This window comes from Rattus norvegicus, chromosome 10, assembly GCF_021556685.1.
Source record: "Rattus norvegicus strain SHRSP/BbbUtx chromosome 10, alternate assembly SHRSP_T2T, whole genome shotgun sequence".
Taxonomy (NCBI): domain Eukaryota; kingdom Metazoa; phylum Chordata; class Mammalia; order Rodentia; family Muridae; genus Rattus; species Rattus norvegicus.
This window is the reverse complement of record NC_141543.1, coordinates 44,061,910-44,133,387: the sequence shown is the minus strand read 5'-3', so window position 1 is coordinate 44,133,387 and position 71,478 is coordinate 44,061,910. Positions and strand designations below refer to the sequence as shown.

Below are 71,478 nucleotides of genomic sequence, written 5' to 3'. Positions count from 1 at the left end.
GCCCAGTTCCCCTGATGACAAGGCCCAAGCGCATAGGATCCACATTGACCCTGAGGCCCAGGTAAGCATAGACATTGCTCTAGCTGGCTCAGAGTGAACCCAGGAAAGAGGTGGCAGGCATGGCCCACAGACTTCATCTGTACCCTTGCAATTCTCACACTGATAGTCAGACAGCCAGGGCATGCTGAGGTAGACAGCTCCTCTGTGATATGCCTGCCTCTACTCCTTACCCTGGAAGAGGTAAGCACCTGCAATGTGCTTGACTCAATTCCAGACTATCCTGCATTCTTGGCTAGGGTGCCTGGGATGGGATGGGGCTGGGCTAGGTCTTGGCTCAGGATTTCTGCACAGAGCTGAGGTTTACTCCCATACCCAGAGATACCCGATCAAACAGGCTTAGAGAGAGATGGGGGCAAGCAGGTGGCAGCCTCAAGCTTCGAGGAATCTTAGGCTGTGGCCACTCCTGTCTTGCACTACCCTTATGCTTTCTGAGACTGGAGAGGTCCCTTTTTGTGTCACAAAGAAGTTGCAGCTGTCACTCTGTCCTCGAGAAGAGTGAGCAAACCGGGCTGCTGTAAGTTCTCATGAGAGAAGTAGCCAAGTGCACCAGATTCAGTTGCCTAGACCTTGCTCCACACCCCTGGACAAGGTCAATCCTGGGCTAATCTGTGATGTAGCTTGATCTAGAGCACTCAACGTGAGAGGTGTGGCTTCTGGGCCTGCTTTTGTCTGCTCTCTCTGTAGGGAAGAAAAGAGACCAGGGCAGAGAGAAATTTCAATAAGAAATCGGAGGGCTCCCCAGAGGAAGGGTATTCAAGCCCAAACCTAAGGACCTAGACAGAAGGGGGTAGGAAGAGGACAGGTATTCCTCGAGCACCTGCAAGCCTAGCGGTGTGTGCCCCGGGGTCAGAGATCTGCGCAGTGACAGGTTAGGGCTGGTGAAGGCAGAGCGTGAGGTGAGGCACAGCTACCAAGAGGGTCTTAGGTTATTTGTCCGGACTTAAGCTCATTCTGGGAAACATCTGTATCTTAGAAGCTTGCATCACTTTGTCTGAGGCCCTTCAGGCAGGGAGAAGAGGACAGATTTGGCAGAAAACACAGGCAACAGGGGGCAGAAGGCGGGCGGTTCCTGTGAGACCCCTGGTTCCTCTCAGTACCAGTGAGGAAAGGACAGGGCAGACATAGTTGGGAGCGAAGGGAGTCATAGGGGCTGAAGGCCAGTGGGCTCCAAGCGACTCCCTAATGGGGTTTGAAAGCTGGCATGGCAGAATGGCTTCCCTTCGGGGTTGGGAGGCTAGAACTGAGAGTGGCTTCCAATAGGGCTGCAGATCGGCTTCTCCTGCCAACCCTCCAACCCCCCAGTTCTTTTTCTCACAGTTCCTCTTCAAAGGCCAGCAGCGAAGATGTGATGGCCCTTACTGTAAGGGGAGTGAATTTCCACAAACAACAGAGCAGTCCCCCAGCTGCTGCCCCCCTTTTGTATTTAAAAGGTCGTAGGCTCCATGGGTGGCGACAAAAACACCCTACCCACCCCTGCAGGGCTGTGTCCCCAGGAGCACAGACACAGAGCTCATTGTCCCCACACTGCCCCCACCTCTGAGTGTGGGGGTGGGGCTGGCTCGAACCATCTGGGGAGAAGAAAACTACACTTAGCCCTAGGCCAACACCGGGCACCCCTGGCAGGCATCCTCAAGTGGGATGGGTAACTGCAGCCTTAGAACCACACTCTTTGCAACGCCACAGAGGACCCTCTTCTCTCAAGGCCCACAAAGGACAGAAAGCACATGGACCACCCAGGCTGGGAGACACAGACCTCTAAGGAAAGCTTTCTGGAGTAGGTGGGCCTTGAACACCCAGACTGCTGCAAGCTCAGGCTCGGCCTAGAAGAGAACCACCTGTTCCTTTGGGTTTGGCGATCGCTCCCCCTCACGTTGTGTATCCTATGTCTAGTCGCCCCTTTTGTTGGCATTCTTCTGACACTAGTGCCAGGCTGTCATCCAGGGCAGGGAGCATAAGGTTGTGTGGTACACTGCCACCCAAAGAGAGGAAGAAGAGGAATTCCCACCAACAGCCATCCAGCAAAGCCTTGGTGTGATCAGGTCATCTTACTTCCTCCCCTCCTGAGGAGCCCTGATAGCCAGACCATCGCATTCTGCAGGGTAGGGGAAGAAACAGGTTCAGAGAGATGAAAGTCACCAGTGAGTGATAGAACTGCCACTCAAACACACGCTGAGGTCATCACTGAGTTCAGACCTAGAGGAACTGCTGCATGGGTGGTCAGAGGAGGGGCCATGGCTCACCAATGACCCTGCAGTCAGCTCCCACACCCTGCTGGGTGGGGGGTGAGTGAGGACCTCAGTCCTCCCAGTCTCTGGTTCCTGACTCCCATTCCTGTTTTGCCATTGAAGTTTCACGCAGAGCCCAGCCCCACCCCCTCCCCAACCCCACCCCTACCGACCACAACCCATCTGGTCCCCATTAGAGGCCAGCCCTGCCTGTGTTCTACCCTGCAGACACATGTGTGAGTGCTCAGGTTTCTAGGGGCTCTCACTGGGCCTGATGGGGGACTGGGGTCCTGCTGCTGCCGCCAGCCACTGCAGCAGCATTGATGGGGCCCCACTTGGCCAACAAGCCTCTTGATTTTGTTTGGATTTGTAGGGCAAAATGGTACCTTAATCAGGAGTGGTGGGTGATCAAGGCAGAGCCTTAAAGCTTGACTGTACTAGAAGCTGCCTGAGCCCAAGCTGGTCTCTTTCCTGCTAGGAAAGGTTCTTTCCATTGCAGAGTAGAAAGGGGTGTGTGTGTGTGTGTGTGTGTGTGTGTGTGTGTGTGTGTGTGTGTGTGCATTTATATACGCATTTATATATGTGATATTTGTGTGTATATATACACATATATACACATACAGTCACACACATATACATGTCTATCAATCACATCCCCCAGACTGAGACACACCCATGGCCTAAACTTGAGTCTTATCCCTTAAATGAGACGTTCTCATGCCAACCCAGGTTTAGCCACATGGCCTTCCCCAGGATGACTGACTAGCACTGGCTCCCAGTGTGTGCGTAAGACCCTGCATACATGGATAGAAATATGTAAGCAGATTGGCTGGTGTGTGTGCATTGTCCTTACCCATGTGTGTGTGTCTTTAAATGCACCCGAGAGAGTACGTGTGCTCCTGTTCACACTGCTGTGTGTGCTTGTGTGCTGGTGGGCTGAGGTCAGCACAGTTTTGGACTCTGCATGGACACAGGCATCCAGAACCTGGTGTCCAGTCTCTGCTCCTTGTTTGCTTTGTCCCAGGAAAGCTACCTTTTGTTGCTTTCCTGGGGACCAGGAATAGAATGCAGGCCCAGAAGAATTGACCCCACAGTAATACCCCTGAACCTCAGTCTTATCCCGGAAGGGCCTTTAAGAAAGCACTAAGGGAGGGTTGGGGATTTAGCTCAGTGGTAGAGCGCTTGCCTAGGAACCGCAAGGCCCTGGGTTCGGTCCCCAGCTCCAAAAAAAAAACAAAAAAAAACAAAAAAAACAAAAAAACAAAAGAAAGCACTAAGGGTCCTTTCTGACTATAGGAGAAGAGTTCCTTTTAGTATTTCCAACCATTAACCCCTTTGCTGGCTGGACACAATAGCCTGGAAATGTCCGAACAGAGGTAGCTAGTCAACATAGAGGCCTGGCATAGCTGGGTGAAGGAGGACAGTCAACAAGAGAGGGCAAAGGTCAGAGGGCCTCCCAGTGCCTCCAGGCCTCACTCTTGCAGGATGGCAGCCCAGCCACCAGCAGGCGGTCCTCAATCTCTGGAATTAGTCTGGAGGACAACAGATCGGGCCTGGGATCTCCGTATGGCCAGCCACCTCGCCTTCCAGTTCCTCACAATGGCAGCAGCAATGAGGTCACCCTGCCATCCCAGATGAGCGCTCTGCATGTGTCTCCACCCCCCAGGTAGGAAAGAGGCCAAGCCTTTGATACCACACCCAGATCAATCTTAAATCCTTCAGATCTCCGCAGTTCCCACCTTGGTTGCTGTCAATTGATCTAAGAGCCTCACGTCCGTTAGAGTTTGACTTATAAGGCTCCCAGAACCAAGGCTGGAATCACCATGCTAGCCCTCCGTCTCTCCCCTCCCCAGTGCTGACACACCCAGGATTCTCCCTCGGAACCGGGACTGCAGGGTGGACCTGGGTTCAGAGGTATACAGGATGTTAAGGGAGCCAGCAGAGCCAGCAGCCTCAGAGCCCAAACAGTCTGGATCCTTCCGCTACTTGCAAGGCATGCTAGAGGCTGGCGAAGGCGGTAAGACTCCCAACACCTTACCTTCCCTGTTGCCCCCCTCCCTGCAGTGCCCAGCTCATCCTCCAACCTTCTAACCATCCACCCCTCCTCAACTCCTTTCTGTGCCTTTACCATGACTGCCTTCACCCTCTATTTCCACTCCACCACCCCGTGGCTCTCCCTTACCTCATACAAACCAAGAATGTCTCTAGGCTTCTGGTCATCAGGGTCCAGAACTAACATCCTACTGAAATGGGGTTCTTATCCTACCTACCCCATCCATACCACCTGCACTCTGGATTTCAGGGGATCGGCCTGGGTCTGGTGGTTCCCGGAACCTCAAGCCAGCAGCCAGCAAGCTGGGTGCTCCACTGAGTGGCCTGCAGGGGTTACCAGAGTGCACACGCTGTGGCCACGGGATCGTGTGAGTACCCAGTCTGACCGCCTGCCCTACCTCGACTTCCCTTCTGTTTTCCAAGGCCATGGGGTAGAGGCTTGTCCTAGAATCTGTCAGTCACCTGTCCCTCTGTTCCCCACCACAGGGGAACCATCGTCAAGGCGAGGGATAAACTCTACCATCCCGAGTGCTTCATGTGTAGCGACTGTGGCCTGAATCTCAAGCAGCGTGGATACTTCTTCCTAGACGAACGGCTGTACTGCGAGAACCATGCCAAGGCTCGAGTCAAGCCACCGGAGGGATATGACGTGGTGGCTGTATATCCCAATGCCAAGGTGGAACTTGTCTGAGCTGGGAAATCTTGTCTTGCCTCTGCTTCATTTAATGTCCCCCCTCCCCACCCCCGTGGCCTGTGTAAATATATGTCCTCCTGGCCTTTCTAATAAAGTCCCTCTGCTTGTCCTGGATGGTGTCTGGCCTGATAACCTCCAGTACAGGCCATAGCTCCAGTGTGCTGTAAGATCAGTTCAGGTACTAGGCCTGTTCTAGACACTAGGTTCAGTGGTGAGCCAGACAGGTTTCATGTTGTGCCCACAGCCCGGGTTGGATGGCAGAGTATGGTCTGGTCCTGTAATGTAACAAGGAATCTGGCCTGGGAGAGGTCAAGAAAGCTGATAGCTGAGAATCAAGTGTGCCTGTTGTCTACATAAGTGGTCAGGGGTGGTCCCTAGCCTCCATGGGTGGTGCCTGCTTCCTGGTATTCTCTTCCTAGGTCCCTCTAAGTCCGCACATACCTTCACCACTATTTTTCTCCTCCTCTCCCTTCTTCCGCCCACTAGGGGGCAAGCTTGACTTTTCCTTGAGACAAAAGGCAGCGTTTTAGAACCAACACTGCTTTTCCTTCTAAGAAGCTTGGTCCTTTCCTCCACCGGCAGTAGAAATTCTACACTCCTTGGATGCGCACCAGTTCACTCGAAGTGAGGTCTGCCTTGCACCTTTTGGTTACGTAAACCTATTCAGACTCTCACTTTTAAAACCATAAAAAGTTACAGGGTTGATGAATGACTGTTGATAGCTGCGTTCCACACAGGCTGGAGAACGATCTACCATTTCGGTTTTGGATGAGTGAGCTTATTAAACACACAGTAAGGTAAAGTTAAAAGAATAAATGGCAGATGGATGGATGGATGGATGGATGGATGGATGGATGGTTAGAAGCAAAACAGAATCAACTTGGCACTCAAAATGTCCAATAGGAATCAGCTAGGGAAGCCCTTTTAAGGCAGTCAGCTGGAGTTTTTTTTTTTTTTATTAATTTTTTTTATATGAGTACACTGTAGCTGTCTTCAGACACACCAGAAGAGGGCATTGTATTCCATTACAGATGGTTGTAAGCCACCAAGTGATTGCTGGGAATTGAACTCAGGACCTCTGGAAGAGCAGCCAGTGCTCTTAACCACTGAGCCATCTCTCCAGCCCTCAGCTGGAGTTTCTAATGAAGAGGATTCCCTCTAGTAGGGGTTCCAAATAAAAGGACAATAGCAACAGATAGAGATGACATCATCAAAGAGACAACCACAACATCTGGGAGAAACTGACTGGGGAAGCTGAGCCAGACACTAAAGTTTCTTGAGTGAACTTTGTGAGCGTCAGCGTCTCCTGATGCAAGCTCTTTCATATCATGGGGTAAATGGTAGCAACGTCCGGTTTGGTGGAGGTGCACTGCTAGTGGCTCTCACCTCTCTGTCACAGAATTAGAGGGGCAGCCCATTCACAGGGGGCCTTAGACAGGGTCTGGAGAGATAGCTCCACGGTTAGCACTGACTGCTCTTCTAGAGGACCTGGCAGCTCACAACTGTCTGCAACTCCAGCTCCAGGGCATCTGACGCCCTCACACAGACATACAGGCCAAACACTAAGCTGGGAGAGCAGCCCTTACTACCCTGACTCCAGAGTCGGCTTCTCAATGAACTCAAACAGCACACAGCACACAGCACTGCACCACTACGACATGCATTTCGACCCCACAGCTGTCCTGGATCCTAAACCCGTGGACCCACCCCACTGCTTGCTCTGGGTGAGGCACTGCCTCAGCTCCTGTGCTTAATGAGCCTGAATGATGACCGTTTGTGCCGTGTTTTCCACCAGAGGGCTGTTATCAGTTCACATTCTAACCATCTGCGAATGACAAGACCCACCCGCTTCCTCCCTCTCTCTGACACTGAGCGTTTTCACACATTTTTATGTGGTAAATAAAATGCAGCAGGTAGGAGTCCACTGTGATCTCCCGTGTGCTTGCTGAGTGCCCGGTGCTGAAGTGTCCTTCCCTCACTTCTTTAGAGAATTTCTCACAGGAATTACCCTAAACTTTCTGCCCACTTACCCTGGATTTATTTAACTTCTTATCAATAACTGGGAGGAATTTTCCATACTTCACCGTGTGTGTGTGTGTGTGTGTGTGTGTGTGTGTGTGTGTGTGTGTGTGTGTGTGTGTGTTTTACTAACTTTTGTCCCTGTGTGTGCACAGGTATGTGGGGACCTGAGGCTGACGTTGGATGTCTTCCTCTGTTGCTTTCCACCTAAATTCTCAGACAGGGTCTCTCACTGGTTCAGTGAGGCCAGGCTGCAGGTCAGCTCTCAGGCTTCTCTCCCCACCTCCCTAGCACTGGGATTATAGGTGTGTGCCACCACGCGGGGCTTTTTACATGGGTTCTGGGGATCTGAACTCAGGTCCCCTTTACCGAGTGAGCACCTCCCCAACTGCTTTCCATACTTTTATAAGACTCTCAGCAGCTGGATTTTACCCCCCACTCCACCCATTTGCCGTTCCCGCGACATCACGTGGCTCTCATTATGACTGTGCTGGAGTTTAGCAGCTACTCTTTTTCCACTTTATTCTTCCTTCACAAACATGTCAGAGGTGTTCTCAGTCACTTCCAGTAGTTGGTGACTAGGTGTGTTGAGCTCTGGGAAAACAAATGTCTCTGAACCATGACTGGGGCGCCCCCTGGATCTAGAGCTGGCATAGAAGTCTTTCCTCCAGAGATGCCCGTCCCATGTCTGGAAAGTCAGTAGTTCTATCTATGAGGCCTCTACCCGCTTCTTTCTATTCCTGTGCTTCCGGGGCTACCTGCCTTCTCCATGACCCCAGCCTGGAGCTACCTCTGTCCTACCCAGACCCAGAGGGTGTGGGAGCTCTAGGGCCAGCGCCTACTCTAGCACGGATATGTGCGCTTTTATGTGCATGGGCACACATTCAGGGGTGTGTGTGCACACGCGCGTGCACACACACACACACACTGCTGTCTTCATCCTCACTCCAATTCCTGTAGGCTTTAAGTTCTGGGGAACAGCTGCCCAACTCTTGCATCCCCAACCTCAGTTCTTGCATTCCACTAATTATTGACCCGATGTATTATTAGAAAAACATTCTGAGGGGTTGGGGATTTAGCTCAGTGGTAGAGCGCTTGCCTAGGAAGCGCAAGGCCCTGGGTTCGCTCCCCAGCTCCGAAAAAAAGAAAAAAGAAAACAAAAGTGGAGGCTGGAGGTGTAGCTCCACTGGTAGGGTGCTTGCCTAGCATGTACAAAGTTCTGGGTTCAATTCCCAGCACTGCATAAAGTGGGAGTAATGGTTCACAACTGTAATTCCTGGATGGGGCAGGACTTGGGGGGGGGGGGAAGGAATGCTGGTAGAATCAGATGCACAAGGCCATCCTTGGTTATGTTGCAAGTTCTAGGCCAACCAGGGCTATGGTAAGATCATATCTCACACACACGAAAGTACAAACCATGGACAGTAGTAAGGAGAAAATGAGGCTGCTTAGTGGAAATGTATATAATTTGCTAGAGTATGAGGGGTCTGAAAAGCTCTCACAGAGCAGGCGGCATGAGCAGGCACCTGAGGTGGTGGGGAGTGCTTGTTGGTTGGCTGGGGAAGGAGCAAGAAGTGCAAAGGGCTCCCATGGGCAGGGAAGAGGCTGCGTTCTCAGGTTCTAAGAACAGTGAGTGGTGTCTGGAGAGGTGTGAGTGAGGTGGCTGAATAGCAGTGAGGTCAGGTGACGGGCGATGTGGGGTGAATATCCTTGTCAGCTGTGTTGACCTTGTAGACACAGGGAAGGAGTTTTGGCCAGTACCCCAGAGGGCTGGCATAATCTGGACTTACAGTTTAAACAGGATGGCTCTGGCTACTGTGGGAAGACTCTACTAAGGGGCAAAGGTGGGAGCAGGAAGCGTGACTGTGTCCATCCCTGACTAATTGCTAACTAGCCCGTGTCCCTCCACCTCTGGGGCTGCCCCAGTTGAGGTCCTCTGCATGGCCTGCCCATGCTTTGTAACTGCCTGGCCTCCCTTTCTCCAGGAATAACAACAGGAAGTTTGAAAATGACAGTGCTGATACTTCTGTCTGTTAAATCTTCCATGGTTCCTCACTGCTCATAGACAAAGTCTAAAACCCCAGGGCCTGATCGGAAGGCTTGGTGCAGTCATCCCTCCTACCCACTACTCACACCCCCAGAACTCCAGTGATCTATCTCTGTGCTCAGCATCAAGCTCTCTACAGATTCTCCCATGATTCCTTGCTCTTCCTTCTGCTTCGCTGAATGTCCAGCAAGCTTTATCTCCCCTTACTCCCCAAGAACCAGAGAAAGGGGCATGGGCAGGAAGTACCCACACACTTCCATGTGCTAGCATCCTCCAAACAAAGACCCTGCCAGGCTGGCTGGCCTACATAAGATCGGCTGTGTAATCAAGGGTGTCCTTGAACTCCTGATCCACCTGAGTGGGATGCTGGTGTTACAGCCATGTACCACCACACCCAACTCCCTCCAAGTTACTTAATGGACTCAGAGCCTATAAAATGTTTGAGGGTAGTCAAGAGGTGTCAAGATTAAGCAAGAACTGTCCTATATCCCTTTGCTACTATGGAGAGCTATGTCTGGGTCCCGAATGAAATCAGACCTCATCTTCAGTAGTGTCTGACCTGGACCCATTTGAGACTGTAAGACTGAGGTCTCAATGATTCCCTACAGTGTCCGGCATTGGCCTCAGCCACGTGTACTCAGAAACCCCATTAGCCAGGTATTGAGTATGTCTGTCTCCCCAGCCACTCGGAGACTGGGACTCAGAGGCACTCACACTATGCGCCAACTTCTTTACCAGCAGAAGCATCAGTGGGTGGACTGACACTCCACTGCTTTCTGGGCTGTTTCTCTCCTGTAGGCACATGGGAAGCCAACCCAGCCAGACTCAGAGGAAGGAATTATACTGAATGGTATCTATAATGGGGTTGAAGTGCCTCAGGCCTTCCAGCTCTCCGGTTTAGTAGATCTTATCCTTCTGTATTCCCTGCATCAACTTGAAAGGAAGCAAGATGACTCTTGTCTTGTGTACCAACTCAGAAAGGCCAATGGACTTGCTAATCTCAGCAGCAAGGAAAATTAGGGCATGTATTTGTTTCCTCCCTGAAGAGTGATACTTGTTCCACCAACGGCCTAGTGGCTCTGACCAGCCTGCTTCAAACAGGGGAGTGAGCTGTCTCTGATTAGCAAGAGTAGCAGGATAGCCCAGAGCCCAGACTTTCTCACTGATTCAGCTTAGACCTGGACCCCCAACCTGCCTGGAACACAGAACAGCGGAAGCTAGGCCTAAGTCAAGGGTGGGGTCTTGTATCTGTCAATTTTCAGCTGCTATGACAACAAAATATGAATACAGGAAATATGAACTTAAAGGGGAGAGGGGAGTATTTCTTTTGGTTCATAGTTTCCATCCATGGTTGATTGGCTACATTTTTTTGGGCCTTCTGCAATATTGTAGATCTTGGCTGAGTAGTGAAGGGGGCCTGTTCACTTTATGGTGTCTGGGGGTCGGGGGGGGGTGGGAAGCAGAGAAACTGAGTCCCTTCAAAATTCCCTTCAAATGCATGCCTCTAATGAGCTAAGGTCTTCCTTCCCACCTCCTAAAGGTTTTACTACTTCCTACTAGACAGATGACTTACTGGTTCAGAGAAATGGCTGTTCCCCCAAAAGCCTCAGCTTTGATTCCCAGCACCCACGTGTCTGTAACTCTAATTCCAGGGGATTCAATGCCTTCTTCTGGCCTTTGTGAGAACCAAGAGTGTAAAGGCAAACACGCAGGCAGAACATGTGGGTGTACAAAAATAATAATTTCTAATTTTAAAAAAAGGATCTCACTATGCAGTCCAGGTCGACCAGGAATTGACTATATAGCCTGGGGCTACAGGAATGTGTCACCAAGTCAGGCTGTTCCATCTCCCCTTCTTGCAGTATATACTATATTTTATATTACACATGCTTGGAAAGGTACCTGCCCTAGAGTACTTCCCCATATGAGTACTGTTCAGGCTCCCCAGATAAAATTTCTGCAACCCCCAAGAGGGTGTCCCTGGAGCATTAACTCTGCCTGCTGCAGGGGATAAATCCCTCTATGGTTAACTCCTGGACGTGCTTATTTTACTCCATAGTCAACAAGTTGTGAACAAAATGACATCCCAGGTGTGATGTTGCCTCTTCAAGGCTGTCTTAGGGTTTCTGTGGCTGTGAAGAGACCATGACCACTGCAACTCCTATGAAGGAAAACATGCAACTGGGGCTGGCTTGCAGTTCAGAGGCTTGGTCCATCATCCTCATGACAGAAAGCATGGTGGCACACAGGCAGTCATGGTGTTGCCGAGGTAGCTGACAGTTCTGCATCTGGATTTGCAAGCAGCAGGAAGAGAGAGGGAGCCATTAGGCCTGACTGGAGCTTCTGAGATCTCAAAGCCCAGTCCTGGTGACACACTTTCTCTAACAAGGTCACACCTCTAAAAATGCCACTACCTATGAGCCTACGGGGGCCATTTTCATTCAGACCACCACACACTCATGGACTTGTTTTTCTGCTCCCAACAAAAGAGGAAATGAGCTGAGGGAACTTCCCTAAGGCCAACACCCCACACTACTGGAAATGAGGCCCAAGCCAGGGAGGGGAACATCTTTTTGAGGCTCTGACTCAGTGCTCTTGCATGGCCATCATGTTCCTCCATGAGTTTTGTGGCTTCTCAGAGTAGTAATTTGGAAATATCCTCAAGCCAGAGAATGACACCTGAGTCACATAGCAGAGTCTTGGTAAAGGAATAAAGAGACAGACTGAGCAGAACACTACATAATACTCAGCCATAGTCTGAGACGGCCTCTGCACTGGGAGGTCACATTATCTCTGGGCTGACACCAGTGGCTCAGGAGATTAAAAGCTCTCTCAGTCCTGATGAGAGGCCTATCAGGGATGTCGAAATAGAGAAAGCCTCTGAAGAGGTCAGAAACAACGAAGAAAGATTTTCCTCAGTTCTAACAACCTTCTGAGTTAAGGTTGGAAGATTCAGAAAGTATTTCTGTCTATTCAAAGAGGCTCCACAGGAAGAGCGTGGTTTCTATGCTTGGTTTTAAGAAACATACTCACATATGTACTGTATTAGCTGCTTTTCTATTGCTGTGGTGATTCTTATAATTACCGTGACCAAGGCAATTAGAAGGAAAAAGTGTTTAAATGGGCTTATGCTTTCAGAGGGTTAGAGTCCTTGAAAGCAAAACAAAGGCTTGGTGGTAGGAAGACTTGAGAGCTCACATCTGCAGGAGGCAGAGAGATGGTGGGAGACTGACTCCATGACACGCCTCCTCCAAGAGAGCCACACCCCCTAATTCTTCCCAATCAGTCCCACCAACTGAAGACCAAGTGCTCAAACACATGAGCTTTTGGGCGCCATTTCTCATTCAAACCACCATACAAATGTTTTCTTAGTAAAGCCCAAGTGTGGCTACATAATTTCATAATTTCAGTGTCCTAAAATAGTGATGAAAGTGTAGCTATGTAAAAAATTGTGGAATTTGTACTTTGTATCTCTCGATCTCTGTCTCCCCATCTCTCCCCCACCCCACCTATCTCTCTCTGTCTCTCTGTCTCTGTCTCTGTCTCTCTCTCTTCCTCTCTCTCGCACACACACACACACACACACACACACACACACGCAGACACAATTAAAATAATTTTTAAAAGGAAAACAAAGTGGCACATTGGTGGATTCAACTCTCTCTGATTTCTGTCTACAGCAGAATGCCCCATGCCTTCCCCTCCATGATGGGCCAAATCTCCTAAACCATGAGCTAAAGTGACCCCTTATTTCCTCGGGTTGCTTTAGTCAGGCGTCCTATAGTAGCAAAGAGAAAAGTCACCAACACAGTTCTCAAAGGGATGCAAGAATAGCTACAAGCTAGTAAGCCTAGTGTTAGGGGGAATAAATGGAGGGTGGGGTTAGGGATCAGCAGAGGCCAGATGAGCATCCTTTAGCATTCATGCAGAGGGCAAGGGAGCATCTTCAAAAACACACTTCTTGTGAGGATAGTGGGATGACTCTGTGGGTGAGGCGGCTTGCTGAGTGAGCATAAGGACCTGACTTCAAATCTCAGTACTCAGATTTGGTTTTGTTTGGTTTTGTTTTTAAGTCAAGTGTGGCTCTGGTCTTATGCAAGTTTCCTTCCCCAATACTGTATAAGGTAGGGAGGATCGATGAGATTACTAGTCACCAACTTAAGATCCTGTCTCCAAGAAATTTAGTGGAGAGTGACAGAGTGGGACATTAGATCTCTTCCTCTGATCTCCACATGCACAGACACATATGCACTGCACACTTAACACATGCACATAACGACCTTCACAAACGCACCATATGCACACAAAAGCCACACACACACACACACACACACACACAATTATATATTATATGTGTTATATATTCTAGCCCTTGGAATTCTTAAGGGAATAGCAGCCAGATAATATTGGGCATCGACTTCATCTCTAAAGAACGTCACACATTTAGAGGAAGTTTCAGAAATTGTCTATAGTTCAAGAACTAACCTTTCTCAACAGGTAGAAACTGCTATTAGGGTTTTTAACTGAAATGTGGCTAATCGGGAGAGAGAAAAGAGGGTTTGTCAAGAAACCTTCCTATTGGCAGCTTCCCTGCAAAACCCAGGAGGAAGAAAGGAGCCATCTTCAGCCAGAACCCATGGTGTCCACCCTGTGACTTGTCACCCAGTAAAGCTGGGGACTGAAACAGTGTACATTCTGCCAGCAGAAGGGACACTGGCAAAGGGATTACCCAGAATGTCGTCATGGGGGAAGGTAGGAACCAAACCACTCCATTTTAGTCTCTCCTGAAAAGATAAAGACTAACCTGGCAGTGGTGGTACACGCCTTTGATCCCACCACTCAGGAGGTGAGGCAGGTGGATCTCTGAGTTCAAGGCCAGCCTCATCTATGGAGCAAGTTCTAGGATAGCCAGGGCTACACAGAGAAACCCTATCTAAACTAATGGGGCCAAGTGGCTCTCAGCCTGGCTCCCTTTAGTGCCATCCAGGTGTGCACCAAGAAGTCCTGGGTAACCTGGGAAATAGCTGGCAGGAATGCTGAACTCTTATTGGACACTCCAGGTGTGGTATCCAAGAACATGTGACAGGGACTGGGGAGAGGAGAAACTAAAATTCTTCGCAAGCTTCTGACTCACGGCATCTGTTCCTTTTTTAAAAATAAAGATTAAGGGGTTGGGGTTCTAGCTCAGTGGGTTCGGTCCCCAGCTCCAGAAAAAATAAATAAAATAAAATAAAAATAAAGATTAATTACATTGGTTTATTATTTGGGAAAGGGGCATATGAAGGTCAAAGCATACATGTGAAGGCCAAAGGACAACTTGTGGGAGTCTCTCCACTGTGTTCGTCCCAAGGATCAAACTCAGGCTGTCCAACTTGGCAGCAGGCCCCCCCTTCTCGTCAACCCTAGAGTGGGCTCTTTCAGCACTTGTTTCTGACTGTTCTTGGGTATCCCAACCCCTCTTAGGGAAGTGTCCTAGTTAGGTTTTTGTTGTTATGATAAATCAAAAGAAACTTGAGGAGGAAAGGATTTGATTATCCTACACATCCAGATTATAGTCTGTCACTGAGGGAAGCCAGGTCAGGAACTAAAGCAGGACCATGGAGGAGTGCTGCTTATTGGCTTGCTCCCCATGGCTTGTAAAATTTGCTTCCTTATACCACTCAGGACCACCTGCCCAGGGGTGGCACTGATCACAACAGTTTAGACCTTCCCACATCAATCAATAATCAAGGAAATTCCCCTGTCGGCCCCACCCCCCCACACCACACACACACCATACATACCACACACACATACCACACACACACACCACACATACCACACACACACACACAACACACACAACACACATACCACACACACACACACCACACATACCACACACACACAACACACACACACAACACACACACACAACACACACAACACACATACCACACACACACACACACCACATACACACACACACCACACACACACACACCACACACACACATACCACACACACACCACACACACACATACCACACACACACACACACCACACATACCACACACACACACAACACACACACATAACACACACAACACACATACCACACACACACCACACATACCACACACACACACACCACACACCACACGCACACACACCACACATACCACACACACACACCACACCACACACACACACACATCACACATACCACACACACACACCACACCACACACACCACACACACACACACACTACACACATACCACACACACACACACACACACACACACACACACACACACCCCTGCAGACCTATCTCAATGGAGACATTTTCTTTTCTCAAATGAGGCATCTTCTTCCCAGATGCTTCTAGCTTGCAACAAGTTGACAAAAAACTAACATGGGAGGGGTATGAACCAAACCAGGGGCAACTCCAACCAGAAGTCATGCTGCTGAGCTCGTGGTGTTTCTCCACGAAACACCATCAGTCCCTGAAGCTAAGCTCTGAACACATCTTAGCTTAAGTCATGTGAAGCCAAAACACAAGGGCGAGTGGGACAGACTCTAAGCTTAAGCGTCAGCTTGGAACAAGTTAACAGGTAAACGCTTCTGCTTAAAACATGAAACCAGAACTGGTGTCAGGCTGCGGCTCATCAGCCTTTAAAGCAAGGCTGGAGAAACACCATCATGGACAAGAGCAATGGCTGCTCTTGCAGAGGACCCAGGTTGAGTTCCCAGCACCCGCATGACAGCTCACAATCATCTGCAACTCCAGTTCTGAGGAATCTGATGCCCTCTTCTGATTTCCATGAGCATCAGACATGCGGATGGTATACATGTAAACATGCATGAAAAACTCACACACGTAGAGGCAAATAAATCTTCAAAGTAAGGCTGAATATGCTTCTTTGGGTTTCCTGATAATATTGCCATCTTAAGAAACCAGGGATAGAGGGCTGGAGAGATGACTCAGTGGTTAAGAGCACTGACTGCTCTTCCAGAGTTCCTGAGTTCAATTCCCAGCAACCACATGGTGGCTCACAACCATCTGTAATGGGATCCGATGCCCTCTTCTGGTGTGTCTGAAGACAGCTACATTGTACTCATATACATAAAATAAATAAATCTTTTTAAAAAAGAAAGAAACCAGGAGCAGAAAAATGTAGACTCCTACAAGGTCTGTGGGTGAGTGACAAATGAAATTACATAAAATATTCATCCTATTTTTTCTAATCCCTATGCTTTACTGGCAAATCATCCTGGGGTAATAATTACAAAGCTGTCCTGGATTTAAGGGGCTCCTGTGTCCCACTGGACTCGAGTTATTTGCCTTCAAGTCGGAGGATCTGAGACACTGCAGGATCATGTTTCAACAGGGGTTCAAATTCTCCCAATAAAGGACACATCGTATTCCCTCCTCTCAAGCTCAGGGAACACCAAAGGGAAGAGGGCAGAAACATTGTTAAGAGCCAGATGTTGAGGAGGACAGCTGCAAAACTGTCTCCTGGACATGGGAGGACTTCTGCACACCTCACCTCATAGCTGCTGTGGCTGCTTTCACAAAACCTGTTCTGGATCAAGCCAGTTAACATTCCAGCACAGATGAGGGAGGGGCTCACAAGCCCTGCCCCTAGCTGAGGAGTTTCTGGGCACTTGGTCTACTAAGGAAGGGAAGGTGAGTTTTCTTCAGGAATGTGGCTGCTGGCAGATTGTCTGTGCTTCCAATGGATGGGCCTATATTCAGGAACGTAGAGGTGGCGCTGCTTAGACTTAGTGAGTTATCCAAAGATAAAAGGAGGACATAAGGTTGGAAGGGGAATGTGATGAGGGGTCTGGGAGGAGTTGGAAGAGGGTAGAGGAATGGATATGGTTAAAATACCATACATACAAACTGGACGGTAGTGGTGCACACCATACTGAGGAGGCAGAGGCAGGTGGATCTCTTTGCCTTTGAGACCAGCCTGGTCTAGAGTTCCAGGACAGCCAGGGCTACACAAAAAAATCTGTCTTGAAAAACCAAACAAGAACAAACAAACAAACAATACAGGAAAAAAAAACCATTGCACACATGTATGAAGTTCTCAAAGGATAAGTTACATTTTAAAAAGAACTGAAGATAATTCAGTCTAGAAGATGAACCTTGTTACCATATGTAGACGAAATAGAGTGAAAGCCAATCTAAGGAGACCTTGGATAGAGACATAGTAACAGTCTTTAACCTGTTGATTGTAAAGGGCTCAAAGATCTCCAAGGGGAAAGCACAAGTGTCTAAAAATAGATGGTAAAGGGCTGGGGATTTAGCTCAGTGGTAGAGCGCTTACCTAGGAAGCGCAAGGCCCTGGGTTCGGTCCCCAGCTCCGAAAAAAAGAACCAAAAAAAAAAAAAAAATAGATGGTAAAACACCTGATCTAGTTCGTTTTCTATTGCTGTCATAAGCACCATGACGACGACAGCAACTTGGGGAGTTTGATTTATTTCAGCTTGCAGGTTCATAGCAGCCATGTTAGGAAGTCTTTAATTAACTCAAGAGGTCCTAGTGAGTGACACTGCATTCAGTCTGCCAGACAAAAACAAGCCACTTGATTGATACGTTCATGAACAAGAGATTGCAACAAGTGTATCAGAGCAGTTGTGGGGTTCCTTAAAAAGGATAGTAATTTCTTTAAACCATTAGTTCCTGTGTGATAGGGCTAGCCACCTTGTTTGAGGACAGTTGCTACAACTTCTCTTTTCATTAAAGAGGCATCTCGAAACAAAAGGCCATCTCTGTCTGAAAAGCAGCTGAAGGTTATAGACAAGGTTCTTTCCATCTGAATTCCAAGACCCTCAACCCAGTCATTCTGCAGCCTTTATCACAAGAGCTCCTGGTGGTTCTCAACCTGTGGGTCATGACCCCAGTGACCTGACCCTTTTTCAGGGGTCACCTAAGACCATCAGAAAACATAGATGTCTACATTATGATTCGTAACAGTAGCAAAATTGCAGATGTGAAGTAGCAACAAGAGTGATTTCATGGTTGGGGGTCGCCTCAACCTGAGGAACTGTATTAAAGGGTTCCAGCTTTAGGAAGGTTGAGAACCACTGCTGTAGTACGTGTCTGTCTGGAAGGGAATGGCTTACCATATTCCAGCAGATAAGACCTGCAGGCAGCCTTTTTGAGATGCTGGAAAGTGTGGTCTGTAGGTAGAAGCAGCAGTGTGACGACAGAGTCTATCTTCGGCATCAGCTTCTAGACCACGGTGTGCCTAGTTCAGTGAATCAGCAGGTGACCAGGTAGTATCTGGCATTTGCTCATCAGTCTGCCAGATCTAGGCCAGTTCCCTGACCTAGAACCTATTTTTTTAAGGCAAAGCCAAGTCTTTCTGGAAGAACCAATCAATGAAGCCAAGAGTGTATACTCTTATGGTTTTCCCTGGTAGCTTACCGTAGGGGTCTAAGGCTTTTCATCACAGCAACTATGATGGGGTGGGAGTAGGGGTGAGGTGAGGGTAGGGGTAGGGATGGGAGTAAGGGGAGAACCAGTCTTCTTGAGGAGTGCGGAGTAGAGTAGGAGCTGGTGTCTAGACTGGAGTAGGAAACATCATGTTCTCTTAATATTTGCATGGGAAATGTCCCTCACAGGCTCATATCTTTGAACATATGGTCTCCAGTTTGTGGTGCTGTTTGGGAAAGTTTTGAAAACTTTTAGACAGGAGGCATAGTAGAGGTGGGTCCTTGGGGGTAGTTCCTCTGAGGACTCTAGTTTGGTTTTACTTCCAGTCTGTCTTTCTTCTTCCCACTGCCTCACATTCCTGCCTGTTCTCTCACTTGTGAGTAAAAATAAACCTGTTTCTCTGTGTCTCTCTGTCTCTCTGTCTCTCTGTCTCTCTGTCTCTCTGTCTCTCTGTCTCTCTGTCTCTATCTATCTATCTATCTATCTATCTATCTATCTATCTATCTATCTCTTTCTCTCTATCTATCGATCTTGGGTTCTCTGTGTAGTCCTGGCTGTCCTGAAACTCACTCTATACACCAGATTGGCCTTGAATTCAAAGAGCAGCCTCCCTTTGCCTCCTGAGTACTGGGATTGAAAATGTTAACCACCACTGCCCAGGGTAAATAAACCTCTCTGAAGCTACTTCAAACAGGTGTTTGATCACGGTGGCACAAAGAAACCAGTAAGCTCCAATGATGAGAACTAGACGATAAATGGAGTTCTTCAGCAAATGAGTGCAATGAGTCCCTATAAAAAGAAAGTTTCTGAGGTATCCAAAATGTAATGGCAAAGTCTAGGGGATGGAGGGGTGTACCAGATAGCTTTCCATCCCTATAACAAAGCATCTGAGATGGTTTACAAAGAGAAAGTGTTATCTAGGCTCACAGTTTGCAGGGTTCCGTCCATGCTGGTTCGCCTTAACGTTTTGGGTCTGTAGTAACAAAGTATCTCATTGTGTGGGTGTGTGGCAGAGCAATCATATTTACATCAGGCAAAGGAACAAAAGAGATGCAGGAAAGAGCATGGGTCTCCTTGAGAGCATCTCTCCAATAACCTAAGGATCTCCTGTAAGGCCCATCTCCTAAAGGCCCCACCATCTTTTAACAAGACTATCCTGGGGACACACAGCCTGTGGGAAATGTCTGGGATCTAAACTATAGCAAGGTGGGGGAGAGATCATGGAAATCAGTACTACAGGTAAAGCCAATAAAAAGACTACAGGGCTAGAGGGATGGTTCAATGGTTAAGAGCACTTGCTGCTCTTGCAGAGGACCAAAGTTCAGTTCCAGTCAGGAGGCTGATACATTGAATATAATTTCAGCTTCAGGGAATCCAGAGCCCTCTTCTGGTCTCGCCCAGACACCCACACATATGTGCACAGCATCATATTCTCTCTCTCTCTCTCTCTCTCTCTCTCTCTCTCTCTCTCTCTCTCACACACACACACACACACACACACACACACACTCACACACACAAAATGAAATAATTTTTTTAAAGGTCATGTAAAAATTTGACTTAGCCCCCATCCTGGGCAACCCCCAGGGCCACTTTGCCCTGTTGCGTGCAATCATTCTGGTCTGCAAGGTCTGTGTGTATTTGTAATTGTCTGGCCTGTTAGCCCTGCTTCTCCCTATATACTACCCTCCCATCCCAGAACAATTTTTTCCCCTTCCTGTTATCCCACTCCCCATATCTACAACCAGTGTTGGCTCTCAGTCTTGGGTGAAACCCTGAGCAGGAGAGAGCTACACAGTGTGTCCAAGCATAGCACTACCTCCCCCTCTTGGTCCATATAACCAGTGCTTTCCTTCCTTCCTAAAAGTTAAAACAAAAACACTCTTCTTCTCTGTAGACCCCGTGAACATGTTTCCAACCTCTCCCTAACACTATTGATAGTGTGGTGTGGGGGTCTCTATGACCACCACAGCCCACAGAGTTACAGTCTATGGGAGGCAAGAAGGTAGTAATTGAGTAGCTAGTGTTGGTGTGTTTAAAAGCACAGCACAACTTGGTGAAGTTTTTCCTAAAGATAATTAACAATCCATGTGTACAATGAAGCTTAAGACATGAGTACATCAAAACTCTTTGTAAAGTTCATGTGACATCTTCCATCAAGATAGGTTCTGTAGATTTACAAACTCATGTTAAGGGTCTGAAGAAAGATCTGGTATAGTATCAACCACACAGGCCATTAAACATGTTCACTCCCAACCTTCTGGGTAAATAACAGGCTGTGGATCCCTCCCTTGGAAGGGACAATCCTGTGGTTTAACTTTCCTGGTTCCCCCAGTGTTTATCTGTGAGCCTGAGAACCTTGTACACATTATTCCAGTCCATTTTCTAGCTAAGATCTTGTGATAATTAGCTTTGTCAATTTGACATAGCCTAGAATTGCTTGGGAAGAAAGTCTCAGTGCAGAATCAACTATACTGGGTTGGCCTGTGAGCGTGCCTGTAGGGGACTGTCTTAAGTTAGTTTGTGTGGAAAGGCCCACCCCAGTGTGGGCGACACCATTCCCTAGGCAGGGCATCCAGAACTGTATATGCCCAGAACTGTATAGGAGTAGGGAAATCCACTGAGCATAGGTGAGGAAGCACACATTCATTTCTTTCTGCTCTTGACTGTGGATATGACTAATTGTTTGAAGTTTCTGCCTCGACCTTCCCCACAATGAGAGACTTCACCCTGATATTGTAAGCTGAAATAAACCCCTTTCTCCATTGAGTTGCTTTTGGTTGGAGTATTGTAGCACAACAACATAAATGAAAGAACAGAAGGCCTATAATTTATTCCTCAAGAAACCTTTTCTATGACAGATCTCTTGGTCTCAAGAACATTAGCCAAGTGAGATCCCAAAACTTAACCCTACCTTTCTGGCCAACTTATTAAATCATAAATAAAACCGTATTTGGTAGAATTGACAACAACGTGAAAGCCATTCTTCTCTTCTCAGTGTCGCTTACTAGCAATGGCTACGGTTGAATGCCTGCTCTCCAAAAGAAATATTATACTGGAATTCAATTGCATCAGGATTGTCACAGGAGGGGAAACTTTAAGGGAACAATAGGTCACGGCGTTTTGTTTTGTTGTAACTTTCTTGTCACGCTTACAAAATACCTGACATAATAACCTTAAAGAGGGAAAAATTGATTTCTAGCTCACTGAGTCAGAAGAGTCAGGAGATAGCATATGATTTTCCTGGAGAAATGTGAAGAAATATCTTTTTACCCAAGATAGGACACTGCTAACAGACCAAAGATATTTCTATCCAAGTCCCTCTTGAGGTACGAACAAAAAACTGGCAACAGGTCCAAGGGCCACCCAAGGATTGTGTAGTAGAGCTAGCCACAGATGAGCAGGGTAGGATGAGATTCTAAGTTGTGTTAGCATTCTGAGTGTTAGCATGCTGATCAGCAGTCCACCTTAGGAGAGAAGCTCATGTTTAAGCAGGTCTGCAGGGCATGTGCATGTATATCGGCCATGCAGGTGTCAGTTACCCGCTCAGATGTACCACCATTCCTCCCTCAGCTCAGACCTGCCGTCTCATGAAGTAGTTCTCTGTGAGCGAGTGGCTGATGGGAGCAAAATACTCACTCAGCCTTTACTCCCAGCTTCCTGTGCTGATACTAGGTAGCCAAAACTCACTGCCAACACATATAGAGGTGAAGGGACTCCTCCTAGCATTCCAAGATCTACCCACTTTGGATTCCTTTTGTATAGGGGGGAAATGGACTGATTTACATATCCTTGTCAACACCTGGTAAACAGTTGAGTGATGGAACCTTGTTTAGCTGTCACAGGGTGTGGGGGGGGGAGTGGGTTTCAGTGGAGGTGGAACCATGATATTCAGCCTTCTTTACCCAGAGGGACCAAGCTCCATTCTCCCTCAGCAAGGACGGTGAGGTGAAACTGAGGCATGTGAAAAGGGTGAGGCAGTTGCTCCTGCTGGTGAGACACAGAAAGGGACACTAAGAAACGTGGTAATCAAAGACAATGGTTTGAGCTGGTCACAGAGGTGTGTGCCTGTAATCCCTGGTATTTGGGAGGCTGGAGTGGGAGGATCCCTTGGGCCCAGAGGCGGTTAAGACCAGCCTAGACATCTTAGCAAGATCTGTATCTAAGTTGGTAGAATGCTTACCCAGCACCCACAAAGACAAGCATTGCATAAGTCAGACGTGTGGGTGCACAGCAATAATGCTTTAGTAGTGTTACTATTTTAATGCCAGTCAAATAATATTTTTGGTTGGTTAATATTAGTGTTTGGCCATTGCAATGATATGTTTAGTGTCATTAAAAATGCCAAAAATGTTTTTTGACGCAGGGTCTTACCGTAGCTCAGGTTGGCCTGGAACTCACGATTGTCCTACTCTGGCTGACTCATTGCTGGGATTATAGGTATACACTACACGCTTGACAACAGCACCAATGTTTTAAGGCAGGATGGTATTGCTCAGTCATTCAACCTCAGGTTCCCAGGGGCTCCTGTGCTCGGTGCGGGCACAGATCCTGCGGGCCGCCAAGGCCTAGCTCAATTCTGTGTCTTGTGGTGACTTCACCTCCATTGCTCACCATCCTCAGTCTTTCAGTCTTGTTCTTTGGGAATCATTATTCAAAAAAAAAAAAATCAATGGCTAGTTCCTGTGTCTGGTTATGTCTTGTTAGTAATTTGAGGCAGAAGGGCAGAACCTAAGTGAGATTCCAACCACAACACACCACTCACGCATTTCAGTGGTGAAGAAGCCCTGCGAGTTCCCTCACTGGGTTAATGATCACAGGTTCAGGCACACCCTCAATCCCAGCACTCGGGAGGCAGGAGCTCTGTGAATCAAGGGCAGCCTGGTTTACATAGCAAGTTTCAGGACATCCAGGGCTACATACAAAGACCCTGTCTCAAACAAACAAAAGTAAAAGGCGCGAGCTAGAGTTGCCTTAGCATATGAGGAGGCCTGTCCTATATGGCAGGAAAAGAAATTTAGGTTTTCAAGTGGTGGCCTCGCCTAATGGTTAGGGGTCAGACTGGAAACTACCAAAAACAAACAAACAAACAAACAAACAAACAAACAAAGCAGAAATCCCCTTCAGTCCCTTGCCAGAGTCTGAAGAGACAAGCCAGTTTGTGCAAAGTGTTGGTCTACTCTGCCTGTCAGTCTCACCAGACCTGTGGAGTCCAGCACCAGCCTGGGCTAGTTAGTACACAGTGCTCCCAGGATCTTAGTAATCATGACCAAAGTGGACACTGACCAAAGAGGGGAAAAGGCAATCCCACCTTTGGTCACCCTGCCAGGTATGAGGGCCAGATCTCACAAGTTTGTCCTCTCTGCGTCCCTTCCTCCCTCAGTTAGTAGACTAGAACGAGCCTTTCTGCAAATAGAAGGGCTTTCAGTCCAAGGCTTTGGCACCGTGCCGCAATAAAGGGCTCTGGGTGCCCCGAGAGTGCCAAAGGACAAACACCAGAGCCCAGGCGTGACTCCTTCTCTCTACTCCCTCAGTGGGCCAGCTTCCCTCTGGTGTCTCTTACAGAAGCCACAGAGAATCTTCTGAAAGGACACTAGGACGATTCAGAGGCCCGTGATTCCGTCCTTTTAATCCAGGGCGGGTCCCTGACTCAGCATGACCTCGCACATCCTTTGCTGGCTCCGGGGCCACAGTTGTCTCCTTGCAAGGTGAGAATCCTGTTTTCCAAGGACGCTTCTCCGGCCCCCGCTGTCCTGTGATGGACTACAGCGATGTTAAGGTTCATAAGTGAGCTCCCACGCAGGTGTGTGTGACGAGGTGGCGCTCCTGTCCCCCACAGAAGTCTCCTGCGAACACGGACTTGATTAACTGACCGCCTGTCTGACCTCAGACTCCAGGCTGGGATCGGGGAGCAACGGACTCCTGCCCCGGGCTAGGTCTGGCTCTAGGGACGCGGCTACTCCCTGTCGCTCACCCTCCCACGTAGGGCCGAGAAAGCCGGTGCTCCCGGCTGCACGCGCCTTGTCAGGCCGATTCCCGGTAGGAGGCCTGCGTAGAAGGCCGCTGGGTGCAGGGAACGGAGCAGGAGGCTGAGCCCGCCCGAGAGCTCCGCCCAGATCAGTGGAGAGCAGCGGCCTTTCGGTGCCTCGCCACACGGGGGTGTGGTCCAGAGGACTCGGCTCCTCTGCGCTCCCCGGCAACCCTAGGGAGTTTTGTAGCACCCACTGCGCGTTTGCACGCAACCACCCGGGAAGACTCCTGCAATCGCCGGACCCCTTTCTCCCAACCCACCTCCCTCGTGCAAGTTGAGGAGAGGCGGGAAGCATGAGGGACTATGACGAGGTGATAGCCTTCCTGGGCGATTGGGGGCCCTTCCAGCGCCTTATCTTCTTCCTGCTCAGCGCCAGCATCATCCCCAATGGCTTCAATGGTATGTCAGTCGTGTTCCTGGCGGGGACCCCGGAGCATCGTTGCCTTGTGCCTCACACCGTGAACTTGAGCAGCGCGTGGCGCAACCACAGCATCCCCTTGGAAACGAAGGACGGACGACAGGTGCCTCAAAGCTGCCGCCGCTACCGACTGGCCACCATCGCCAACTTCTCTGCGCTGGGGCTGGAGCCCGGACTGGATGTAGATCTGGAGCAGCTGGAGCAAGAGAGCTGCCTGGATGGCTGGGAGTACAGCAAGGACGTCTTCCTGTCCACCATCGTGACAGAGGTAGGTGATAGTGCCTTGCTGGAGCCAGACATTGGGAATGGAGACTCCATTGCGTCCGTGTCCCCAACAGCCCCTGGCAGTGCCTGGGTCAATGTTACACACTATCTCGAACCTTCCAGGCACAGAGTGGGGTTATGAGTGCATTCTCAGCACAGACTGAGAGCTGATGAATTTCTGTGTGACATGGAGGGGATAAAAAAAGGGAGTGTTGTCACCAACTGCCTTTTCCTTCCCAAGTTTCACAACAGATAGAGTTTCCCAAGAGCCTCGATGCTTCCCTGGGCAGGCCAAACCAGACTGTCTTGATTTATAGTCATAGCTATTTTCTTGCCACAGAGAAGGGCTACGGTGGTCTGTTAATCTCAAGTACGGACACGGAGAAAGATCTTGAGACAGAAGTGCCTCTGTGCTGAGGCCCCACTTCCTCCAAAAGGAGGCAGCAGCCCCTTGACACTGGTTGGATGCAAGGAGCCAAAACTAAAACCTAACCTTTGGACACTCAAGGAGAGACCAGTACTTCTGTGGGAAGTGTAGGCTGGTGAGCAGGGTCCAGCTGAGACCACTTGCTTACCTCTAAGTGATCTGGGAACAGGTTCCCTAAGTCACCAGAATCTGAATGTGGACCTATTCCCTCTTCGTTACCTGCTGCATATTTGCTAAGGACCAGGTCATAATAGATCAAGACACAGTTTCTGGGAAGAGCGTCACCTAGAACGGACTTCCTACTGTTGGTCAGGCAGGTAGAATATCTGCTTTCCTGCCACCTGCTGCTTCTGTCTTGTCTCTTTCCCAAGGTGGGTAAAACAAACAAACTAGGTTCCTCCCAATGAGTTCTCTGGGAAGAACAGGCCTCAGTTTCTTATCTCTTTCCCTCACCACTATGGAGCTGTCAACAGAAAATGTATCTGGCCCCAGCGTGCAGAAGGCTAGGGTGTGGGTCCCACCTGCAGAGCTCTGATGCCTGTGGGCATACCAGCTGTGTTGTTAAGAGGGCTGATGTTAGCCCTACTTATCTGTTGGCCTTCAGGAGCCAGAATTCAAATCATAGCTTGTTTTCTGTGTGACTTTGGGAAAATAAACTCCCTTCTCTCCGTGGAGTAGCTAGATCTGGATATACTGCAGGAAGGAGTGGCAAATGCGAAGCGAATCTGGAACTAAGGGACGGTCTAGTCTAGCAAGAAATGTGTCTGATTCTGGGTCTAAGAGCCCTGCTGATAGGATATGGTAGGTGGCACTCAGGGGAGGGTAAGAGGCTAGAGCTGCCTCGAGGACCAGCTTGTGGGTATTCTGAAAAGCTGACTATATTCTGAGGGCTGTGGAAATAGCAAATCTAGGGTTTATGTTTTGATTTTCTTCTTTTGAGACAAGGCCACGGGATATAGTCTTGTCTAACCTGTAACTCGCTGCATAACCAAAGCAGGATGGCTTTGAACTCACAGGGATCCTCTAGCCTCTGTCTCCTAAAGAGACTTACAGATGAGTCTCAACTCTCCAAGCCATTGGTTCTTAGAGTTTGATCTAACTGTTATAAGATTAGGAGAAAGCTGTGGAAGTCACCATTACAAGAGAATGCCCAGGTCAAGGGTGGCAGCTGTGAAGGATGCATGGAGAGTGACAGTCTCTGGTTTTCCTCGGGGTCCCTCACACAAGCACCCTGAATGTCTTGTGTCCTATTGTCCATGCCTCTCCAGCTGTGATCCCCTAGCAAGGACTCATAACACTTACCCTGGCCCTGGGCATCTAAGACTGGGAGTCTGTCCTTTGGGTCTAAAATTATTCTCTGTATCTAAGTTGGGAGGTAGGTAGGACCCATTGGCTGCAACCTTCACAAACAGAGAGTCTAACCTGGATGCTGTCCTCCTCCTGGATGATTTTGTTTGCCTGGGGATATAAAAGGCAGGGGAACTCCAGCTCCTGAGTCCATAGGTGTCCCAACATGCTATACCTAGGGGCCTATGGGCACACCTAGTGACTCCTATCTCAAAGGCTCATGTGTGCACACTGTGACTTGCTTTATTTAGCGTCCTTTCTCTCCCTTGCTTACTTTTGGGGTTGGTGGGAGTTAAAAGGCAAGGGGCACTGGTAGCTGAAAAGAGAAGGGAAGGAAGCTAGAGTGGGATGAGTAGAGTGGGGTGGCTCTCTAGGGGGAGGGGGCAGTCACTCAGAGTCTGGGTAGCAAAAAAGCAAAACAAGTCTTAAGGAGAATGTGGAGAAGATGGTCACTCAGTTTCAGTAACTGCAACAAATGCCCGACACGAGCAGTTTACAAAGAGACAAGGGTCTGTGACCAACTGGCCCTGTTGCTTTGGATCCTGTTGTGAGGCCGCACATCCTGACAGGGAGTGTGTGCTAGAGCAAAGTAGCTTCTCTCATGTGAGAGAAAGAGGAAGAGGCCAGGGTCCTAAAATCCCCTTCAAAAGACCTAGCTTCCTTCTAGTGGGGCCTTACCTCTTAAAGTGCCCACCAGCCCACAACAGCTTTATAAGAAGCTGGGAGCCAAGCCTTCAGTAAATGCCTTTAGGTGACGCTATTTGCTGGATGAAAGCTGAGTCCCTGTCCCCACAGATGCATTACCTGGACTCTGAGAATAAGATATGAGTCAGAACCCTTAGCCAGTGACAATGAACAAAACTACCTCATCCTTACACGCTGAGCCCCGGGCCCCCACAGGTCCCTACATCCTGGCTGACAAGGATGGAAGCCATCCTCAGAATATACCTCTGCTTAGTCCTCCAGCACCCTGACATCCTCCAGAAGGCAAAAAACCCATCCAAACTGTCCCAGGATCCCTCCACAGGAGGACAGGGTCAGTCCAGAGAAACGCCTGTCATGGATGCCAGGAGATAGGAATCTGGTATCTGGATTGTGACTCGCATGCATATATACCTGTTCCTGTGTGCTGTGTTCTGCACATAAGGCCATTTCCTTCCTTAGGGTCTGTGTGTGAGGCACAACCATTCATCCTGTGTAGTCACCTAGTTTCTTATCCTTATTTTAAAATAACTTCTCAGGGTGTTAACACACGCACCCTTCATCTAGCCTTCTCTGACTTCAGCAGTGTATCTGTTGCTCCTTCTGAAACACTTTCACTCTTCAGTTCATGCTGGCTCGGAACTCACTGTGTCATCCAGGTTGGACTCCTCTTGACTCTGGCCCTCAGGGTGGCATGTGCCACCACACCCAGCCCTGATGTTATCAATCTAAATTACCCACAATGCACTTATCAGAACCAGGAAATTAACATTGGTCAAAGTACCCCTGGTGTCCTTTCTCTGTTTTCGGATCCAGTCCATTATCCCACTACACTTTGGTGTCGAGTCTCGGTCTCCAGCGTGAGACAGCTTTTCCGCCTTTCCTGACCCTTCCTGAACATGCGTTTTGTGTGTCATTTGGATGGATGTCTGTCGGCTTGAGTTTATGTAATTTTCCTTATGATCAGATTGTGCTACGCAGTTTTGGATAAGAATGTAACAGAAGTGTTTATGTATTTCAGGGCATCAAACCAAGTACACGATGCTGGTAATATGTGATTGCTAGTGATATGAACATCAGTCATGCAGTTAAATTGGTGTGTGCTGGATTTTTCCACCATTATTGTTATTATTTTCCCCTTCATAGTTAATAAATATTTGAGGGGAGATACTTGGGGATAATGCAAATGTTTACCCCCTGAGTTTGGTTTAGATGTCTAGACACTGACTTAGATGACTAATGTTGTAGTAGTTGCCTAGTGGCAACCTGAGATTATTCTGGAAGTAAATGCTTCCCCTGGGTAGCCATTTGTTCTTGAGTACATTTATTTATTCATATATTTCACTCATATATATATATACATATATATATTCATGTAGGCTCACACCTACTTATTCCATCTAATAGTTAAGTCTAAGGCCATCCTCAATGTTCTGTAGCTCTGCCTGTCTGACCTTGGACCAAATTACTTTTCACGGTAAGGAAAAAGAATGTAAAAACACAAGGTGGACTCTGGGCTAGAAATATTTGAGATCACCCCGCGGAGAAGAGCATGAACCCTGTCTAGTAGCTAAGTTATCCATAGGGCGGTGCCTGGGCAAGAACAGAGAGAGGCAAGGATGTGTGGGAATTGTGATGGGGAGGTTCTGTTGGGCAAGGTGACCCACTACAAAGCTTGGTCTCTAGAGTCCTGAGTTCACCTTTCAATGTTATACCTGGGTAAACTCAGATGCCTCTTGCCCTGAGGCTGAAGGAGCCGGGAGGACAGGCAAGGGCAGGGCCTGAACATGTGCTCCTCTTGCATGGCTTCTTTCCTCACAGAACACCGCTAGGCATCCTTGGCCTTAGTCCACAAATAAGAAGTGCTTAGGTAGCCTGCAGCTGCCTATATCCCCAGAAGCCTGGGGACGAGGTAGCTCAGGGTGTAACCACTCATCCAGATAGAACCTGCAGCAAAGAGTCTGAGCTCCTGGAGGCACCAGCCTTGTCCCACCCCTCCTGGGACCAGGACACTCATACTTCCAAGGAAGGCTAAGTTTCCAGAGGAATATGGTGGGCCCCATTCCAAGCTCATAGGGAGTTTCTGGGAACGGGAAGTAAACAGGGACACTGACTCAGCCAGTATGGGGTTGGCCACTCCAAAGACTTCATCTTGTACCTGGTCTTAATACAGACTATTTCCACTGGGGTCTAGGTGTGCCTGGCCAAGGGATAGACCTGGGGAAACAGGCAGTTTGCTTCGTTCTTCCCTGGTTACTGGAGTTGTTCAGGTTGGAGCCTGGGCCCTGGTAGTCCTATCGAGCTGTGCTCAGCCACTCATCCTGATAAGCAAGTAAATCAGAAGGTACTGAGGAAAAGCAGGAAAAGGAGATTATTCAGTGAGGCCATACTGGGAAGAGGAACAAGAAGTCCTGTGATAGCCAGGTGCATACCTTTAATCCCAGCACTTGGGAGGCAAAGGCAGACAGATCTCTGTGAGTTAGAGGCCAGCCTGGTTTACCGAGCAAGTTCCAGGACAGCCAGGACTACACAGAGAAACTCTATCTCGAAAAACCAAGGGGAGGGGGGAGAAGTTCTGTGACACCTCCCCCTCAAAAGTTTACCACTGCCTTGAGGCCCAGGTCTAAACAGAGGGCAAGAGGTCTGCTCAGCTAAGGAGTCCTGGTTAAGGTGTGGTCCTGTCTGTCTGTCATCACTGTCTGGACCCCAGACTCTCCTGCAGAGTGGACTGACAGCTTGTCAGAACTGTGAGAGACTTAGTTCCAGAAGACAAGTAGACCCTCTGGCTGGCACCAGCATCCCAGTCTTTTTCTTCTCCTGGGAACTCCTAGGAAAATTACAATTTCTTCAGGTCCACTGTTTCAATAGTCTGCTATTCTCTTCTGTACTATGGTTACACCACGATACTGCTGGTGACCAGGATGAGACACTTGTATTCTCCCTTGAGTCATTAGACTAAAATAATGGGCCCCAAGACATCATAATGACAACTTGGCTTTCAAGATGGCTTGAATATTAACTAAGTCTCTCAGTACTCAGATTTGTACTCATGGTTCGAAAGACAGTGTGCCAGTCAGTCCCAAGGAGACTTTATTTCTAGTCAGTCTTCAGAAAGTGTGCTTTCTGAATAAACAGAGGAAGACTCAGGGGCCAGCCCTGGCCCTAGCATGCGCGTGTGCGTGCATGCGTTTTGTGTGTGTGTGTGTGTGTGTGTGTGTGTGTGTGTGTGTGTGTGTTTCCTTGTTTATAAGCTACTTCGTCACCTTGGAACACACCCTGTGGCTGTGTTCCTCTGACAACTGGCTCTGGCATGTTAGAACACACCTTTGTTCTCAGGCTGTTTTACCTGCACCTGCTGCCAAGACCCAGGATAAACAGACTTTGTCCATTCCTCTCAGTGGGTCACAGAAGCCAAAGACAGAGTCCAGGGTAGAACAGTGACAAATCAGGCCAGATGGTCAGGAACAGGCTGGCAAATGGCACGGGCCTCAGGGACCACCGCCATTTCTCCCTATTGACAGCCATTTTCTTACGGATAAGGGCTGTGCTGGTACCTGGTATATGTCTTCAGAGCCCCAGAGAAAGACAAGAACCTAGTCAGTGTGGAGAGAGATTGGGTGGAGGAGGATCTGCAGAAAGGGTGGATTTACTTTTATTATACCCACAGGTTCCCCCAACCACTCTGCTCCTCTAAGAAATATGGGTAGCCCAAGCTGGCAGCTCCTGCTTGGTGTTTGCAAGTTAAGGGGCAGGCAGGTAGAGCAGCCTATGCCTGCAATCCTAGCACTGAGGAAGCAGGAAGCAGGTCCCAAGTTTGAAGTCAGTCTGGACTACAAAAAGAGAACCTTTCTCAAAAATAAATAACTAAATAAATCACTGGGCATGGGGCCAGGCTCAGACTGAAACCTTTGAGTGGTCTACCTGAGCAGGTGCCACTACAAACCCGTCTGTTCATAGGCCCAGGGGAGGGCCTGGGAGAGCCATGGCAGACCCTGACCCCAAAGGGACAGCTGTTTGCATACCCTCATGACCCGTGTCTATTGCTCTAGCCCAGAACTTGCAAGACCCAAGTCAGTAAAAGAATGGTTTTCTTTAAAATTTTGGGCCCAAAAAGAGAAAAATTCTTACCTTATATCCACCTTGGCTATAGCGGTATTGTAATTTTTCAGAAAGAATTAAACAAAAACCTCCATAGAAAGCTGGTGCTGTCGACAGTTGAGGTGTTGGAGTGCTTGGTTTAAACCCCGACATTGCATAAACTGGGTGTGTTAACCCACGCCTGAAATCCCAGAACTCAGTGGGCAGAGGCAGGATGGCCCAGGCATCTTGCCTACTAGGTAAGTGCTAGAACAACAAAATGGATCTCCAGCCCAAAACTTCTTTTAGTTGTGGGCCAGTCTCAGGTGACCACAGAACTCCTCACTGGCACCTCTCCACCCACTGTTGTTTTTTCTTTAACCCAATCAAAAGGAAGGAAGACTTTGCAAATATGGTTAGGTTCAGCAGTCTCTTGTCTATGTTGTTTATAAAGTAAAATATGACCTGGGCGTGGTCGCACACACTGTTAATCCCTGCACTTGGGAGGCAGAGGCAGGCACATTTCTGAGTTCAAGACCAGCGTGGTTTACAGGGCAAGTTCCAGGACAGCCAGGGCTACACAGAGAAACCTGTCTCAGAAAAACTAGAAGAGGAGGGGGAGGAAAAGGAGGAGGAGGTGGAGGAGGAAGAGGAAGAGTAGGAGGAGGAAGAGAAAGAAACGGAAGATGAGGAAGAGAGGAAGAAGAGGAGGAGGAGAAGGAAGAAGAGGAGAGGAGAGGAGGAGGAAGAAGAGGAGGAGGAGGAAGAAGAGGAGGAGGAGGAAGAAGAGGAGGAAGAGGAAGAAGAGGAGGAAGAGGAAGAGGGAGAGGGAGAAAAGGAGGAGGAGAACCAAAATATTTGTAACATCCAGCTCCAGGAGATCTGAAGCCTCCATCTAAGCCACTATGATTTGGAAGTTGTGATGGAGAGGTGGGAGAGAAAGAGAAACAGAGCAGCTTGAGCAAAGAGAGTTGGAACTAGAGGCTGGGGGTGGGGGTGGGGAGGAATAGACCTGCCCTGCCACCTGAGGCCTTGGTGAAGTCCCAGTCCATGCTGCTACTGAGGGCCATGTCTGGGTCCGTGACCATGTACCCGCAGGGGTCTGTGTCAGTGTCCGTGGCTCATATTACCACTAAGGACCATGCAGAGGTCCCTGGTCTGGGCTGTGCAGAGCTGGTCCCACCCTTCACTGGCTGTGTCACTCTGGAGAGCTGGCCCCCACTCGAATTGGCTGCAGCAGTCCCTGCACCTCTCCTAGGCAGCACAGTAGAACTGGCTCTGGTGGCATAGGTTCAAGAGAGCTTTCCCTGAGGGCTTGAGAGCAGGAGAGGTGGCCCTTCCCCTTGCTGACTGAGATAGCGGGTGAGCTAGCCAGGGCAGCCCTAGAGAGTTTGCCCTGGTGGTGTGGGTGTAGGGGAGTTACCATCCAGTCCCAGATCCAGGACTTTGAGTTGGCTCACCTCAACGCCTACCTCATCTAGGAATGGCTGGAGTTCATGAAGACGCCAGCCCTGTAGATGCAAACATGCAGGGTCTCCGTGACACAGGGCAACAACAGGACATCTGAGAGGAGTCCCAGTGAGATTCTGGTATGGATAGTGTAGCAGAAGACAGAGGCCTCAAACTAGACTGATGACTCATTGCAGTGAACATTTGCAAATAAAGACGTGTGAACAAAAAGAGTTTACTGTAGGACACACTGTGACACACTACAGAGTCCACGACGAGACTTTTTTATGTTTTGTTTTGTTGCTTTTGTTCGTTTTTATTTCCTTTTGAGGGGGAGATTGCAAGGGCAGAGGGCGGATATGAAGGGACTGGGAGAGGAGATTGGGGTGGTGCATGATGCAAAACTCACAAAGAATCAATAAAGAGTTAAGGATAGATAAATAAACAAACCTTCATGTAAAAACATATGTGATAAAGGACTTGTATCCAGAATGTGGGAAAAAAAATTCTTACTATTTAATAATGAAAAGACAAGGACAACTTTCCAAAAGAAGAAATTTTCATTTGGTCATTTTGGAAAATGGGTTTTTCTCCACGCCAAATAGGATTTACAGATCAGTAAGTAAATGAAAAGATTATCAGACTTTCCAAACAGCAGTGTTTGGAAATACCACACAGGTCTGCTTCTTGACCGGTTGTTTTAATCTCAATGTCAATCTCTCTCTCTCTCTCTCTCTCTCTCTCTCTCTCTCTCTCTCTCTCTCTCTCTCTCTCTCTCTCAACCGAAAGAAAAGTTGGAGTCACAACCCATTTTCTCAGTCACACCCTGGCACAGACAGATGGATGCAGCCAAGAAAACAGGGCTCTTATTCCCTGTGACTCACGCTCATAGATACATTGTGCCATCAGGAAAGGCCACCGATGCCTGTCTCACCTCATCCCTACATCCCATGAGCTCTGGGTTGCAGTGACTAAAATCCTGGTGAAGTCAGCCAGGAAGTCAGAGGCTGCCATCCTTTTCCACCCAGCCCCTCTGCAAACAGTGGCGGCTCTGTCTACCAGCCATTAGGTTTAGAATCCCAGGGCCTTGGTTGCTTTTCCCCTTGCTAGTTTTTGGGTCACAGGTTCTATGCAAGAGAAGCAAAGCAAGCCAGAAAGCAAGCCAAGCAAGAACCCCTGTCTTGGGGTTGGGGGAGGCGGGAGGGGGTGGAGGTAAGCCAGCTGCACACACACTTAGCATTTCCCTCATGAAGAGGCATCACCCTGGGAGAAACAGGCCACCTTCCCTGCCTACTGCTCTTAAGGGGGTCGGAAATGGCTCAAAGAACACAGAGCACTGAGACTGTACATAGGATGGCTCAGGAAACATGGAGATGCTGTGATACTGCAAAAGTATTTCTAATAGAGCCACAGCTATTCCACAGAGCGCCTCATCACCAGGAAACAGCCAACCAGAAAAATGCAGCTGAGAGCAGCCTTCCGGAGGTCAGAGCAAACCTCAAAACAACTCCACCCAGTATCCTAACCAGAGGTGACCCAGCTTAGTGGTAAACATCAGCAAAATCTGCATTCATTCCATCAAGAAGTGACGCAGCCTTGTAAAGCTAAAGGGGAGACTTCGACCCGGCCTCTGCTTCTTTGCTTTTTAAAAATTTACGATCACTTATTTAGTGTGCTATACGCATGTGTGCAGCGGAAGCATGTAGAATTCCGAAGAACAACCTGCGGGACTCAGTTCTCCCTTCCACTCTGAGGTACCGGGGATCAGTCTCAGGTGATCAGTCTGGACATCTGCCTGTACCCGTGCAGCCATCTTGCCAGCCCCTGCTTCTTCAACTTTAAATGAATAAGTTGAATGGTAAACTCCAAAAATATTTACCTATTTACATTGTTTCACACTTTAATAACGCCTTAAGTGCTCCTTTAAGTCTCATCTGAATCTTTGTCTATGTTTATTGATGCCCACGCGTGAGATGAGAAGAAACTGAAAACTGCGACTCCCACAGTGGGGAGAGGAAAGGAGGCGACATGGGCTGAGCTGAAGGATCTACCTGTTGGATTTAATCAAAGATGCTGATATATATATATGTTCAAAGAGCTAAGGAAACTGTGACTCTAAAATAAAAGGAGGCATGGAGACCATTCTCATCAAGTAAAGAATACCAGAAAAGAAACGATATATTTAGATAGATAGATAGATAGATAGATAGATAGATAGATAGATAGATGGATGGATGGATGGATGGATGGATGAATGGATGGATAAATGGATAGATGGATAGATAGCAACAAAAATAAGCAAGAACTGAAAATAAAAATCCCGAAAGAGTATTGGTGAAGAATTGGACTGGCAAAAGGAAAAGCCATCAAACCTGCTGTTGGAAATTATATAATTCAAAGAACAAAGTGGGAGGAAGGAATCACAAGTGCACAGAGTCTTGGGGAAACACAGGATGCCTTTAAGCACACCCGTATATGCACAATGGGACTATCAGAGGAAGACGAGAAAAGACTTAGGGAAAAGGTACTCTAAGAAGGGGCTAGAGACATGGCTCAGTGGTTTAGAGCATTGACTGCTCTTCCAGAGGTCCTGAGTTCAATTCCCAGCAACCACATGGTGGCTTGGCTCACATCCATCTGTAATGGGATCTGATGCCCTCTTTTGGTGTGTCTGAAGACATCGACAGTGCACTCATGTACATAAAATAAATAGATAATTCTTGATAAAAATACTCCAAGAAATGGCTAAAAACCCTTACAAATTTGATGAAAAGTATTACGCTCTGCATCTCAGAGGCTCAAACTCCAAGGTAGAATAAAACAAAGAAATCCGCACTTTTATACGTTATTATAAAAAATACGAAAAGAGAAACACGAAGGGGAAAGTTTGAAAGCAGCAAAAAGATATGACTTGTCACATGCAAGAGAAGTCAAATGTATCTAATTAGCTTCTCACCTCAGTAAATAAGAAAAGACGAGGTGATGGCGGCGATGGAGTGACAGCCTAATTGCTGAGAGAGAACAGCTTTCAACCAGGCTTCCTATGTTAGGCAAAGATATCTTTTTTTTTTTTGGTTCTTTTTTTTTTTTCGGAGCTGGGGACCGAAGCCAGGGCCTTGCGCTTCCTAGGCAAGCACTCTACCACTGAGCTAAATCCCCAACCCCCAAAGATATCTTTTAAAACTGAAATAAAGGGGCCAAAGAAATGGCTCGGTGGTTTGGAGTACACGCTGCTCTTGCCCAAGACTAGGGTCTGATTCCCAGCACCCATGTTTGGCAGCTTATAAATTCCCATACCTCCAATCTCAGGAGATCCAACATCCTCTTCTGACCTCCATGTCCCTGCACTCACACAGGCACACGCATGTAAATAAAAGTAAATTAAAACAGCGTTCCTGGCAGTGCTACAGTTAAAGAAATCTGTTAGGAATAAGTGCCACCCAAAAAAAAATTGTTTTTCAAAATGTATACTCTGAAAACTACAGGACATCGTTAAGAAAAATTAAAGATATAAATAAAAAAAAACTGTGTTCTGATCATGAAGCAGAAAACACGTGGTCAAGATGCCAATAGTCCCCAAATTGATCAGCATATGCAATGCAAAAAAAAAAAATTCAACACTGAGAATCATTAGAAAAATGCCCATCAAAACCATGACGAGAGACCTCCTTACATCTACTTGGTCAAAATTAAAGAGGTACACACCAACAAGTGCTGTAGAGAATCTGAAAGCCTAATTCACTGTCAGTGGGGTTGTAAAATGAAATTTCCATTGTGGGAAACTGAGAGCTCCCCTAGGGCTACACACAGATTTATCATATAACCCAACTATTACATTACTATTGGAAGTACATTACAATTCCTAAGGGAAATTAAAACATATGTCTACACAAAATCTTCTACATAAAAACATATGATGGCATTACACACAGTAGCCTAAAACAGTGCGATATCTATACACTTAGATAGGACCATGCTGTATCAAAACTATGAATATTATCCACCAATAAAAAGGGATGAAGCAGTAACCCAAGCTTCCACAGTGTGATGAACCTTGAAAGCATCACACCATATGAAAAAGACAGCATGTCAGGTTAAGACTGTAGCTCAGGGTCAGAGTGTTTGCCCAGCATGGACAAGGCCTTCAATTCTGTCCCTAGGGCTATAAAACAAAACAAAAGCAATTAGATTCAAGACTATGTTGTATGACCCATCCCCAGGAAAGAAATCCACGTGGTGAGATCCTGGATGAGTGTCTAGGCTGGGAAGAGAATTGATCAGGGTTGCCTGCTGTTAATGGGCTTGAGCGCTAGTTCAAGAGTGATGAAATATGGGGTTGGGGATTTGGCTCAGTGGTAGAGCGCTTGCCTAGAAAGCGCAAGGCCCTGGGTTCAGTCCCCAGCTCTGAAAAAAAAAAGAAAAAAGAAAAAAAAAGAAGAGTGATGAAATATTCAAAAGTAGAAGATGTTGGACTGGGGAGCTGGCTCAGTGAGTAAAGTGCTGGCAGCACAAACATGAGGGCCTGAGTTCGGATCTCCAGAACCCATGTAAAGCCAGATAACTATTATGTGTCTGTGGCACTGCTCCTAGGGCAAGAGGGGAGGTGGAAACGGGAATCCCTGGAAGGGCCATTTAATCAGACAGACACAATGGCAACGAAAAGAGACCCTACCTCAATCAAGGCAGGATGCCCCAGGTTCTCCTCTGACTTCCACACAGGACCATGGCAATCAGGCACCAGCACTATTACACAGAAACACACACACATATTCATACATGCACATGCATACACACACACAAACTATCACTATCAAACAGAAACACACACATACATACATGCACATGCATACACGCTATTACTATTAAACAGAAACACAAACATACACACACACATACATACATGCATGCACATGCACAGATACACAAACTATCACTATCACACAGAAACACATATACATACATACATGCACATGCACAGATACACAAACTATCACTATCACACAGAAACACACACACATACATACATACATGCACATCCACACATACTCACTCACTATCAAACAGAAACACACACATACACACATGCATATGCACACACACATACAAGCTCACAAAAGCTTGAAGACACCATGCACTCAATTCTGTGGCTACATCAAGAACTGCAGAACTGCACAATTCACAAGTGTGATTTCTGTTATGTAAAAGTATATCTCAACAAATCTATCATTAACAAAAAGGAATTAAACACCCGGGGTCTTTGTTTCTGTTTCTCTATTTTGCAGATGGTCAAGAAATTTCACAGTCAAGTTATAAGGAAAGAGCTGGGGTGGATGCCTATGTTGTTAACTGTTGCCTCTTCCTTTCCTCCCGGGAGGAGGCTAACCTGAGAGGACACTCTAGAGACCCGTTGCTCATTCTTAAATGGACCGATGCTAATTTCTTATTCACAGTCACCTCTGGGATTAAAGTCTGTTTATAGAAGGATTTTAGACCTTGTGGTAAGAACTTTTCTAGCTTTTTTTCATACTTGGATGGAAGAAGTTTTATTTGTAGGAATCTCTTTTCCTCAAGTCAGGTTCACAAGTAAACACTTTATTACCTGCATGACATTAAGTCGTGGCTTTAGCACAAAGGTATGGGATGTTCGAGAGGGAACCTTTCCTGAAAGAAGTTTGCTTGCACTTGCACTCCTGTCTCAGGAGGGACTTGGGTCTCATCTTTAAAGATGATGAAGCAGGTGGACTGGAGAGGCAACTCCATCAGTAAGATGGCTGCCTTGAAATCAGGGGGACCGGGTTGAGATCCCCCAAAAGCCTGATATGATAGCGTGGTGCTATATAACCCCAGCGCTGAGGGCATGGAAACAAGCAGATCCCACTGGCCCAGCCAGATGGCGAACTCTTGGTGAGAGTTTGGTGAGAGACCTTGTCTCCCAATATACACAGTGGAGGAAGACCTCCATATATATGCACACAGCCACGCAGACCTCTGGCCTCCACATGCATAGGTGTGTGTACCTGTGTACCTACATAAAACACATGCATATACCCCACATACACACAACTAATTTTTTTTAATAAGGAAGCAGGCTGATAAGAGTGGACGAGAGGTGAGGTCACACGTCAGAAGTGCCAGAATCCCAGAAAGCCTGTGCCCTTTGCTCAGCGTCAGACTGCCCTGCAGGATTTTCGGCTTTGCGTAGGACTTATCTTTATGGTCTTTTATGACTTTTGAGCAAGCTGAAACTGCCAGGCTTGACTACAGGGAGAGTTCAGAATCAGACGCATCTTTCAAGTATAGAAAACATAGGTACTCCTCAGCCCCAGAACCACACTTCGCTGTTACTCCAAATTTGGTCTGTCTTCACTCCTCAACTGTTTTGGTATGTACCAGGTGCCCAGCCCTGTGCTGTTCTAGCATCTAAAACACAATTGTACTAATTATTCAGGCATGAGAGCATAATCCTTTGATGAAGGCTAAGGGAGGTTGCCATGTTCTTTCCCTCTAGCTCGAGAGCAAGGAAGATGTAGCTCAGGGTAGAGCCTACTAATGAGGATGTGGGCCTCGTGCAGACACACATGCATAGCTGGTCTGTCTTGCTCGACCTTGAGCTTTTATGGAGGAAAGAACTATGTCCTATTCCTAACACATACCCTGGCCTGGGGCAGGTATTTAATGTTAGCTGAACAAATGATTAATTAATTCCTTTGATCAGTCCAGTAAAAAAAAAAAAAAGAATTTGGACGGGTCCCTTCATTGCTCCAATGCCTTCATTTATTCATTTATGAAATGAGGAAAAAAAAAAGGAGTAACCATCCTGTAGGACAACATTGAGAGCTCTTGAAGCAACACAGCATGTACACTAAGCACCCAGGACACTACAGTCACTGGGTGTGGAAGCACAGGTCTGTAATCTCAGCCCTTGAGAAGAGCTGAAGTTCAAGGTCATCCACAGATACATAACAAGTTCAAAGCCAGCCTGGGCTATTTGAGACCTCATCTTGAAAAACAAAAACAAAAAACAAAACAAAACAAAACAAAAAACCCGCTATGGTTGTTACTCTTATGATGATAATGTCAGGAGGCACAGGAAGCCAAGAGTGACCTTTCACCTCTTCTTCTTGTTTGTTTGTTCTCCTCACAGCAGTGTAAGATTGGATCCAGGGCTTGTGTTTGTTGGGCAGGCACTCTGCCATTGACCTACATCCTCAGACTGTTCCTCATCACCTTCTGAAACATCTACTGAAACAGATCTGAAGGGCCTATGATCCAGCTAGGTAGATTGCACCCTGCTCTGTTGTAGGAACCTTGGTCTTAGACCCTGAGGAGCTGGGGTTGCACATCCAGTACCCTTCCCCTGCATGGCTTGAACCAGCTGGTTACCACATTTCACTCTTTCACCGGAGAGGAGATGGGGAGCCTGTTTTGGAAACATAATGTTTGGTTTAAAAGAACATTTCCCAATGTGATGCCAGCCATCTGAAGCTTCCACCTTTAGGTTCTGATTCTCTAACTGGAAGCTTGTCTGCGTGGTGTGTTCATGTGTGATTCACAGGTAGGGAGCAGCTTGGTCCCATCAGAAGAAGTCGGTCTTCCAACAGGTACGCTACAGCAGCACTGCTACACAGGAAGTGGCTTCCCCAACAACACGCCTTAGGGTGGAAGGGCTTCTCTCTGGACTATTGCTTGGTTTACTAGACCATAGCCCCACAAGCCGCAGTGAAGATTTGTCTGCCAACCAACCCAACCCCTCCCTCAGGGCTTTCTAAAGAGACTCCCAGAACACAAAAGCCCTCAAAAGAAACTAGAGTCCCAGGCCCAACCATGGGCAGCCGTGTTGTTTAACCTTGACCAAGGTTCCAAAAGACATGTAGTGCCCCATATGGAACTGGGACAAATGGCTACTGTGTGTTCATGGCTGGTCAGGACACTTTGTTGGGTACCTCTTCCTTCTCCTGGAGGGAAAGAGACCCACAGCCATGGTCTTCAGGAAAGAGAGTTGCAAGGAGCTGGTTCAATCTTACCCCCAACCCCAGCACCCATCCTTCTGACCAGAGAGAACAGGTTTGATCCCCATTCCCTGAGGCTAGCTTCATGGTGTGCAACCTGTAGTAGCCACACAGGGCCATACTTGATTATATTGTTCTGCTGTGTGTTTCGAGTTTTTTCTTTCTTTAAAAGCTTTTGTTTATTTTTTAGCCAAGGGATTGCTCTACAACACAGGCTAACCCCAAAACTCTTGCTCCTCTAGACTTGCACCGCCATGCCTGGCTAGAAACCCTTCATTTCAGAGGCAAGGAAGATGTCTCAGTCAATAAAGTGTTTGCCATGCAAGAGAGCCCCCGTGAAAAAGCTCAGTGTGCAGAAGTACATCTGTGATACCAGCACTGGGAAGGGGTGGACAGAGATCCCTGGGGCTTTCCTGGCCAACCGGCCTTGCCTATAGTGAGCCTCAGGTCCCCTGAGTCACCCTGTCTCAAAAAGTAAAGTGGATGGATCCTGAAGTGCAATATTTGATGGACCTCTGACGTGTGTGTGTGTGAGGGAGAAGAAAGGGAGAGAGAGGGAAGGAGAAAGAAAAGTAAAGAGAGAGGAAGAGGTGAGGAGGTCATCTAAATTTTGTACTTGCAGGTTTTGAATCATGGGTCCAAGAAAGTTCAGGTTGCACTGGGCCTACATGTTACATAGAATTTCCACCTTGTTTTTGCTCACTCTGGGTCTGGGTCCACCTCCAACTGCCTTTCTCTTTCCTTTCTGTCTCAGTCCTTTTATTTGATTGGTTGCTTGGTTGGTTGGCTTGAGTTTTTGAGACAGGGTTTCTCTGGTAGCCCTGGCTGTTCTGGAACTCACTCTGTAGACCAGGCTGGCCTTGAACTCAGAGATCTGTCTGCCTCTGCCTTCCTAAAGGTGTGTGCCACCATGCCTGTCACGAAGTCCTTTCTTTGCCTCTCAATTAAGTCCTGACAGAGAAACAGTTAAAAGCAAAACAAACAAAGAAACAAAAACCCTCAAAGCAGAGGACATCCTACTTGGAAGCGCTTTGCTGCCTTTAAGTAGCTGGAATAGTGACGGCTGGTGGCTGGTATGGGAACACCTCTGCTGGCATAAGATTTATCGGGTGCCATACATGGCTGAACTCAGTGACGGCAGCCTTCTCCCCATAGTCCTAAGCAATTGTCTCCTTGTGTCACATTCCTGGAAGAAGATCAGGAGTTCTAAGCCCTGCCCTTGGAGATAGAGTGATGTGTCTCTCTGTCAGAGTTAGAACTCTAAGCTGTCTTCCATGCGTTGGCCAACTAGTTTTGGGAGAAGGTACCCATTCATTCAGGTGCATCTCACCTACTACTTCTGGTCCATAGGCTGACAAAACACTGGAGCCTGGCTGGACAGCAGTAGAAGGCTTGTGGTCTGTCTTCTCTCCCAGAGTTCATTCGGGGACCTCAGGTCCATTTTTATTTCTGAGTAATTACTTTTCAACTTCATTTAATTTATTACTATTCGAGCGGGTGGTTAATGAGGGGGCTGTACCACAGAGTGCAGGTGAAGGTGAGGGAACAACTTTGCTCAGTTGGTTCTCTCCTTCCACCTTTACATGAGCTCCACGAATTGAACTTGGGTGGCCAGGCTAACTATGCTAGCACCTTAGCACTCTGAGCCATCTCACTGGCCCCATTTCTGGGTAGTTTATAAAGAATGAAGGTTTGGACTGGCAAGATGGCTCAGTGAGGAAGAGTACTTGCTGTGTGGATGCTTATGCAGCTGAGTTCAAATCCCCAGGAATCATGTAAAAGGAACGCCAGGCACGGCTGCACTTGTCTGTAACCCCAGCGTTAAGGGTTGGAGACAGGCAGATCCTGGGAGTGCACTGGTCAGCTATCCTATCTAAATTGGGAACTTCCAGTTCGATGACAGACCTGGAATTTCAAAGGAATAAGGCAGAAAGTGATAGCAGAAGACACCTGATGTATTCCTCTCCCCTTCTCAATATGTGTGGATGCACACTCACATGTATGTAGCACGCATATATAAATATATATATTAAAAATCATATACACATGTCAACACACATATAGAATAAAGGCTTATTCAACTGCAGGTTATGAAGGCAGAGGAATTCAATGTATCTGGTGTGAACCTTCTTGCACAGGGTATCGGTGAGACAGAAAATTGTTACCCTAGATCTATCCTCTTCCAAAGCTGCTGTCGCTTTGGATTAAGCCCCACCCTCATTACCTCAGTTAACCTTAATCACCACTCCAAATTCTTACTCCAAATGCCATCATTAGATTAAGTCTGTTTACTTGTTTAATACCTTACAGTGGGGATTAAATTTCACCATGAGTGAACAGTCACGCCATAGCATGAGGTGAGGCAAAACCTCAGTCTAAGTAGCCTCGCACTGATCCTTGGGTTGTTTCTGGGGGGTTAGAGAATTACTTCCTGGTCCATGATCTTCTTCTGCAGAGCCATACTTTGACACCTCAACCAGCATCAGAGGTCTAGAGTGACCCCTTATGGAAGGAAGTCTCAAGGACTAATTAATTCTTGAGTCTCAGGACTTAGGCAAGCAGAAGGCTTAAGCAAGCTGTCGTTCTGCAGAGGGCTTGATCACTGTGCAGGCCCTTCTAAAACTGAGCTGCTAGAAAAAGGTTCTAAAGCCAGCTCTCAAACCCCATTGCCAAAAGCAAACCCTTGAGCAGGACAGTCCAGTGTGACTTCTGGCCTGAGTTTTTATAACCTCCCTGACTTTGTTTGCCCTGATTGCCTTAGCTTTTTTTTTGGCCTAAGCTTTTTTGATTGTTTGTTCGTATTTCTAGAAAGACCTCTCTGTACTACAGGATGAGATATGGAATGATGCATATACATGAATTAATTTAACTCAACTTTACTTTGAGGGCAGCAGCTATGGGGAATAAGAACAGAATTACTTCACAAACCCCATGGGTGCCAGGTACCCATTCAGAGGAGCAAGGGATAGGCCGGAGGCAAGGGTCCTTCTCAGTCAGATCGTCTTGTGACGCACTGTCCCCATACATACTTCAAGTCCAAAATACATAAACGGAGGTCATGAAACACAGTTTGAAATCTCTGCAGCCTCCCTTGAGACTGGGCTGAATTGACTTTAGAGGAAATCTGGGAACAGAAACTCTAGCTGAAACTGGTTTTATGGATCCACCAGCAGGAACTTGTTAGCTTGGTAGCAGCCCACAGGGCTTTGTGGATGGGAGGAACCATACTGTTGGGAAGGCTGACTGAAAAGGAGGGGAGAGCTCAGACAACTCCTGAAAAGGGTGGGTAGGACTAGCACAGCAGTTTCTGGAATGGGTCACGTGCTCCATCTACGTTTTAGGGGATTAGAGAGCCAACACTCTTCAGAGAAGTCTGGTTAAAAAAATAAACTCACACAGCACTGGGCTATTTTCAATGTTCAGCAAAGGAGATGACATTTTATTCTTGGACCAGATGGCCATGCCTTACTTTCCTGGCTTTTCAAATCTCTCCCCCTGTGCTAGGCTGCCTCAGAGGGACAAGGGCTCCTTTGCTTCATACTGCTTTGTGGTTAAGGGTTCGTTGGCCTTCTTGATACAGATATATATATATATATATATATATATATATATATGTATATATATATATATATATATATATAAATAAGCAGGTCAAAGCCATCTCCTTCCTCTTGAAGGGGAAGCTGCATCTCAGTGAGGGACAGTGGCACACCCCAAGGTACTTGTCACATTGAATGACAGAGTCAAACCCAGAGTTATACAGCCTGTACCCTTTGCACGGAACCAGCAGGCCAGCACAAGGGAGGGCAGTGCACCTGGCATCCATCTGGCGCTCCTTGGCGTGGGGCACGGGTGGGTCCTGCTGGAGGACTGGGCTCACACTGCATGCTGTCTTGTTGGCAGTGGAATCTGGTGTGTGAGGATGACTGGAAGACACCCCTCACCACCTCCCTGTTCTTCGTAGGCGTTCTCTGTGGCTCCTTCGTGTCTGGGCAGCTGTCAGACAGGTAAGGACACTGGATGGGGAGTGACGGGATGTAGCAATTTATTATGTCAGCCTATCTTGACATAAGCCCAAATTCATGGGCTTTCTACACAGAGAAGAACCCTCTGGGCACTGGGTAAATTATAGGAGGAGCCTAGCGTTTGGGGTGCTAGGGCTTGAGAAGAGGATTACAAGTTCAGTGTCAGCATGGACTGTATAGCAAGACCCTATCTGACTAGTTAAATAAATCTTTCCCAGTTAAGTCTTCTGTGCAACCTTGACTGCATCACCCCTACATGACAAGACCTTGCCTACCTACTAACTGTCAAACTAGCAAAGTCAATAAATAAGTCTTTCACACGTGGTGCTAACACGTAACCCTAGCCTCGGCACCCTGCCAAGACCCACTCCTCTCATGCTTCCAGACTGAACTCACGGGGCTTTGGCCAAAGAGATGGCAGTATCAACCTCACCAGAAAGCAGAGCCCTTGGACCACAAGCCCCTTCACAGGGCAGGATGCTGCTGCCATCACTGCCCCACACTCTGCCCCACAACTTGTCAGGGTAGTGGCTAGGTGACTCCCCATTGCTGCACAAACAGCCGGAAGCTAGAGTCAGGCCAAGCGGCCCCTACTATGCACTCTCTGAGCCTGGGAGCTGAGCCACGGCTGGGCCTGCAGCCACAGAACTGACCCATGCTGGCTTTCAGCCACCAGAGCTTGTGGGCTTCATGGAGACAAGATTTCTGTATCCCTGAGTCATGTTTACCTGCTCTAGATGTTTTCCTGTGGCCAAGGTAGGTAGGAGTGCTAACTGGCAGTGATGGGGGTTTCCTGGGGATTTTACCCTCCCCATGGCTTTAAAGCCCAGTGGGAATGAGGCAGGAAGCTCCCACCCTTGCCCATCCTCCGCCTGCCCATGGGGCATCACGAGAATGAAATTCTAAAGCTTAAATTGACCAGTGATACAACAGACATGGCTGAGAACGACGTCTTCCCACAAAGCAGTTGTTCTCAATGTTAAGACACATAGACACACCTGGGAAACTTCATAACGCCCCAATATTCACTGCACTGCAAATAAATGCGACCTGGGCAGAGTGGGGTGCTGGCATGAGAGGGGATGCTCCTTCACTTTCCCTAAGGCCTGTCCCGATAAGTCCATCCTAAACTGAAGAGATGTTAGATCGAAAAAATGTCTTTACACACCTAATACCACATGCTAGCTCAGCAAACAGCCAACTGTAGAGGGCCAGTTGTCTGCCTTCACTGGTCTGTCAGCTGTGTCACTCACTCTTAATGCTCAGCCTGGATAGAGAGGCCCACAGGCCATACCTCTGTGCAGCAGGGAGAGTGGAGAGAATCCAAGGACAGAGTTCAAAGCAGGTGCTCTAACCCAGTGTACAGCACTTACCCACCACTGTCAAGTCATGACGTCCTGAGCTGAACCATTGTAAATCAAGAACTGTCTTGTCGTTTTTTAAAAGCTCTCTGGCGGTTCCAAGTGCAGCCAAGGTTAAGAAGTAACAGCCCTTGAGGGAGTTTCTAAACTTACAGAACTCCCATGTGGGGATAGAAGTCTTTTCAAACTGCACTTTGAAGGGTTGTTTTCTTTGAGACAGGCCCAGGATGGTTAAGGATGGTCTCAGAATGGCTATGGTGGCCTTGAGCTTCTGTCCCTCCTGCCTCAACCTCTCAAGTGCTTCGATTACAGATATGCCCCACCACAGCCAGTTTACCCCATTCTGGGGATCAAAGCCGGAGCTTCATTCATGCTAAGTCAAGCACTCTGTTCACTAAGCCACAGCCCACCACCCCGCTCTCCGGCCCTCCCTCAGCTCCTTCTAAAGATCAGAGTTGTCGACGCGATCCTCACAGAAGATGCCCCGTGTTTGCCAGAATCGAGGCTTGGTACCTTGGAAGGTAGTTCCTGGGCAGATGGGTGCTCCTCCAGGGAGGAGGCTGACAGAATGTCATGGGGAAGGGGAAGAGAGAACCAAACGTGCATCTGTCTGCCTTCATCCTGACAGAGGACAGAACCTCCAGGGAAGCCAGGCTTAGTTTCACCACTGACCCTGAACTATGCTTTGTTCTACAGGTTCGGCAGGAAGAAAGTCCTCTTTGCCACCATGGCTGTGCAGACTGGATTCAGCTTCGTGCAGATTTTCTCAACCAACTGGGAGATGTTTACTGTGTTATTTGCCATCGTGGGCATGGGCCAAATCTCCAACTATGTGGTGGCCTTCATACTCGGTAGGAACAACTTTAAGGTTCAGGGCACCTTCATGCAGTCAGCCCTGTGAAAGGCCAGGGAGGAGGGAGACACTGAGTGTGCGTCTACACCGTCCTCAAACTTGGACACGTGTGTGGTGGAGGGCGCTGCGGCTTTGGGGCACCTTGTGCCTGTCACAGCAGGACAGGGGCTCACAGAGGGGGATGGGGTATACAGGAGCTGAGTCACATTCTCGGGAGCAAGGGGCTAGGGACAGGAGGTTCTGGGCAGGGAGACAGCAGGGATATGAAGTCCGTGGTCTGGGCTATTAAGGTGGAAGGCTGGTGGTCTAGAAAGGGACTTAGTGGGGTTGATGTGGCATATATAGAGGAAGGAAAGGCACCTGCTAGGTGGCAGGATTCTGTCCCACCTGGGCAGATCTGCTTTGGCCTGAGTCTGAGCCCACACCCAGAGCATATGAGCTCCGCACGGGACAGCTGTGCCTCTCTGATAACAGTCCTACTGTAGGAAAGCCAGGCTGAGGGAGGGCAAGCCATCAGTTCCTAGGCCTCGGGGAGGCCCTGGACACTGTCCAGCTTTTCTGGGGGAGGAGATGAGGTGAGTTTCATGGAAATTGTTCAGAGTGTTCTCAAAAGTGTGATCCCCACCACCAATATACTCTCTAACACCCCCTTATTATGATGAGAGGGGGTGAGAGGGAGCACCCACAGCACAATAAACAAAACGTCCTATAATATTTAACACGATCATTCTAGTTGGCCCAGAATTATCCCAGTTTCTCCCCATTGTTCCAGCATAACTATTGTTTGTGCCCTGTGATAGGAGTCGAGTGGGCTTTCCCGCACCTGGCTATGTGGTTCTGATCGCTCTCAGGAGCCTGTGACTCACTGGCCTTGGCCGTGGTATGTTCTGTTAGCCAAATACATGCGCGCCCTCTGTCAGGTTGCCAAGGTGGAATTGTCCAAATTCCATTCCTTTAATTATTGGTGAAGGGCCTCTTGCCACAGGCCCAGCCTCATGTTGGAGGAGAGAGGCCTCACGGGAAGAGATAGAGCAAGCGGGAGCCCCACGGTCCCATGTGCCTCAATAGATAGCCCTCTCTTAAGCAGGCCATGGCATGAAGAGAGGGGTTCTCGGCCTTCCAAGGATGAGGGGTGGAACAGGAGTCTTTCCGAGGTTATCTGTGAGGATGTACATGTGGTTTCAGGAGACAGAGACAGGAGAATGTTCAGTTTTAGGACAGCCTGGACTATGTAGCAAGACCATGTCTCATAAAAGAACAACGACAACAGCAACAACACCTTACCATAACAAATACTATTATTTCTGTAGAAGGCAGAGAAGTTTGCGTAGAAAGAAAAGAGCTGCAAGCAACGAGTGATGTAAGACCTGGGACGGGTGGGATGTGGAAGGCCCTCTGGAAGGAAAGACAAAGGCAGAGCAGCCCAGGCTGGGAGCAAGGAGTGGTGTGTGTGTGTGTGTGTGTGTGTGTGTGTGTGTGTGTGTGTGTGTGTGTGTGTGCCTGTCTGTCTGTCTGTCTGTCCATCTCTGCCTGTCCGTCTGTGTGTATGTATGCATAATTATGAGCACAGGAGTGTGGGTAGGTTGAGGCAGAGGGAAACACTGGGTGCCCTTCACAATTGCTCTCTGCCTAGTTTTTTTTTAATTAATGTTGATTTTGTATGTGGAAGGGGGTGTACACAAGCCATAGCACATGTGTGAAGAGCAGAGAACAAGTTGTGAAAGTTCATTTTCTCCTTCCACCATGCTGGGTTCTGGGAATCAACTCAGCTGATCAGGACTGGCACTGAGCCAACCAGCTAGCATTCACCTTACTTTTTGGCACAAGCTCTTACATTATACTTGGAGCTCTCGGGCTAACTTACCCCAGAGGGCCTCCTGTCTCTGTCCCACCAGCACTGGGGTTTCAGGCGTGTTCCATAGTGCCCAGCTCTGTTAGGCGGGTCCTGGGCATTTGAGCTCACTTCCTCATCTTTGTGCGGCAAGCACTTTATCCACAGGTTCAGCCACCCAGCCGCAGCCACAGCCCCCTCACGTCCCACAGCTCTGGCACTGCCTTCCCCAGCCCTCCCTTCTCCCCACGTGACCATGGCCTCACATGCAGGGTAGAGAAGAAGAGGGCCAGGTCAAGGGTAGTTTGGAGCTTAGGTGTGTCTACAGACACAGGGCTCCCTGTCTACCTGGGCCCACCCTTCTCATTCTAGTGGGCTCAGAGGGAAACTGATAACATTAGGTTCTGGGATAACACTTGTGTTAAGATCTGAAGGCCTAAGACTGTCACTGATCTGTCCCAGAACAGACGGAGTCCCAGGCAGCTCCTGCAAAGGAGGACTTGGTGGAAGGACAGACATGGTGGCTGCTGGTTTTCCTGTGGCGCAGCAGCGCCCCCTGGTGTTTCAGGAATAAAATAGCTACTTTCCAGGCTTTGGGGGTTTTTTTTTGTTTTTTGTTTTCCCTCGAAGCCAGATTTGAACCCAACAGATTGTTGTTATTTGAGAATTTCCCTGACCTTTGATTCCCCCCTTCTCTGGAAATCTGAATGCTTGAGATGGCAAAAGTTCATCCTGAAGATTAATCTTTGCATTGATTCCAGAGCCCAAATTGTTCCCAAAGCAGCACAGAAATGAGCCTTCTTCTGAGCTGCTCTTAAAAACTTCACCAGGCTTGCAAACGTCTCGGGGTAATACAAAAGGCAAGCCAAACTCAAGCTCCTCAAAGCAACACAGGGTGGATGCACCTCCCAGAGCCGGGGAAGTGGGACTCAAAATCAGGGTCAATGACCTTCTCACACCCCAGCTTTCTAGACCCCGTGACAATCTCAGGCATAGTACCCTCAACCTGCCTATAGACTTCTGGGTAAAATGCTAGAGTGGTTTTCCTTCATCCCCTGGGTAATGAACCGCTTCTCTGTAAGGGAGGACTTGGTGGAAGGACAGACTTGGTAGCTGCTGGTTTTCCTGCAGCGCAGCAGCGCCCCCTGGTGCTCTATCTACAGAAAACCTCCTGCCTTGATTGATCCACTAATTTAGTATTTTCCCGCACTTCTAACGTCAACACCCAGCCACTACCCTGCCCCACCCCTGCTGTCCTTGCTGTAGCATCTCTTTACACATGTTTAAATCTTGCTTCCTCCAGACCATATGTTTCCCTTTCAATAAGCACGCGCCTGATTACGTGTGCTCTGTAATTCTGGCTCCAGGGACCTCAGACATATTTGAAATTTAACCGCATTAGTTACACAGCTTTTATCAGCCACATACTTATTTTGTATAGCTTTTCGCTAAAGTATTAATGTACTTTTTATACTAAGGATCGATCCGAGGGTTTCTTGCACACACTATCTAACTGATCTACACTCCAGCCCTTAAATGCTTTAAACTTGAAAAATAAATGTCCTGATCTATTTGAATGGAAGGACATAGCCATATACCACAGGCTAGCTTATCTCAAAAACCCGGATTTCGTTTTCTGTGTCACGACAGAGGAAGCCCCCTGAGCACATTGCTCCCCCAGTCACAGGAAGCAGAGAGAGATAGATGCTTGTGCCCACCTGGACTTCTCCTTTCTATTCAGCCCAGCACCCTATCCCACACCCTGCGCCCACCCACATTTATGGTGGGCCTTTCTCCTCAGTTAACCCAATAGAAGCCTGATGAGGTAAATTGTCAAAGCTGCTCCATCTCCTGGCACGTGCACACACACCTCTTGCCACCCACCCTTATGTTCTGGATCCCAGATGGAAAGCACTCACACAGGCACGCGCACACACACAACCTGTATATTTTAGTAAGCCTTAATTAGTTCAATAGTTAAGCCACTCCTGAACCTTCGTGTGGCTAATACACCCCACTCTGATATTCCTGAGTTAATGCTTACTAAATCTTTATTTTATCCTTGCTGCCCTGGACTCTTCTGGGGCCCTCCTGAGGCCGTTTTCCCCTTCGCACCTACGTTTTGGCCGTCTCTCCCTCCTGCACCTTCCCAGTGTGGTCCATCTCCTACACCCTTGTCATGGAGGAGTCCTTCTTCCTTCTCTCCTGAATTTCTTGCCAGGGATCCTAAAAGTCCCGCCTCTGTCTTCCTGCCCAGCCGTTGCCTGATGGCAACTTTATGTCCCATTCAGAGACAACTAGGGGCAGGGACTCTCAGCACAGACATGTGGGTTCTGGAGTGATTTCAGGAGCCCATTAACACAAATAGCATTAGAACCAATCCACAACAGAAACCCCTCACAAACATACCAGGGATTTGTCTCCTAGGTGATTCTAGATCCCATCAAATTAACAAGGAGTATTATCCATCACAGGGGACTTAGCATAGAGGAGCCCACGCTCTCTCCCCATTGTAATGCAGGACACTCCTCCCTTAATCCATCTGAGCACATCTATTTCCCAAGTTTGTTCCCTGAGCTAGAATCGCCATAGGTTTCAGTTGCATTGTGTTGCCTGTCCTGCTGCCTCATGGAGAGTGCCTAGTGCTTCCTGGGGCTGGATGACAACATTTTGGTGCAAAGGGAAGGCAGCCTGCCAGGTAGAGGGACCAACTAGTGGCATAATCTCCTAGAGCTGCCGTGGCCTCATCAGAACCAGGGCATGCCCTTTGATTGGGATGTGAGAATTTTGTTCTCCAGAGACATTGAGAAGCCAGACTTTGCCTAGGATCAGGAGCCCATGAGGCAGAGGAGGACAGAGATCTGGGTCAGCAAATCCAGAAGTCATCTCTGCCATGAGTCTTTTCCCCAGGTGAGCACACAGAGAGTTCCTTGCATCTGCCAGGCTTGGGGCCCTTTCCTGGTGTTCCTTACAGAGAACTGCTTGTCTCTTAGCCAGTTTAATGATCAGCCCAGGAAGGACTGAAAGACATTCCACCTCACAAGGCAGGAAAGACACATCTCTTGTTATCTCCACTAGCAGCCCAGCTGAAGGACTGGTTCATAAGACAAAGGGCCTGCCTGGGGAATTTTCTCCTTGAAGACTAGACACGCATAGTTGAGAGATACGCCTTACATCCTGGCTTTATCACTGTGTTTGGGTTCATTTGTTTGCTCTGGGATTTTGATTTGTTTGTGTTCTGTTCATGTGTGAATGTGCATGCGTGATGTTCAAGTGTGTGTATGTACATGTGTGATGTTCATGTGTGAATGTGCATGCGTGATGTTCAAGTGTGTGTATGTACATGTGTGATGTTCATGTGTGAATGTGCATATGTGATGTTCAAGTGTGTGTCTGTGTATGTGTGGAGAGCAGAGGTTAATATCTTATGTCTTCCTCTATCACTGAATCTGGAATTTACCGGTTCAGCTAGACTGACTGGCCAGCAAGCTCTTGGGATCTTCCTGTTCCCATCCCCAAGTGCTGGAATTCCAAACATGTGCAGTCCATCCAATTTTCATACAGGCCTTGGGGATCTAAATGCAGGTCCTTACTTGATCAGCCAACACTTGACCCACCGAGCCGCCTCTCTAGCCCCTTCGTTTGTGGTTTTGAGACATGGTCTCTTATAGCCCAAGCTGACGTTGAGCTTAGAATTTATGCCACCAAAAAGCTCCTGGCCTTCTTCCTTCCACTTGGTGAGTTCTGGGATTTTTAACTATGAGCTGCCACTTCCAGTTTGTATCACTGTCACAGATAAATGATTGTAGGCAAGTGACTTCAGCACCTTATGTCTCAGCTGAATGTAAGATAATGGTCAAAGGCATCATTTATATAAGCGCTTACCCTGAAGTCGGGCTTAAAGAACTGGCCAGAAAAGTTTTGGCTGTGAAGACGATGGTGATGGAAATGATGGCAGTAGTGATGATGGTGGTGGTGGTGATGATGGTGGTGATGGTGATGATGATGGTGGTGATGGTGATGATGGTGGTGGTGATGGTGACAATGGTGGTGATGATGGTAATGATGATAATGATGATGGTGGTGGTGATGGTGGTGATGATGGTGGTGGTGATGGTGGTGATGGTGGTGATGGTGGTGATGTAGTGATGTTGATAATGGTAGTGATGGTGATGGTGGTGGTGATGATGGTGATGGTGGTAGTGATGGTAATAAAGACAATGACCTTGACAATGTTGGTGATTATTCACATCTTGGTTGCTGCTCTGTGGTTGTGTTATAATACCCTGACAACAGGCACCTTAGGGGAAAGAAATGTTTATTGTGGCTTACAGTTCCAGGGGGCTACAGTCCGTCATGGTGGGGAAGGCATGGCAGCAGGATCATGAGGTGGACATGACAGTCAAGAAAAAGAGTGACAACATTTTCTCCCTACGTAGGAAGCACAGTGAGAAAAGCAGGGGAAGTCAGACTATAAAACCGAAAAGCCTACTCCTAGATGTATTTCCTCTAGCAAGGCTTCACCTCCTAAAGGCTCCATCACTTTCCCCAGTGGTGCCATGAGCTGAGGCTATGCGGTCAAATGCATGAGCCTATGGGGGACATTTCTGACTCAAATGACAGCAATGTGTAAGGAAGGGAGAGGTCCTCAAAGTTAGAGAGCAGTGGGGCTTTTAAGGAGCTGTTTGCACAGTCCACTGTGGTCCACAGGCTGCAGAGCTCTGTCCTTGCCTGGGACCTGGTGCAAGGCAAAGCATGCTGAGTCTGCTACGGTCTGCTCTTCACTATGGTTTCTCCCAGTGCTACGGTTTCTCTCCCTGACCTCAGGCACAAATGGGTCCCATGTGTGTTTCTTTTCCATGATCAAATTCTCAGCTTCTGGATTTTTTTTCTTAGGAAACACACACACACACACACACACACACACACACACACACACACACACCATACCCGTTCATTGTCATATTATAATCCCAGCCAGAGACCCAAAGACAGCCAGGTCATGGCAGAGTGCATTCATTCACAGAGTAAGGAAACATCTGGAAATGACACTCATGAAACTTGGAGCAATCAGACGGCGTCCTTCGGAATGAGTGTACAGGCTGACAGATGCCCCTGTGCTGTGAGGATCATGAGATACCCAGCCTCAGCTCTCTCAAGAAACTGAAAGAAATGCATCAGGAGGGGAACCACTGAGGAGTGTGACTTACTCTCTCCTTTTCTATTCAGTAGAGGACCCCATGCCATACACCAGTGCTGTCCACATTTATGAAGGGTGTTCCTGGATCAGTTAACCCAATCCAGAAACTCCCGCAGACATGTTCAAAGTCTCTTCCGAGTGATTCTAGACTCTTCAAGTTGACCATCAATATTATCAGTGTTTTGTAGTGTGGGCAAGTCCTATACAAAAAATAAAGCTCTTGCTGTCGGCTATATCCTTGCCTTCAGGTCAGAAGGCCAAGACTAAGGCTCCATGACAGAGGCTGTGCTAGACTCCTAACCTAGGTGACACCATCTCTGAAGACCTGCTGCTGACTGATCTGCTGTGTGCTTGCTGCACAGGACAGAAACCCACTGCCAGTTTAGCTTTCCCTGAGACAATGCCAACTGCATGTGGCTTTGAGCGTTTGCTCTAGTCACTGAGTGTGTGCCTGTCACCTGGGATGTCACTTTCAGGGACATTAGAACACTGTCTGCCTGGGGAACATCAGCTCCAGTACAGGCTGCCAGCTCTGGGAAACTCCAGAGGCAGCTGGCTTCTGAGTGTCATGTCTCAGGGTTCAAGGACAAGGGGTGTCCTGACAGCTGGGGGAGCCACTGTTGTCTCATGGGCCAGTGAGTGAGTTTTCACATACAGATGAGAGTTGTGGACAAACCTCCCACAGCCTGACTCCCTGCAGCGTCTTGAAAGAGCCACTTCCTGTCTCCTGGGCAAGACAGTCTCCGTGTCTCACACTGGCCTCTTACTCTGAGAACACAGCATTGCCAGAAGGCAGTAGTTTCATTGGTAGAGCCCTTGCCAGACATTCATGGGTTCAATCCCCAGCATTGGTAAGAGACCCCCGTCTCCAAAAGCAGATGTCGAAGAGAGCAGAAATGCTAATACTGCCTGCCCATCGTCTTGAACAGGGACCGAAATCCTGAGCAAGTCGGTTCGCATCCTCTTCTCCACGTTGGGAGTCTGTACATTTTTTGCCATCGGCTACATGGTGCTGCCGCTGTTTGCATACTTCATCCGAGACTGGAGGATGCTGCTGCTGGCACTGACACTGCCTGGGCTGTTCTGTGTCCCCCTGTGGTGGTGAGTACAACGGCCAGCCCTCTGCTGTGTGGCAGGCAGCCCCCTCACCCAAAGATAAGCTGCTCACTTAGCTGCTTCTGCATGTTCTCTGCTGCAGCTTGCCCTGGTGCCTCCAAACTGCCAGCACTTTCTGCATCTCAGTGAGGGGGCAGGTGCACTGTAGGAAGCCTGGGTCTCAGGAATGCTAGCCTTCTTCCAGAAGCTTCCCACTCCAGTCTCCTGCCCATTTATTTCCATGCTGACTGTGGAGCTGGTACTGTTGGATTGTGTTTTTAACTTTGTGCTCAGTTTAGGGCACTTTCCTTTTTTCTTTCATTTAAAAAATCATTACATTTTTTTAAAAAAAATTATTCACTTTACATCTTGATCACTGCCTCCCCCACAGTCCACCCCCCCACTCACCCTCCTTTTCTTCTCTTATAGCATGACCCCACCCCATCCCAGGTATCTCCCCACCCTGGCACATCAAGTCTCTGCAGGGGTGAGGTGGTGCTTCTCCCACTGAGGCCAGAGAAGACAGCCAAGTTAGGGGAATGGATTCCACAGATAGGCAGCAGCTTTAGGGATAGCCCCTGCTCCAGTTGTTTGGGACCCACATGCAGACTGAGCTGTACATCTGCTACATATGTGCAGGGGGCCTCCGTCTAGCCCATGTATGCTCTTGCTTGGTGGTTCAGACCCAAGGGTCTAGGTTACTTGACTTTGTTGGTCTTCCTGTGAAGTTCCTATCCCCTTTAGGCCCCTCAATCCTTTCCCCAACTCTTCCATAAGAGTCCCCCCCGCCCCGCTCCAACTGATGTTTGACTCTGGGTCTCTGCCTCTATCTGAGTCAGCTGCTGGGTGGAACTTCTCAGAGGACAGTCAGGCCCCTGTCTGCAAGCATAACAGAGTTTCATTAATAGTGTCAGGGATTGGTGCTTGCCCACGGGACGGGTCTCAGGTTGGATCGGTTATTGCTTGACCATTCTCTCAGTCTCTGCTCTATCCCCTGTTCTTGCGTTTCTTGTAGGCAGGATAAATTTTGGGTAGAAAGCTTGGTGGGTAGGTTGGTGTTCCTACAGCTCTGCCACTGATTAACGATAAATATATATGTGTATCTATAATTTATTTATTTTAAACCATATAGAGTATTTGCAACATTAAGATGGCCTGGGACATTTTTCCATGTATGTTTGCTAACCTCCAATCCTGTGCTTATAAAAGGTTATGAACCCTTGCAAATGCATTCCAGGTTTATTCCAGAGTCTCCCCGGTGGCTGATATCCCAGAGGAGATTTGAAGAGGCAGAACAGATCATCCAGAAAGCCGCAAAGATGAATGGCATCATGGCACCAGCGGTGATATTCGATCCTCTGGAGGTGAGTGAGCACCTGTGCACAGACATCCCTCTTGAGAGGAGCTCTGCAGACTTTCTTTTACGGAGTTTAATGTAACTCGCTATCTGTCAAGGTGCCCACAATGCACTGGGCACTGCGCTAGGTATCAGGATGGAATCACGGTCACATTCTCAGGTAAAATGTTAGGAGGCATGGTGCTGCACACCTGCATGTCAGCCGTGTACAGAATGAGAGCAGGGCAGCCAAAGCCTGAGGAAGCAGGTTCACCCTTGGAGGACAGCAAGATTAACACAGGTGAGTAGAGGCCAGGGTACTGCTGGCCAGGATGAGGGAAAGGACCCTCAGGACACCTGAAGAAGATCCTCGTAGCTGCATCTGTGGTTTGCATGTGTGCTAGGTAGGGCTGCACATGTGCTACAGATGTGGGTGCAGGCGTAGGTCCAGTCCGTGTATGCTCTTTGGTTGGTGGTTCAGTCTCTGAGAGCCCCAAGAGTCCAGGTTGGGACAAAGCATTCTTAATCCTTTGCTGTTTGAATTCAAAAGTTCATCCCGGTCCTAGTAAACGTAACTGGGTACAAGAAGGACATTGGCCACAACTAATGCTTCTGCCATTTAAGGCTATTAGTGTGTTTTATTTATCAGACGGAAAGCGTCATTCCTATCTTTAAGAAATATACAGTGTGCCAGTGTGATCGTGGAGAAAGGTTGACACAGAAGGAAGCATCAGAAAATTGACACGGACAAGTCAGACTACAGCCCAGAAACACAAGCCCTCGTGGGACCGTTTCTGTTTGCTGTGCATCTATCTTGAACTCAATACCCTCATTAGAAGAAATGGAAGCCTTAGTTTCCCCAGCCGTGTCCTCTCCCCTTCTCACCACCCTCTAGCACCCCATGTAGGAGAATCTGCAGCAGCCTGCAGCAGCCAATACGCCCTGTTTAGAATGTCAGTAAAGACACTACTCGGTGCCAGGTAGCCGCTCTGACTCACACGATGCTCACATTAGCCACTGGGAGGAGGTCTGTGAGCTTCATTTTACGAGAAAGAACGTGTAAGCATGGGGACATGACTTCCAGAGATCACACTGCTTCCAAGCTGTGATTTTCCAGGATTCTCTGGAACCAAGTGTGTGTTCTAATAAACTGAAATTCTTACTTTGTATCAGGGGCTGTGATATTAATTCAGACAGGATGCCATTCGAATAGCATCGTCTTGAAGGATAAACCTAACCGTTCCCTAGCTTTGGAAGCCCCTTCAACCTAGTCATGTATCTAATCCAGAAACATTTGGGTGACTCTCCCAGACCAGAGACAACCACTGGATTTAAGAACATAGTTGCCCTGATGTTTCTGTACCTGAATTATATTATACTATATTATATTATATTATATTATATTATATTATATTATATATTGCTAGAGGCAAGTCCTCCATACACTGTGCAGAAAAAAGGCACCATGAGTGCAGAGAAGATGGTTCAGTGGTAAAAGTGCTTGCCGTGCAAGTGTGAGGTCCCCAGAGCCCATGTGAATGCCCAGTAGGAATGGCGGCCCACTTGTAATTCCAGCCCTGGAAGGTGGAGACAGAGTGTCCTAGTTACAGTTACTTTTTCATTGCTGTGACAAAACACCATGACCAAGGCAACTTCATCATTTCATTGATCTTACAGGTTTCAGAGGGTTAGTCTAGGACAGCAGAGTAAAGACACGATATCAGGATCAGCCGAGAACTCACCTGTTGATCCGCAATTAGGAGGCAGAGAGCGCACCCTGGCACGAGTGTGCCCTTTGAAACCTCAAACCTGTCCCCGGTGACACACCTTCACCACCGAAGCCGTGCCTTCTAATCCTTCCCAAGCAGTTCCAGAACCTGGAGGCTAAGCACTCAAATACATGACCCTATGTGGGCCATTCTCAAACCACCAAACATGGAATCCCCAGAACAATCAGGCTAGCAATATTAGCTATGTGAGACACCCTAGGTTTGATTGAGAGAACCAGTTTCAGCAAACAAGACTGAAGTGATTAAAGACAATTCCCAGCATCAACCTTGGGCCTACACATGCACACAATACACACACTCCACACATATATGAAAATGGAAGGAGCGGGGAAAGCATCATGGCTGAGAGCTATGCAAACACACGCCTAATTAACTGGAAGACTGATGTTGACACCTCAACAAAGGGCCATCTTACTCCCTCCCAACTGAAATGCCTTCCTTAAGTCTCTTACAGCACACATGTCATAGGGTCACAAGACTGCTACTTTACCCCCAGGAGATCCCCTACCTCACAGCCTTATACCGTTTTTAGCCTCAACCTTAGTCAGCTCGGCTATCTAAATTCATAGCTTGTGGTAAATGAGCATCTGTTAATTAGCAGTGGAGAAGTGAAGATGGACATTGGGGGCAGGAAAGGATTATCATTAACCATGGATGAATAGCCTCTCTTTTCCATGAGGCAGTGATAACAATAACAGTTAAGATGTGCTGAGCATTTATTATGCTGGGCATTTATATATTATTTAACTTCCTCAACTCCCAGTTAAGCTGAGTCTCAGAGAAGACAAACAGTAATTTGCCCAAGTCCTTAGCTACCCTGAGTCTGATAGTTTTGTTGTTGTTTGCTGTTTAAAGACAGGGTCTCATGTGGCTCAAGCTATCCCTGAACTCTCTATGTCACCAAGGCTGGCTCTGAACTCCCTAGGTAGCTAAGGCCAGTTTTGAACTTCCTATGTACCTAAGACTGGTCTTGAACTCTCAATTCTGCCTTCACCTGAGTTTCTGAGAAGGTATCACCAAGCCTAGCATATACAAGGCCCAAGACCCTTAAATCTCTCCCTCCCTCCTGTGGAGCTGCATGGCCCTCTCAACTCAATAGGCTTTAAGGATCCCAGCTCAGTGGCTACCCATGTTAAGGTTGAGTGAAGGAAAAGCTGGTCAGCAAGCATCAGTGGGGTTGATGCCATTTATCTTGAAGGCTTCTGCATAAAATGGGCTATATTCAACATTTTAAAGCATGACAGGTTCAGGAAACAACAAGGAAGAGAGAGCAGAAAGACTGTGAGAACCGGATGATGAGGAGAAAGTATGTGAAATGTTATCCTTTGGACATAGCATAGCCCTGGCACTAAGGAGCTCTCAGCAGCTGTGGTTACCTCCAAGGTCCAGCCCTTCAACAGCCCAGCATGAAGCAGGAGAGCTGCATCGATTCTTGGTCCCAGTGGTGGGGTAATGGCTGCCTCAAAGAGGGGGAAGAGGGTGTCATTCTCCTTCATGAGTATAACTAGATATGAAATTAGGAGGAGAGTATGCTGGGAATAAAAAAAGATTCCAGAGGGAAAGGGAGGGGAATATGATCAAAATCCATTAGAGGCATGTATGAAATGGTCAAGAATGAATTTTAAATTGTGTACATATTTAAATAAAGAGTTAGTTAGAATGAGTGTCATATTTGGAGATGTCCTTACGGCTCCTGATTTCTGGACTTGGAAGCGAATCAAATGTTCTGTAAGAGTTGAGTGGATGGACTAAGGAGCAGTTCAGTGCATGGAGTGCTCACCCGGTATACACAAAGCTTCAGGCCCCAGCATCAGACCTGGCATAGAAATGCTGTCCCAACACTGGAGAGTGAAGGAAGGAGGTCCGAAGTTCAAGATGATGTCTATCAACATAGTGAGTTAAAGGCCAGCTCGAAGTACATGAGACCCCATCTTAAAATAATAATAGTAATAATAATAGTAATGAGAATAATAATAATAAAGTAAAATTTTAAAAAAGGGTTGTATGCCCATAGGTCCTTCCTTCTTATCTCTTTAATCTCGCGTTTCATTAATGTTGTTTTAGCTACAGGAGCTAAACTCCTTGAAGCAGCAGAAAGTCTTCATTCTGGACCTGTTCAAGACTCGGAACATTGCCACAATAACAGTGATGTCTGTGATGCTGTGGTAAGCCATGAGTGCTCTGGGAACGTAGATGTGTAACACACAAGGGTGCAACTGATTTTCTCTAGTTCAAAGGGACGTGACAAAGCCTAGGCTTCCCCTACAGCAAAAGGAGAGCTGTGCAATTCTTAGGTCTCAGACCTGTCTCCGGTTGATAGACTGTCTGGACCAAATAGGGGAAATTTTATAGGTTAACAGTAAGTCTGCAGTATGGGGACCCCATCAGGGAAAGTGATGGGCTTGAGGCTGCGGCTGCCCCTGAGGACCAAAGCAGAAGTGTTAGGTCTCCACCTGCTGTCTGAACTGATGGGTTGAGTTACTGTAACCTGCCTCCCCAGTAGCAAATGAACATATGAAGACACAGAAGTAATGATCTGAATTTATTAACTAGATTTAGTAACAAATCTTCAGAGATAAGGAAGGAAAAACAGTAACAACCTTCCTGTTCCAGAGATAACAATACACATACACGCGTGCACACACGCATGCACTCCCAACACCCCCCCCAACACACACACACGAGACTGCATACCAGAACTGGCATGCACTCACAAACCCCCCACGCCTCCCACACACAGAGACTGAGAACCAGAACTGGCAAACTATATTTTCGAACCATGGGTTTTGCAATTAGAAAAGTATCAGTGTGAAATATCCCGGACCACAGCCTCTGTCAGATGCCTTCCTTCTTAGCTGTCCAATATATCACTCATGCAATGTATTTCAACCAATAGCACCAGGGAGCCAACAATCACCAAGACTGAGCCCCATCCAAGCTGTTCTTACACCACGTGTGTCACTGAATCTCTGCAGTGGTAGAGTTAACTTCTTCGTGTTTTGGATTAGTCTTATGCTCCCAGCTGGTCTAGTAGCTAGAGACCCAGCATGTTTCTGAAAGCCTTCCTCAGAGATGTGTGTTCTTCATACTCAGATGTCCTCACAGGGGCATCTGCACTGTTGACCAGTGGTTTACTGAGAATGGCATTGTTCCACAGTACTTTCTGAAGAGACAGAAAAAAGCTTGAGATCTGTGTTGTCTGTTGTCATGGTTTGAAAGTGCTTGGCCTGGGGAGTGGCACTATTTGGAGGTGTGGCCTTGTTGGAGTAGCTGTGTCACTGTGGACAGAGGCTTTAAGACCTTCACCCTAGCTGCCTGGAAGTCAGTCTTCCACTAGCAGCCTTCAGATGAAGATGTAGAACTCTCAGCTCCTCCTGCACCATGCCTACCTGGATGCTGCCATGTTCTTGCCTTGAAAATAATGGACTGAACCTCTGACCCTGTAAGCCAGCCCCAATTAAATGTTTTCTTTATAAGACTTGCCTTGGTCATGGTGTCTGTTCACAGCAGTAAAACCGTAAGACACCCGTCATAGTAGCCACCAGACTCATGCAGGTACTAAGCACATGAAGTGTCATTTCGACTGAAAAACTGAACTTTGAATCTCAGTTTAATGTACTTTCATTCAAATAGTCCAACATGACTAGCGGACTGCCTAGAGGACATGGGACCTAGATCAACTCATGACCATCACAAAAGTTTAGGGAGCCAAGGACCATCTTTCTATGATTTTATCATTGGTCTGTCTTTCAGGATGCTAACCTCAGTGGGTTACTTTGCTCTGTCTCTCAATGTTCCTAATTTGCACGGAGATGTCTACCTGAACTGCTTCCTCTCTGGCCTGATTGAAGTTCCAGCTTATTTCACAGCCTGGCTGCTACTTCGAACCCTGCCTCGGAGATATATTATAGCTGGGGTGCTGTTCTGGGGAGGAGGTGTGCTTCTCTTGGTCCAAGTGGTACCTGAAGGTAAGAAGTTAGCCTAGGCTAACAACATCCTAGAAAACAGAGATGCATTAATGGCCTAGATTATTAATGGGTGACCACTCTCTCTCTTTTTTTTTTTTTTTTTGAGTTGGGGACCGAACCCAGGACCTTGCGCTTGCTAGGCAAGTGCTCTACCACTGAGCTAAATCCCCAACCCGGGTGACCACTCTCAAATGAGTCACCACTCCCCCATAACACAGCCTTGACATCACCAAACGTTCATCAGTCGAATAGGCAGATTGACTATGACATGTTCCCAACAACTGTCCCAGCAAGGTATGGTGGCCCATCCCTATACTCTCAGCATTTGGGAGGTAGAGCCAGCCTCAGCTGCATAGCTAATTTGAGACCAGCTCAGGCTGCATGAATCACCGTCTGAAAACACAAACAAAAACAGTGAGACAGCGTGAACAGAACGGTTCAAAGTGGGCAGGGGTGCGCTTGGCCAATCTGACTTCCGTCTTTGGAACCCACACAGAGGAAGGAGAAGACTGTATCCAGCATCTCTTCATCTTACACACACACTTCCTCGAAAGAAGAAAGAAAGAAAGAAAGAAAGAAAGAAAGAAAGAAAGAAAGAAAGAAAGAAAGAAAGGAGGAAAGGAAGGAAGGAAGGAAGGAAGAAGGGAGGGAGGGAGGGAGGGAAGAAAGAGGGGGAGTGGTACAGTAAGACTAAACAATGACAAAAAAAATCTAATGTTAAGAATAATGTATTTCCTTTTCTTAGTGTGTCTAGCTTTCTCCTTTTGTTAAACTACAAGTTGATATATTTTTGATACATTGTAACCTGCAAATAATACTGTTTGGTTTTGTCTTTAATTTTTTAACCTCTGCAGTACTAAGGATTGAACCCAGGGTCTTGCACTAGCCACACACTCTACCATAGAGCCACATGCCCCATCTTTTATTTCTACGTAGAGGCAAGATCTTGCCAAGCGACCCTTCCTGACCTTGAACTCAATTCATAGCCTAGGCTAGCCTTGAATCTGTAATTCTCCTGCCTCGACCAGTGAAGTATTAATAGCTGGGATTATTAGCATGCACGGGTGTGGAGGAATGGCTCAATAATTAAAACGCATGAGGCCCAGAGTTCAGACCCCAGAACCCACATAAATGCTGCCAAGCATGATGGTTCATCTGTAATTCTGGTCTTTCATGACTACACGTGCAAAATCATGCAAATATATGTGCACACTACACCAAAAAAAATGGAAAAAGTTTTTTAAAGCACACACCACTGAACCCAACTAGATCTATATTTCTCAATAATTAAAAATCAGGAGGGAAAGAAACTGGGCCCTCTTTTTATAGACTAAATTTAATTGTATTTAACATCTAATAACTCACTAGGAAACTGTTATAGCAAATAAAAAGTACTAGGACAAAATGCATTCTTCATCCAAAATAAGAGTAGTTCAAAGTCCGAGGTCACCCATCGCCTCCCATCTTTACCCATCTGGGGGTTAGGACATTTGAGGACAGTCATGTGGGAGCCATTGTATGGCAGCTAAAGGAATAATAAAACAGTTAGGTGTTGATTCCAGGGGCACCCCATCTGAAATGAGCCTCTTTTCCAGATTACAACTTTGTGTCCATTGGCCTGGTGATGCTGGGGAAATTTGGGGTCACCTCTGCCTTCTCCATGCTGTACGTCTTCACAGCGGAGCTCTACCCAACCCTGGTCAGGAACATGGCTGTGGGCATCACCTCCATGGCCTCGAGGGTGGGCAGCATCATTGCCCCCTATTTCGTGTACCTGGGTGAGATGCATCTTGCTCTGTCCTTAGCTTGCTTTTTTTTAAAAAAAAAAAGTGTGTATTTTGCATGTGGGGTTTGTGTGCATTGTGTGCATGAACAGGGCCTTCTTTGGGCAGTCTCTTCACAGGAGGAGTTGGTTTGGGTCTCGTGCTGCTCATACTATAACTGAGTCACTCTCCATAGTCTGGCTGCTGGGTTTTACAGCCCCACTGCACACACACTGCATCTTAAGGCCCTCACTGGTTTCTTCCTTCCTTCCTTCCTTCCTTCCTTCCTTCCTTCCTTCCTTCCTTCCTTCCTCTCTCTCTCTCTCTCTTTCTTTCTTTCTTTCTTTCTTTCTTTCTTTCTTTCTTTCAGATTTATTTATTTCATGTATATGAGTACATTGTCGCTGTCTTCAGACACACCAGAAGAGGGCATCAGACCCCATTGCAGATGGTTGTGAGCCACCATGTGGTTGCTGGGACTTGAACTGGGGACCTCTGGAAGAGCAATCAGTGCTCTTAACCACTGAGCCATCTCTCCTGCCCCATCGCCAGTTTCTTTTCAGGATGACTCTCAGTGACCCCTTGGACTGTAGTAGTAAAGAAGTAGTAAGGGTCTTCCTGCTGTATCTCTGTTGGTATCCCTTCCCCCTCCACTTCTCTCTCGTTAGACTTAACGAAGTTCCTACTTTGTGTGTATGACGTTTTTATCCAAATGTAAGTGGTGCACTTGTGTACCTGGTGTCCAGGAACTGGAGTGAAGGGAACTATGAGCCACCAGGTGGGTACTGGAAAGGGAACTGGGACCCTTTGTGAGAGCAACAAGAGGTCTTAACCGCTGAGCTGTCTCTCCAGGCCTGAATCCTTCTGTGGATAACCTCCTCAGTGCGAGCAGGAAGCAAGCAAAGGGAGTCAAAGAACAGAGATTCTAACTAGCGGACATGAGCTGTGATTCTTTATTCTTGGTGGAACCTGACTTTGGAAGGGCTGTGAGAGCGGAGGCAGACAGACACATGGTGTAAGGATGAATGGGACTCAGGGGCAGCTGTTGAGTCCTCCCCAGTAATTCAGTGGAGTATATGAGTTTTGTTTTGTTTTGTTTTTTAATAATGTAAGGAGTTAGCCTTCTGTCTACATTTTATAAATATTTCCCTGGGTGATCACTTACACTTTATGATTTTTCTGCAAGGCAAGCATATTTACTTTCTGTATAATCAAATATACCAGGCTGGAATAACACACAAAGGAGCTTTTAGTGGGAGGTTGTTCAGTGCTCTGAGCCTGGCCTTTATTAGGACTTGACTGGCATAGGCGTGCCTCCTTATTTTTCTTGCTCACATGTTGGTTACCTACCGGTTTAAACACACACACACACACACACACACACACACACACACACACACACACACACCCCACAGATGAATTCTCAGAAAGGGGGCACTATAAATCTACACAGTGAATGAAACATAGTTTCCTAACTTTAACATACCCTGCACAGCTGCTTTGAGTACAGGAGCCCTGAGCATACTGTGAGGCCATTTTCCTTACACTTCTCAACTCTGCTTAGATGATCCAGTGCTGGGCCACTGGTGCACAAGAAGCAGAGGCCAAGAAAGAGTGTTTAGTATAAGGAGCTATTCCTGTTAGCAACACAAGGCCACTGAAAAGCCTTGAGAGCAGGGTTTATCTTAACAGCCAAAACCAAAAACAAAAAACAAAAAACAAAAAAACAAAAAAAACAAAAAAAAACAAAAAAAAAATCCATAAACAAAAACAAACAAACAAACTACACGCATGGGTGTTTGTTTTTCTATTCTCTCTGTGGGTAAGGAGCAGATGAGGGGTTTTATTCTCCTACCTCAGTAGCCCCATACAGAGAAGCAGAAAAGGGCTAGGTGTGTGGCCCAGTCAGTACAGTCGTTGCCTACAAAGAAGCACAAAGTCCTGGGTTTGATCCCCAGCAGTGCCTCAACCACAAATGGAGTCCTAGAGGTGAGGGTAAGAGAATGAGATGTTCAAAGCCATCCTCTGCTACCTCACCACCCATCCCAAGTCTCCTCCACCCTAAGGAAGCTTTGATAGTGAAGACTTCTATGTAAGGAGCACGTCATGCAGGGCTGGGCAGTGGTTGAGAACCTAACAGCATGCTAATGTACAGCCAGGGCTAGATAACTGTAGAAGTCTGGGGAACCCAATGGAACAACCGAGATTATTATGCTGGTTTTCCTTCTTCTGAAATGTATGGACTAAGTCTGCTGTCATAGCCTGTCTGCACCTTGATAAAACGTCTCCCAGGAGCATGCTCACATCTAATTAATCTTCTCATGTCTGGTTCTTTACAGGTGCTTATAACCGACTCCTGCCCTACATCCTCATGGGCAGTCTGACTGTCCTCATTGGAATCATCACACTTTTTTTCCCTGAGAGTTTTGGAGTGACTCTACCAGAGAACTTGGAGCAGATGCAGAAAGTCAGAGGGTAAGTAGCAAAATGATTGGAAGAAAATAATGTTTGGAAGAACAAGCACGGGGGAATATCCACCATGATATAAAAAGGAAGAGTGCTGAGTAGAGGATGCTGGAGAAAACCGTTGAGCAGTGCTAGTTAGAGCGCCACAGCCACAGCCACAGGGCAGGAACAGGAAGCAGTGGAGCAAGACAGAGCTGAGGATGAGGCCTGAGAAAAGAAGAGAATTCAGAATATGGTTTTAAAAAACAAGACACAAAAAAATGTATCAACTTAAAATCCACTGGGAAGAGTAGGGCACACACCTGTAGCCCAAGCTACAAGAGAGGGTAAGGGGGGGGGGGTCACATGAGTCCAGGAGTTCAAGACCAGCCTGAGTCACATAATGAACCCTCAGTGTCACTTCATCCATCTATCCATACATACATACACACATATGTACATACCTATGCACATAATACACACATACAAACATGCACACATATGTACATGCATACACACATATATGTACATACATACACACATGCACATACATACAAACATATATACACACATACACACAATACATACACACACATATATACACACATATACACACAATACATACACGCACATATATACACACGTATACACACAATACATACACACGTACATATGCACACGTATACACATACATACACATGTAAAAATAATCAATGAGAGAATTCAGTAAAAAGTTGTTGGAATATTCAGCTAGATATTTTTGAATAAAGAAAAAGTAGAATCCTTCCAAAAACATCAAAGTAAATTCTAGAAAGAAAAAGTAGGACTAAAAACACAAAATCATGAATCTGTAAGAACAAATGTGAACTGAGCAAGGAAAGGGATACCATAAGATTCAAAGTTCAAGGTCATTCTACCCAGTGAGAACCAGTTCCAAACAAACCAGCCAGCAAACAAGAACACAGTAACACAATCAAAATCAAATGTCAGCAAGTCAGGGGAAACGTCTGCAGCACAAAGGTAGACATAGGCTGATACACCAATACATACATACACACATACACATATACATACATACACACATATGCACACACATATGTACACACATACATGCACATACATACATACATACATACATACATACATACATACACACATACAAGTTCCTGCAATCTATGGGGAAAGGAGACCTCCAGAGAAGGAAAGGAAAATCTACTTAAAGAAGATAAAAAAAAGTATACAATGTATGCATGAAAAACAAACTACTCATCCATTGTGTAAATAAATGCAGGAGCCTGTGGGATGCTCAGTGGGTAAGGACACTTACCACCAACTCTGCGAGTTCCATTCCTTGAACCCACAGAGTGGAAGGAGAGAACTGATCTCCTCAAGTCATCCTCTGTATTCAATACTTTTCTGTGGCTGTGATTAAATGTCATGATCAAGAGCAGCTCATACAGAAAGAATTTATTCAATGCCACGGTTCCCGAGCATCCAAGTACCATCCAGTATTTCATCTATAATCCCAGCGTCAGAACAGTAATGGCAGGTCGACCGTGAAACATGCTGCCCAGCCAATCTGATCAAATCAGTGAGCTCCAGGTTCAGAGAGAGACACTGCCTCAAACACTAGCTGAAGAGCAATGGTGAATGACACGGAACATGCACCTACATGCACATTCATGCACCCACACATGTATGCACACATGCACAAAAATTTTTAAATCCAGATTGTCTTTTGGGCACTACGTGATTCATGTGTTTTTCATCTTTCTGAGACTATCTGGGCACCCTAGGATCTGGTTCAATTTTGACCCCACAGGCATAAGGGCCCAATCCTGTACCTTTCAGTCACAAGTCAATCTCATTCCTGTCTCATCTGGCTACAAAGTCTGGGGTCCCCACAGCTCCCACCCATGTGTTCAATCATTTGCTAGAAAGCCTCCCAGACCCTAGGGAAACACTTGCCTTGCTGTCAGCACCGCCTTGGGGAAGATACGGGCAGGTGTGTGTGCTGGAAGGACCCTAAGTGTGGGGCATCTGCTCCTCTGGGTTGGGGTTGCACTACTCTCCTGACAGTGAGACGTCAGTGATTCAGAAGATTCAAACCACATTTCAGATCCTCCATCCTGTGGGCTTGATTGGTCATTAGCTGTACCCCCATCCTGTTCTCTGCAGAGGTTAGGAGAGCAGAGCCAAACAGGTCTGTGCTTCTAGATCAAGGCTCTTCCTTCTGGCAACCAGTCCCCATGCTCAAGCCAGCTGGGTGCCACCTCAGAGAATCAAAACAACACAGTTGCCCTCAAAACAACGCAGGAAACCACAAGAGAGTTAGGAGCTCTGTACCAAGACCCAGAGGCAAAGACCAAACATTTGACAGCTCAGTTTGAAGGTTTAAAAGCTCAGTGACACGACGGAGAAATTGAGATTCTGGGCTGCACTGATCTGGCTTTAAATTTCAAACTTCTGACACAAAGTTGGGGAACTATATTAAGTTTTCTCGACCCTCACTTTTCCTATTTATTACGTGGGAATATTTCACATGGCTGTCTGGGGGTTCTGTTTTATAAAGTGTTAGCCATGGTTGGCCATAATAAAGCTAGGTCTATGTGTGTACTGATCTGTCACAGAATTTTACAGGTGCCTGTGTTCGATAAGAATTTATCTAATCACTGAGTGGTGGTGGCACAAACCTTTAATCCAAGCAATTAGGAGGCAGAAGCAGGCAAATCTCTGGTTTCCAGGCCAGCCTGGTCTAGAAAATGAGTTCCAGGACAGCCAAGATTGCACAGAGAAACCCGGTCTTGAAAAACAACAACAAAAGAGTTTACCTAATCATTACAATTCTTCTCTATCAACTCATATCAAGAACTTCCTGCTACCCCTCTATCCTTTCTTCGGGGAAACTGAAGAGCTTAAATTTAAGCTTTGTGTTTAATCAAGAAAGTAACTCTTAGTCTCTTGAAATCATAAAATACAAGGTCTGCACCCATGAGGTTCTATGATTAGAGTTCACGTGCTTTTTCATGGGTTGAATGGGGAAGTGTTTCTGGATGTCACTTTGGTGTTTGAGGGAGGGGAGTTCCAACTGTTTAATTTTCTTCAGCTGTTCTTTTCTTTTCAGGTTCAGATGTGGGAAAAAATCAACAGTCTCCATGGACAGAGAAGAAAACCCCAAGGTTCTAATAACTGCATTCTGACAAGGTTTCCAAGGCACGTGGCAAACTGAAAAACAGGTGGGGTACAATGAGCAGGGTGTGCTGGAGCCAGCCTGAAAGCCTGCCCTCTTGGTATGGGGACAGGAGGATCGAGAAGTCAAGGTCATCATTGACTATGTCAGGAGTGTGAGACCAGCCTGTCTCACCACAAGCAGCCCTGTCTGAACAAAACAAAACAAAACAAAACAAAACAAAACAAAAGCCTTTCCGCTGAAAGGTACTAATAGAAACAATGAGCACCAAACTGGACTTGTGGAGAAATACACAATATCTCATAAATTCTGGGCCACTCTTCCAGATGGTCTTGTTTTTAAGAACCAACGTTTCTAAACAGTCTTGACTGCTAACTATTCAATGAAATAGATTTGTAAGAATTTTTTTTTTGAAAATGTGTTAGTCAAGGACTGGCAAAATCCATATGAAGATGATCACACATTTTCAAACGTATAAATGCTGTCCAAATAAAATTCATTGTATTATGACGACTGTTAGATGGTAACAGTGCTTGTGTGTGTGTGTGCATGTGGTGTGTATGTGTGTGCATGTGGTGTGTATGTGTGTATGTGTGTGCATGTGGTGTGTGTGTGTATGTGTGTGCATGTGGTGTGTGTGTATGTGTGTGCATGTGGTGTATGTGTGTATGTGTGTGCATGTGGTGTGTGTGTATGTGTGTGCATGTGGTGTGTGTGTGTGCATGTGGTGTGTGTGTGTATGTGTGTGCATGTGGTGTGTGTGTGTGTGCATGTGGTGTGTGTGTGAATGTGGTGTGTGTGTGTGTGCATGTGGTGTGTGTGTGAATGTGGTGTGTGTGTGTGTGTGTGTGTGTGTGTGTGTGTGTGTGTGTGTGTATGATCCAGCACATTCAAAATGAGGGTAGGTTTTTAATTGAACTCATATGGGGCTGTAGCAAAATGATCATCTGGACTGCAGGGCCTGAGTCTTTGATGGGTAGCTGCCACCCTGTGCTAGAGACTCTGAAAGCCACATCAAGTAGCTGCATTGTTAGTCCACTGATGCTCTGCAGGCCCCGCTGTGTCACATGATCTTACCACCAACTGGCAAAGAACTCTTGCTAGGTCTGGGGAGATGGCTCAGTTAGTAAGGTGATGACGGAGAATAGGATGTGATCTAAAAACCTAAGGAGGCTGAATATACGATCTTAATTAAGTAAAATCATAACAATTATTTTTATTTTTTTAAAAAGCAAACTAGCATGCCTGGGTCCTGGGTTAAATCCTCAAAACCACAAAAAAAGAAAAAAGAAAGAAAAGAAAAACCCACGGGAGAAAACAAACAAACGAACAAAAACCATTGAAATGCACTTTCATAAGATAGAAACAT

At 47.3% G+C, this 71,478-nt stretch overlaps 2 protein-coding genes and 1 long non-coding RNA gene across 16 annotated transcripts in view; 2 read left to right on the top strand and 1 right to left on the bottom strand.

The window, feature by feature from the left end:
* The window catches only part of Pdlim4 (PDZ and LIM domain 4), a 14,202-nt gene extending 9,057 nt beyond the window's left edge, over positions 1-5,145 (top strand). For 2 of the 9 annotated variants that reach the window (NM_001393872.1, NM_001430036.1), the window contains 5 exon segments: positions 1-61; positions 3,770-3,951; positions 4,139-4,302; positions 4,588-4,703; positions 4,824-5,145. The exon segment at positions 1-61 is cut by the window's left edge and continues 18 nt beyond it. In NM_001393872.1, the coding sequence (NP_001380801.1) occupies positions 1-61; positions 3,770-3,951; positions 4,139-4,302; positions 4,588-4,703; positions 4,824-4,880 (580 nt within the window). In that variant the 3' untranslated portion in view covers positions 4,881-5,145. 9 annotated transcript variants of the gene reach the window in all.
* Positions 5,146-21,336: 16,191 nt separating this feature from the next.
* Positions 21,337-24,619, bottom strand: LOC148002870 (uncharacterized). Its single transcript, XR_015631625.1, has 2 exons — positions 22,903-24,619; positions 21,337-22,518 (listed from the first exon to the last, which is right to left on the bottom strand). It is a non-coding gene; the product is annotated as an uncharacterized LOC148002870 (long non-coding RNA).
* A 60-nt stretch (positions 24,620-24,679) lies between these two features.
* On the top strand, positions 24,680-70,620 carry Slc22a4 (solute carrier family 22 member 4). Of its 6 annotated transcripts, none has more exons than XM_087574110.1 (10): positions 24,680-25,245; positions 45,217-45,259; positions 47,335-47,489; positions 55,452-55,623; positions 56,855-56,981; positions 60,808-60,908; positions 62,497-62,711; positions 64,307-64,489; positions 66,814-66,949; positions 70,044-70,338. In XM_087574110.1, exons 3-10 carry the CDS (start codon positions 47,366-47,368, stop codon positions 70,117-70,119), a joined length of 1,134 nt encoding a protein of 377 aa, XP_087430236.1. In that variant the 5' UTR covers positions 24,680-25,245; positions 45,217-45,259; positions 47,335-47,365; the 3' UTR covers positions 70,120-70,338.
* Positions 70,621-71,478: the final 858 nt, after the last annotated feature.

Bases quoted from the DNA above. Each gene is read 5' to 3' on its own strand.
- Slc22a4 (XM_087574108.1), top strand. From the start codon at position 24,853: ATGAGGGACTATGACGAGGTGATAGCCTTCCTGGGCGATTGGGGGCCC. The intron at 56,982-60,807 runs GTGAGTGAGCAC...ATGTTGTTTTAG, and splicing joins TGATATTCGATCCTCTGGAG to CTACAGGAGCTAAACTCCTT. The intron at 60,909-62,496 runs GTAAGCCATGAG...TCTGTCTTTCAG, and splicing joins GTGATGTCTGTGATGCTGTG to GATGCTAACCTCAGTGGGTT.